Genomic DNA, 70,016 nt, shown 5'->3' with positions numbered 1-70,016 from the left:
TGTTGTTCATCGTTGTTTGTTTCAACTTTAGTTCTTCTAGGTCCTTGTTAAATATTTCTTGCATTTTGTCCATTCTATTTCTAAGATTTTGGATCATCTTTACTATCAATATTCTGAATTCTTTTTCAGGTAGACTGCCTATTTCCTCTTCATTTGTTAGGTCTGGTGCGTTTTTATCTTGCTCTTCATCTGCTGTGTGTTTTTCTGTCTTCTCATTTTGCTTATCTTACTGTGTTTGGGGTCTCCTTTTTGCAGGCTGCAGGTTCATAGTTCCCGTTGTTTTTGGTGTCTGTCCCCAGTGGCTAAGGTTGGTTCAGTGGGTTGTGTAGGCTTCCTGGTGGAGGGGACTAGTGCCTGTGTTCTGGTGGATGAGGCTGGCTCTTGTCTTTCTGGTGGGCAGGCCCACGTCTGGTGGTGTGTTTTGGGGTGTGTGGGGCTGTATTATGATTTTAGGCAGCCTCTCTGCTAATGGGTGGGGTTGTGTTCCTGTGTTGCTAGTTGTTTGGCATAGGATGTCCATCACTGTAGCTTGCTGGTTGTTGAGTGAAGCTGGGTGCTGGTGTTGAGATGGAGATCTCTGGGAGATTTTCGCCATTTGATATTATGTGGAGCTGGGAGGTCTCTTGTGGACCAGTGTCCTGAAGTTGGCTCTCCCACCTCAGAGTCACAGCACTGACTCCTGGCTGCAGCACCAAGAGCCTTTCATCCACACGGCTCAGAATAAAAGGGAGAAAAAGTAGAAAGAAAGAATTAGTAGAAAGAAAGAAAGAAAGAAAGAAAGGAAGGAAGGAAGGAAGGAAGGAGGGAAGGAGGGAAGGAAGGAAAAAAAGAAATAAGATAAAGTAAAATAAAGATAAAATATAATAAAGTTATTAAAATAAAAAAATAATTATTAAGAAAAAAATTTTTTTTAAAAAAGGACGTATAGAACCCTAGGACAAATGGTGGAAGCAAAGCTATACAGATAAAATCTCACACAGACACATACACTCACAAAAAGAGGAAAAGGGGAAAAAGTCATAAATCTTGCTCTCAAAGTCCACCTCCTCAATTTGGGATGATTCGTTGTCTATTCATGTATTCCACAGATGCAGGGTACATCAAGTTGATTGTGGAGATTTAATCCGCTGCTTCTGAGGCTGCTGGGAGAGATTTCCCTTTCTCTTCTTTGTTCGCACAGCTCCCGGGTCTCAGCTTTGGATTTGGGCCCGCCTCTGCGTGTAGGTCGCCGGAGGGCGTCTGTTCTTTGCTCAGACAGGACGGGGTTAAAGGAGCCGCTGATTCGGGGGCTCTGGCTCACTCAGGCCGGGGGGAGGGAGGGGCACGGAGTGCGGGGCGAGCCTGTGGCTGCAGAGGCCAGCATGATGTTGCACCAGCCTGAGGCGCGCTGTGTGTTCTCCCGGGGAATTTGTCCCTGGATCCCGGGACCCTGGCAATGGCGGGCTGCACAGGCTCCCCGGAAGCAGGGTGTGGATAGTGACCTGTGCTCGCACACAGGCTTCTTGGTGGTGGCAGCAGCAGCCTTAGTGTCTCATGCCCGTCTCTGGGGTCCGCGCTGTTAGCCGCAGTTCGCGCCCGTCTCTGGAGCTCCTTTAAGCAGGGCTCTTAATCCCCTCTCCTCGCGCACCAGGAAACAAAGAGGGAAGAAAAAGTCTCTTGCCTCTTCGGCAGGTCCAGACTTTTCCCCGGACTCCCTCCCGGCTAGCCGTGGCGCACTAACCCCCTGCAGACTGTGTTCACGTTGCCAACTCCAGTCCTCTCCCTGCACTCCGACCGAAGCCCGAGCCTCAGCTCCCAGCCCCGCCCGCCCCGGTGGGTGAGCAGACAAGCCTCTCGGGCTGGTGAGTGCCGGTCGGCCCTGATCCTCTGTGTGGGAATCTCCCCGCTTTGCCCTCCGCATCCCTGTTGCTGTGCTCTCTTCCGGAGTTTCCGCTCCGAAGCTTTCCCCCTCCGCCACCCGCAGTCTCCGCCCGCAAAGGGGCTTCCTAGTGTGTGGAAACCTTTCCTCCTTCACAGCTCCCTCCCACTGGTGCTGGTCCCGTCCCTATCCTTTTGTCTCTGTTTATTCTTGCCCTACCCAGGTACGTGGGGGGTTTCTTGCCTTTTGGGAGGTCTGAGGTCCTCTGCCAGCGTTCAGTAGGTGTTCTGTAGGAGTTGTTCCACGTGTAGATATATTTCTGGTGTATCTGTGGGGAGGAAGGTGATCTCCACGTCTTACTCTTCCGCCATCTTCCCGGAAGCTCCGAGCTGGGGCCACTCTTCATCGCAGTGCGCGGGCCTCTCACTGTCGCGGCCTCTCTTGTTGCGGAGCACAGGCTCCAGGTGCGCAGGCTCAGTAGTTGTGGCTCACGGGCCCAGTTGCTCTGCGGCATGTGGGATCCTCCCAGACCAGGACTCGAACCCGTGTGCCCTGCATTGGCAGGCAGATTCTCAACCACTGTGTCACCAGGGAAGCCCCAAAACCCATTCTTGAGTCCCCAGAGTTTCCCGCCTGGCTGCTGGCTGAGGGGAGCCCTTTGGCACCACCTGGTGGCCCGAGAGCATCACAACAGCAGACATGGAGAGCAGAAGCCTGTGGAAGCTTGACATTCTGGTCTCCCAAGCCCACCCTGAGAGATGCTATGCTCCCTACGAATATCAGACCTTGACCTAGACAACTGAAATCCTGGAACACCCCTAAAACCTACTCAGCACTAGGGTAGGCCTGGGCACGTCTTTTCTCTAGCTGCATCTTCTCTGCTGGCCCTGCATCAGCCTCAGGGCTGGGCTAGCCCTGACTAGGCTCACCACATGACCTCCTGGCCAGAGAGCACCAGAGCACAGACCCCTAAGGAGCTCCCAACCACGTCCAACTTGAAGCAGCTGGATGAGCCAGAGATGCTGTTCACAGGCAGCAAGACATGCTAAGATGAGACAAGCCCATCTCTGGAGAAGCTGGAAATGCGTTCTCTTTAACATGAAGGCACCCAGTCACGTCAAGCTAAGCAGGGCTTGGGAGAAGTCCTCTCCCAGATCCAACCTGCAGGTGGAGTGGTCCTGGTGACCAGGGCCTGACATTTTCGTCCCTGCTTAGATAGTTTCTATGCTCACTGTTTATCAGACCTATGAGTGACATGTGTCACCTGCTTGTCACAGTCAGCATCCCGTGACCACCTCTAATACACCCGACTATCTTAACTGCCTCAGGTGAGGCTTGGAGAGCATTTAATCAAGAACAAATTGCACGGAGTCAAGGAGATGGTTCTGCGTACATATTACGCTATGCTCACTATGTATGTTTATGTCTAAGTATGTTCCTAATAAGAGATCTTAAAATTCACTTTGTCGGGCTTCCCTGGTGGTGCAGTGGTTAAGAACCCGCCTGCCAATGCAGGGGACACGGGTTCGAGCCCTGGTCCGGGAAGATCCCACGTGCCGCGGAGCAACTAAGCCCATGCACCACAACTACTGAGCCTGCGCTCTAGAGCCCACGAGTCACAACTACTGAAGCCCCATGCCACAACTACTGAAGCCCGCACGCCTAGAGCCTGTGCTTCTCAACAAGAGAAGCCACTGCAATGAGAAGCCCGCTCGTCGCAACGAAGAATAGCCCCCGCTCGCAACTAGGGAAAGCCCACGTGCAGCAACGAAGACCCAATGCAGCCAAAAATAAACCAAATAAATAAATTTATTTTAAAAATTCACTTTGTCATGCAATAACCAGAGGGAATTAAGTAATTTATATAGTTCATTCCTTTCCTTAGCAGTAATGTGTGAAGAATAAAGGGTCAGAAATATGGGGGCAGAGCAGCATTTATACTTCCCATTCCAAGTCATGGACGAGGACAGTCTAGTTTGAAAGCCCATAACCCTGCCCAAGCTGGCAAAGCGGACAGGTATTTTCCAAGGATGGCGTCAGTGTACATTTTGAAACTACAATATACCCACAGTACAAGAACAGCAAAAGTGAATTGCCTAACGAGCCAGATAAGGTGGTGATTTTGTCAAATCCACTCACTGCCATCTGGCAGAAGTGATACATTTCAAAGTTTCACAGACAAAAACCATGATCCTTAATATAAAGCCCTTGTTATATACAGGTAAGTCAAAGGGCTTCATGTAAATGTTTACTCTTCAATCACAATTTACACTATTGGGGTCGCTCTCACCTTCTGAAATGGCCCACACTCTGTCTATGGAGTGTGTCTCTCTATATAAACATTTTCACTTAAAAAAACCAATTTACACTATTGGAAGCTCAGAAAGTCAGGCCACATATCACAGATGACCCTGAAGAACTTGGTTAACCTGCAGATTGCTTTATAGCCCTACCCACCTACACTTCCCCAAAGCTGCATCATGGCCCAGCCCCCAGCAGTGCCGGCACCTGACTACCAAATGGAGACCAGTAGGGGACACATGTGACAAGTTCTGGCCACTCTGACAGCCTCCTCCCCTCTGTGAGAGCAAGGGGCTCCATCCTCTCCTCAGTCTCTCGGCCAACAGCTCCCTCTGGCCAGAGCCCCTCAGCACAAGGACCGGCACCCCCTCCTCTGCAGGCCCACAGACTATGTTTCAGAAGCAGGAATTATTCTAGGAGAGTGAACTCAGACTCAACAGGGATGGTAACTCCTTGGAGATTCTCTGGGCTCTGAGGGGCACAAGCCCAGGGGTTATAAGGATGCCCCATGTTTAGTGCTGGGGTAGAGAGGGCAAGCCGTTGGGCAGTGCACATCCTCTCCATTCTGCACGGCCACTCGGGTGGGCACACTGGCCCCCATCAGGTGAACACACAGCTTGTACTTGAGGCTGACCTTCAAAGAAAGGGCTTGGGAATCCAACCTCTCTTTACCAGCAGGTGCCCCAGACAGTTGTACCAAGTTATCAAAAATGCCTCCATGGCCCCCACAGCCCTTTCTGGGTACTTCTCTGACCAGGAAAGACAGGTCCAGCCACAGAAGACCATCCAGGACCCCCAGACTCAGTCACTCCAGGGCAGGTAGGTGGTGGAAGGCAGGAGACCACACACCAGGATAGCTTCACAGCTACACCTCATCTATGTGCTCCACTTCATTGCATTTCCCTTTTTTGTTTTTAAACAAATTGCAGGTTTGTGGCAACCCTGCATCGAGCAAGTATCAGCACCATTTTTCCAAAAACATGTGTTCACTGCATGTCTGTCACAGTGTGATTCTCACAATATTTCGAACTTCATTATTGTATTTGGTACGGTGATCTCTGATCAGTGATCTTTGATGTTGTTATTATAATTGTTTGGGGACACCATGAACTGCACCCATATAACTGTGTTCTGACGGCTCTACCAACTGGCCACTCCACCGTATCTCCCCCTCTCCTTGTGCCTCTGAATTTCCTGAGATACAACAGCATTGAAATTAGGCCAATGAATGAACTCTTAGAGGCCATTGTAGGGTTAAATGAAAGGAAGAGTCGCATGTCTCACCTTAAATCAAAAGCTAGAATGATTAAGCTGAGTGAGGAAGGCATGTCAAAAGCTGAGAGAGGCCGAAAGCTACTAGGTCTCTCGTGCCAAACAGTTAGCCAAGTTGTGAATGCAACGGAAAAGTTTTTGAAGGAAACTGAAAGTGCTTCTCCAGTGAACGCGAACGCACAAAGAAAGTTCAACAGCCTTATTGCTGACATGGAGAAAGTTTTACTGCTCTGGATAGAAGAGCAAACCAGCCACAACATTCCTTTAAGCCAGGGCCTAATCCAGAGCAAGGCCCTAACTCTCTTCACTATGAAGTCAGGGAGGTGAGGAAGCTGCATAAGTTTGAACCAACAGGCAGAGGTTGGTTCAGGAGGTTTAAGGAAAGAAGCCATCTTCCCTAACTTAGAAGTGCAAGAGGAAGTAACAACTGATGATGGAGAAGCTGCAGCAAGTTATCCAAAAGATCTAGCTAAGATCACTAACGAAGGTGGCTACACTAAACAGATTTTTTCAATGCAGAAAACACAGCCTCATATTAGAGAATTGCATGGCTGAAGAGAAGTCAACGCCTGCCTTCAAAGCTTTAAGACAGGCTGACTCTTGTTCGGCACTCATGCAGCTGGGGAATAAGTTGAAGCCAATGTTCATTTATGATTTCAAAAATCCTAGGCCCCGGGGCTTCCCTGGTGGCGCAGTGGTTGAGAGTCTGCCTGCCAATGCAGGGGACACGGGTTCGTGCCCCGGTCCGGGAAGATCCCACATGCTGCGGAGCGGCTAGGCCCGTAAGCCATGGCCACTGAGCCTGCGTGTCTGGAGCCTGTGCTCCACAATGGGAGAGGCCACAACAGTGAGAGGCCCGTACCGCAAAAAAAAAAAAAAAATCCTAGGCCCTTAATTATGCTAAATGGACTCTGCCTGTGCTCTGTAAATGGCACAAAGCCTGAATGACAGCATATTTTGTTAACATGGTTTCCTGAATATTTTAACTGTTGATACGTACTGCTCAGAAAAAGATTCCTTTCAAAATATTATTGCCCATTGAAAATACACCTGGTCACCCAAGAGCTCTGATGGAGATGTAAGAGATTTATGTCGTTTTCATGCCTGCTAACAACATCCATTCTGCAGCCATGGATCAAGAAGTCATTTTGACTTTCAAGTCTCATTATTTTAAAAACATTTCATAAGGCTATAGCTGCCATGAGGAGTGATTCCTCTGAATCTGGGCAAAGTACATGAACTTTCTGGAAAGGATTCACCATTCTAGATGCCATGAAGAACATTTGTCATTCGTGGGAAGAGGTCAAATAAACATTCAAAGGAATTTGGAAGAAGTCGATTCCAACACTCATGGATGACTGAGGGGTTCAAGACTTCAGCAGAGGAAGTAACTATGGAGGTGATAGAACTAGCAGGAGAACTAGAGTGAGGTGGAGCCTGAAGATATGACCAAATTGCTGCGCTCTATAACACTTTAACGGATGAAGAGTTGCTTCTTAGAGAAGAGAAAGGATCTACCTGGTGAAGATGCCATGAAGACTATTGAAATGACAAACGACTTAGAATGTTACAGCAACTTAGTCAATGAAAGCAGCAGCAGCAGAGTTTCAGAGGATTGACTCAAGTTTTGAAAGTTCTATGGGTAAAAAGCCAAACAGCATTTCATGCTACAGAGAAATCATGAAAGAGAGTCAACATGGCAGGCTTCATTGTCGTCTTATTAAGATATCGCCACAGCTACCCCCCAACTTTCAGCAATCACCACCCTGATAAGTCAACAGCCATCAACATCAAGGTGAGACTCCCCACCAGCAATAAGGTTATTACTCACTGAAGGTTTAGGTGGTGGTTAGCAATTTTTAGCAATAAGTAATTTAATGTACATGCTATTGCACACTTAATAGACTACAGGGTAGTCTAAACAACTTTTATCCACATTGGGAAACCAAAAAACGTGTGACACTGATCTTCGCTTTTTTGTGGTGGTCTGGAACTGAACCTGCAGTATCTCCAGGTATGCCTATAATGCATAGAACTGGCCCCCTTCCAGGATCCCTGTAAGGATGTAAACTTTTAATGGCCAGTCAGTCCAAAGAACTTCTAAAAGCATGATAAAAACTCTCCAGTCTTGATTCTGAAAGATGGGATTAAAACTAATATTTCTATTTTTACTCATCACTAGATAGACCCTCTACCCCCAGGTATCGAGGACAAGGCCTGAAAAGATTCCCCCAAAATCAAAGGATAAGCATCATGGTGAACCACTCAAGGCTCAAGACTGGCTGCCTCAGGGAAGTCAGGCATGTTCCTAAGCGTTGCAGAGTACAGCAGGAAATCTCGTGAGGCAGAAACAAGATGCTACGGAAGAGCTGCAACGTGGTTTCTATTTTCTGCCATTGGATAAGGAGTCACTGGCTTCAAAATCTGAAACTACTTAACAGGGAAGATCTTCATATAAGAATTCATTGAGAAAAGGACTGAGCTTTCAGTTCTGTTGACTCTTAACAACAAATGATCCACAAGTGTCCTTGAAGAAAGAATCTTGACCCCCTGAATGGATGGCTGGGCTTCCTCTTCCAGAGGTTAATGTAGCAGATATGACCTTCCTAGATGTTCAGCTTCCAGTATGAAACTACAAGGAGTTGATTTTGTCACCTGTGGGGGGTCTTATTCCAAAAGGACCTTAGGACCTTATGTCTTCTACATAGAAGCGCCTCAAGAACCAGTTCATTGTTTGACAGTTCTTCAAAGTGCTAAGCACAGAATTACCATTTGACCTAGTCATTCCTGTTAAACACTCAAAAGAACTGAAAACATGGATTTCAGCAGTTACCTGTACACCAGTATTGACTGCAACATTCACAAGAGCCAAGATGTGGAAACCCCATTATCCATCAACAAGTGAAGAGAAATAAAACTTGGTATATCCAGGCAATGGATTGTTATTCAGACCCAGGGAAGGATTGGATTTCTGACACATTGCACAACGTGGATGAAATTTGAAGTTATTTAGAATAAATAAGTCAGACAAAAGGACAAATGCTTTGTGATCAAATGACATGAAATAGAGAATAAGCAAGTTAATTAATAGATTAGAGGTTGCCAAGGGCTGGAGACGGGGGGGGAATGTGAGTCATTGCTTAATAGTTGCAGAGTTTTTGTACAGTGCTGAACAAGTTTTCAAATTACCCTAACAATATTGTACAACCATCAGTAATGATTGCCACCGATTGCATACTGATTGTAATGCTTGTATACTGTATGCTTAAGATAGTTCAAGTGGCAAATTTTATGTTGTAGGTATTTTATCACAAAAGATGTTTTGGGGAAAAAAACAGCTCACCTACTTCAGGATGAGATAGCTAAAAGCTCAGCTGTTATAGACAATATTTCTATGCCCCCTAAAGTTCATATGTTGAACTCCTAACCCTCAGTGTGATGCCCCCCTAAAGTTCATATGTTGAACTCCTAACACTCAGTGTGATGGTATTTGGAGGTGTGGGGCTCTGAAAGTATTAGGCTTAGCTGGGGTCACAAAGGTAGAGCCCCATGATGGGGCCAGTGCCCTTTGACTGCTAGGAAGAGACCAGAGTGAAGAATCAAAGAATCAAAAGGAAACCCCAAGTGTCCTTAACAGATGAATAGAAACGAAGGATGATACATGTATGCCAGGTCTCTTTCAGACATTAGAAAGGAGTAACGTTGACGCATGTAACAAATGTGGATAAACCTCAAAGATTCTAAGTGAAGCAGACACAAGGACACGATGTGGCCTTATTCCACTTGTACCAGAGCGCCCTGAGGAGTTTCCCCAGCTGTGTGGCTCTTTCACGTGCCTTGAAGCCACACATCTCACCATGAGACATAAACCCAGGAGCCCATGAGGAGGCAGCCAGGACCCAGACACCTAGAAAGTGCCATCTGGTGACAATTCAGAAGGCATCTCCCTGTAAAACCAAGGGTAGCCATCAGCTAGAGCCATTAAACTGTAACTTGCTTCATCATCTGTAAGATGCCCTCACGGGTCAACTCGCTTTGTTTACCAAAACGTGCATATCCTCCCAGCATCACGTAGTCTAAAGTTAGAAGACCCTTTCACCACCCCTACAGATAGTATCTGACATAGGATTCAGGATGTTAGTGTACAAGTTGTTTTCCAAGAACTTGGAGTCAGCTGTTGTCTAGTTCCAGCCCCAGCAGTTCAGACTGGTTAAGAACATCGACCCTCCAAATGGGCATGTGCGAGTGTCTGAAGGATGGCCTTTTGACATCAAAGGGCCAAAAACTCCCTCAGATCCTACTGCCATTTTCCAAATATGCATCCCATGAAGAAGCCTGTAGCTTAGCTGCACCTGCGCAGGACAGTGACTACCTCACCTTTTCCTTATTTCCAGTCACCATTCCCCACGCTCCCCAGGCCACCCTGCTTCTTTGTCCCATAAATACCTTGAGCCCCTCCCCATTGGGGACGTGGATTAGAGATTCATCCTGTCTCCTTGCTTGGCTTCCTCAGGGACAAACCCTTCCTCTGCTATACGTCTCTGCATCTCAGCGTTTGGCTTGCGGGGCTTCGGGCTAAGGATCCCAGTTCGGTAACACCCGTGCATCAGGCCCGAGTCCACATTTGAAGACTCTTCCCCTTATTCTCAGTAACCCAGACATTCTTCCCTCCACCTCCACTTAAAGGGGCAACATTTGCCACAAAAAGCACCTGGACATGCGAAAGCTGAGGGAACGGGACCCTTGAGAAACATGCCCCTTACAGACAGGAGGCAGGCGTTTCTGGCACCCAGGGGTCACAAGACAGCCCCCGTGGGGCCAGTGAGTCCTGTCCAACCAGGGACTTAGTGAAACCACACCCCACCTCCTCATGCAGCAGCACGGGCTCAGTCCTGCCTCAACACCTCGGGTTAGGCTACACCAAACTTTTGGTGGGGAAGGAAGGAGCTAAGGAAAGCCTGCTTCCCTGTCCTTAGTGAGCTCACAAGAGAGACAGCAGATAAGGCCCAGTGTGATCCTGAAGCAACAGAACCTACGGAACAACTGAGCCGGATCACATAAGAGGCAACATCCAAGCACTCAACACCCCTGGGAGGCTCCAAGGAAACTTCATGCTGAGCACCAGAAACACCGCTGTTATCAGCACATCGTCCCTGCCTTCAGGGAGCTTGCAGTCTGGCAGAGACTATAGCTGAGAAGGTACAACTTTGACATCAGGTGACAGGTAGGACTTGCAGCAAGTCCTGCAAGTTCACCATCATGGCATCCGAGCACTGTGGGGCACCGACTCCAGGGAGGGAGGGTCCCACTTCCACTGGGACCCCTACAGAAGCACTCCCCTGGATCCTGGCTGCAGTCCACACTGTCTGCCAGCCTCTCTCCCCATCACGGCTCCAGGACACCACCCTCAGTGCTTCTCCAGATTTGCTTAGTACACAAACCTGGCAAAAGAAAGTAGAAATCATTCTGAAAGACTAAAACTAAGGTATATCATTAAGTACCATGCAAAGGGCAACTAAGAGGCAGAGGCATTCAGTGATGTTATCAGACTTCCAGATGATGGCCTTGACTCCTGTCACCAAGTTCCCTCTCCCAAGGCAGGCGTTCTCTGCCTCCTGGTGTTTGTAGCCTTTTACGGTGGGTAGGAAAAGCCAAAACTCCCGTACGCATCTGCCCCAGAAGCTCTCCCAGCACAGCGAAATGCTTCTCACACATCTCGCGGGAAGAGGCTGACCCATCCTGGACCACGAGGAATGTCCATTTTGAGGCCCCCAACATCTGCCCAGGGCAAAATTCCTAGGTTTAAAAAGAGATTCTTCAGTTTAGGAAGTCCTTTGTCTTGCTCTGACCTCAAGCTCCAAGGTGCCTCTCACTCGTAAAGACACGTGTGGGAAGAACTCCACGTCCACTGGAGCGACTGCCCCCCAAACCACCTGCCATAACCATCCCCAGCACCACCGCCCTAAGCAGATAGCCAAAGTCCCCCGTAAGTCTGGACTGCCATGCGCCAGGGCGTCAGACTTTACCAAAAACTCTTGAATTTCTTGTCCCCGATCTTTTTTTCTAGGTGGTCCAGGAAGCCCATTCGGACTGTAGCCTGTCCTGGGCCCCAGGGTGCAGCCATAAGAACTTTGCAGGCGGCAGGTGTGGCCACCCTGCTTGGCGAGTTCAGAGGCTGAGCTGTGTGCCATTGGGGGTGCTGAGGGCCCAGCAGAGGACACAGCTCGTCCTATTTCCAGGAGTCTGAACCTTGGACATTTTGTCCTGGGATAAGGTTCCCAAACGTAAGCACATGAGAAAATGAAGGGCTGGAGAGGCCATTCCTAGGTCTTCTCCCCCATTTCAGCCAGTTACCATGAAGTCAGCAGCATCCTACAATGTTCACCTACATCCCCTTCCTTCTGTTTAAGGGGAAACACGGCAATCCCATTACAGCCAAGGAAACTCAGTATCCGTTTATCGAATCTTCAACTACACCCACCCACCACGCAAACCCCAGCACGGGCTCACAGCTCCCTCCCTGTGGTGTCCTTTCCCAGCTGTTAGCACCACCTCCAGGGCCCCTGTGCCCACCTGCCTCAAAAGTCAGGACATTCTCTGCTTCTGCAAGGTGGTCAAGGTTTTAAAATCAGAGTTTGTTGCTTGGCAGTTCCAGACGTGTTTTCTGGGTGGGGCCTGTGAAGCCGTAGCTTGGTTTTAGCTCAGGGTTGTCATTCCCATAGGGAGGACGTGGCCCAGGGCCCACCTGGAGCCTGGAATCTCTGGTAATCTCTCGGGAGGGAGCCACTTGCAAAGGGATTTACTGGGAGGGGCAGCTGGCACCCTTCTGCCCATCTCAGCCAGTTGACCCAACTCTCCCAGGATTGGGTCTCTGATCCCCCCATCACACCACTGTCCACATTCAGGCACTGCCAGTGGGAGGGACTGGGGGGCCCACCTCATCTGGGGGAGGTCCCACGATGTGGGACCACAAGAGGTAAAGCCAACCTCTGCAGCTTTACCCTCACAACGGAGGAGTTTTAAAAGGAGGCGTTTGTTCTTATAGTTCTTTTGGATTTAACTTCATCTGAGCCCATCACAACCTGGTAGCATCCAGCTCCCCACAGCCAGCCTCATTTCTCACTATCTCACCTACCCGTAATTTATTGCGCATGCAATTCAGTAGCCAACACCAAGTCATATTTGGAAAGAGGACACGAACAGACCAGCTAACAAGACATCTCATGATTCAACAGGAAAGTTGGCCAGCCTTGTGTCTGTCTCTATAGCCCTCCCAGGCCATCTCCACCCAGAAGGGAGGTTTCTTCATCAGCAACACGAGAGCATTAGCATGACAGATGGCCAGCAGAGAACTGACCAAGGCACAGAAGAGCAACTTCAGCAAAGACCAGGGTGAGGCAGTCCCATCGAGGTGCTAGCAGCACGAGGTGCTGTCCCCACAAAAGTCAGATTCCTGGCCACGAAGACTTCAGAACAATTCACATAGGACCCACCTTTATTTTCTATCTTAAACTCAATGTCTTCAGTATAACCCACTGAAGAATAGATGCTGTGACCTGAACGTTAGGATTCGTGGCCCACCTAAATGGGCCATGCCTGGGGTTGTAGAGGATCAGCATTTCGGACCATTAAAATTTAATAGGATTTTCATCACTGTCTCGCAAAAAAATCTCCATGCCGAATCAGACCAACTTATCTACAGCAAACGAGAGCGAAACGTTAAACCCCAGTGAGGTTTGTGCAGCAGGATTCACACTAACTGAAAGGCTGACGGTACCTCCACGTGGATCCCCTTTGCCCTCCAGTGAGGCTTTGGACACACATGAAAGGAGAGGACTCATTATGTTCAGTGAGCGGATGAGGTTTTTCTCCAGTGTGAGCCAATTTTTCCCCAAAGGATGTAGCGAGATGGGAACCGACAGGATTATTCTCCAAGGTGGATAATCACATGTATCCTAAAGGATAAGCATCCAAGGTGCCCCCACATTTACTGCGTTTGGAGAGTCACTCCCATGGGACCACTAGCCCCACATTCCCTATAGTCCTGGTGTTTTCTCGGGTGTGTTTTGGGACGAGTGCTCACTTAAGGCTGTTCACATGGATGACTTTCAGGGAATTTCTCCAATGACAGTTACTCCATCTCCTATGGGATAAGGAACCACTGAATCCGAGTTACTGCATGAATTCGTAGGGTCTTCGTCCAAATAGGATTGAAACTGGAGCCGGAATCATATACCCAGACCAAGACTCCATCCCCCAGCTCAGGCATCTGTATGCTAACGAAAGATCCAGCAGGGCTCTGTTTTCTTTGAATTCCACAGCCAGGCCCCCATAGCCTATTGGTTCTTATCACCAAGCCTAGCAACCCCTGCATGACAGGCAGGGTCTGAAGAAGCTTAGCACATGTAGGGTATAAACATCTGCTACTCTGAGATTGATAGTTTGCTTCAATGGGGTCCTGAGACAACTGAATCAGCTCCCCAGCTACTCAGGACAGGGGACAGTCAAATCCTGGGCCGGGGAGGCCAAGACTTAAGGGTGGAGCCTCTATGCTCCTGATCTGCTCATCTGTTCTGGCTCGCAGAGAGCAGGCTCTGAAAGTCAGCCAGCGATGTATCCCTGAGCAGGTTTTTCTGGATGAATTCTAAGCTCAGGGGTCTATTTCACTAGGATCACCATCTGGAGGGCTCTGTAGAGCTCACTACGCCACACTCCTTCCATCCCACACCATCTTAATAAGTCTGAGTTTTCCTACTGAGCACGGTCCCAGCAAGAGGGGGCCAACCAAGGCATCACAGAGACTCATTCAGTACACGACAGCCAGCTGGGCTCCTTTCTGGGTCACAAGCTCTGGTGCTGTGTCCTCCTGTCACTACCTGCTTTCAAGCCTCTTTAGACCCCGACAAGGAAAATCTGCTCCAATCCTGAGCTCTGCTTAGACTGAGGTTGCAGACAAGTGTGCCTCAAGTGAGTCAGATTAAACTCCTTTTCTGTTTTAAACCCAGATGGAGCCTAGCACCTCAGGACACTAGTCAAGGCCACATTTGATACTCCAGCTGTTCTGAGTCCACACACCCATGCAGGTTAAAGCCAGTCATAGCCATAAGAGCTGCTAAACTTCAGCCAGCACGGACACAGAGCCGTACTCCGTCAGCCCCCGTCTACGCCAAGGAGCATCCAGAGCAGCGAACGCCAGCAGCCCCTCACAGCCACACCAGGAAGCGCGTTCTTTTTTTTTTTTTTTTTGCGGTACATGGGCCTCTCACTGTTGTGGCCTCTCTCGTTGGCGGAGCACAGGCTCCAGACGCGCAGGTTCAGCGGCCACGGCTCACGGGCCCAGCCGCTCCGCGGCAGGTGGGATCTTCCCAGACCGGGGCACGAACCCGTGTCCCCTGCATCGGCAGGCGGACCCCCAACCACTGCGCCACCAGGGAAGCCCCGGAAGCTCGTTCTTACAGGCTGGCCTCCAGCTTCACCTGGATCATGAAAACAAGGCCCCTGGTGAGAAGTTAATGCCATACCAGCCCAGAGTCTGAGACAAGTTCTCCCCACAGAGCTTCGCCATTACAAAAGGGGCTCATCTATGTGTCATTAGTTCCTGCAGGGCACTGCCTTCTAGAAACCTCAAGGGCAAGGAATTGAAGGTTGGATTTGGGCACCAAAGGTCCACCCCACATACAGGAGGCCTGGATTGGGTGAGTTTACAGGAGGAGAAGTATACTGCAGGACTCAGTGCAGTCACGGATCCAGCACCGAGAAAGCCAGAAGCCAGGGCCTGGAAGACCGTGACAGGCACTCAGGCAGGAGTCTGGTGAGGTTTCCCTGCCAAAAAGCCTCAAAAGGTTTGCCTCAATTTGCATACTGTAACCCCTAAAGTGATGCTGTGCTCCAAAGCCATTTCCCCTAAGAGATCCTCACAGGTCATAAGAGGTAGGGAGCTGCCCTGCTCATCTGAATTCAGACTCTTCCATTGGTTACAGACTACCTTCCTGTTATCTCCCCACGAGTAATCCAATCTCATTTGCAGGATAAAACCCTCGCCAGTGCAGTTTGTCTCTAACACCAGACCGACCTTAGCAGTCCTTACACAGCCTAGCAGAATCAGACATTTAGCTGATTTATCTGGGGCACACAGCACAGCGTCTGGAACATAGTAAAAACTTAATAGATGTGTAGTCAGTGTTGATTTTGCCAAACGCTCGGAGAGTAATTTTACAGTTTACAATGCACCGTTATCTACTATCTGCTCGAAGTCTCAAAATACTATTCTACCATTTATAGAAGTTGGATAGACAGTTGGCAAAGCAAGACAGGCAAGAAGCTAGAAATATCCTGTGTCACAGTACATCCGTGAGGCCGAGACTCGTTTGTACGTTCCATCCAATAAAGGATCATCTGAAACAGTCTAGATTCCTGTCCACAGGGCCAGATTCAAGCTTGGGTACCTTGATTCTTTTGAGCTAACCTGGAATTGAACATAAACAAAACCAAACCTACCTAAACTGAGTTGTGTGCACAGCTGCTGATGATCAAGAATTGCTGTTTCATTTAAATGTCTTACTTGTTGTCATGTTAGTGATCTAATTTGCCATGGGAATGAAAGTATTTTTATGGCCAAGATACCCACCCCCTTAGTCTGGAGCTCACTTATCGACACTGAAAGTCTTATGTGCTATCCCAGCACTATTTTTTTTTTTTTTTTGCAGTACACGGGCCTCTCACTGTTGTGGCCTCTCCCGTTGCGGAGCACAGGCTCCGGACGCGCAGGCCCAGTGGCCACGGCTCACGGGCCCAGCCGCTCCGCAGCATGTGGGATCTTCCCGGACCGGGGCACGAACCCGTGTCCCCTGCATCGGCAGGCGGACTCTCAACTACTGCGCCACCAGGGAAGCCCCCAGCACTATTAACTCAGCCAATTCCCTTTACACTGAGCATAACTTAGCTCATCATCATTAACGAGTCAGCCGTAGAAGGAACTGGTTGATTTGCCACCTAATCAGATGTAGCTTTATGGGAAATAATTTTGGGACTCTACATCCTCTAAAGTTAAAGACAGTTCTTTCTGTCCAGGTTGAGATGTTAGACAGCTGTGCCTTCTAAATTTAGATGTTTGTATCAAGTGGGGACAATGCAAGACAGAAGGTACTCAGTTTTTCTCAGGACCATGTCCCAGGGCCCACCTCAGGGCACTCAAGGAGAACTGGTTCTTCTAGCTGCCGGTAGTTATCATGACACAGCCAAAGACCACTGCCCAGCACAGTGCGCCCAACAATGCTCTTACCCTGAAAACTCTTCATCTATTAGTGTTAATGACCATGGACCCACATGTACATCTCCCCCACATCCATAGCTGGGACTCTCCATGGACCTGAGGAACTAAATCTTTCAACAGTCATGGGAGATTTAGCTGCATGATGTCATCTACTCCATGAAAATTATGGTCCAACCACAACTCTAAGAATGTCACTATATGTTTAACACGCAGTGTGTTTTAGAAGTTAGTTTTAAGCGCTACCAAAAGATACCAGGTTACCCGCAAGCTGTTCTACTCCTCACATGGCAGGGCCCCTGGAAGCCCAAGCTTACAACTGCAAAGCATGTTGTCAGATCATCTGCTTGGTGGCCTAGCTTTTAAGTGACTAGATCACCTACCACCCAATTGCCCAAGCCAGAAATCGGCCATCACTGGGCTCCTTTCCTCACCCTGAAATTCCATTGCCTACACGTCTTTATCTACTTCCTGTCCCCATCATACACCCCACACACTGTAAGTTTCAATTAAGGTCACTTCTCTCAGAAGATATTCCAACACCTTAGGAAAGTGAGGAACCTCATGCCCCATGTCTCTGTAGCACCTCCAGCTACAGAGATGACACCCAAGATGCTATTCTTCCAAGTTATATACTTCCAACAACTGTATCTGAGCAAGGTTATGCTTCTTCCCCATGAGGAGCTCAAGTTTTACAAAGGGATAGAAAGTATTCCAGGGCCTAGTGCACACTAGGTTTTCTATTTGTGTCTAACTTTTCAACGCCCATGATTAATGCAATGGATATTTCAACTAACAAACATGAGCCCATGAGTTGACACAGGCCAAAATTTTTTTGGAAACATCCTTTAAGTATGTTTTCTTAATTCCACCCACGATCAAGGGTGATACTCAATATTTTGACACTAGATAGTGGAGTGGTTGGAGGGTGGGGAACCCAAGGGAGGGTTGAAATAAACTTCCTCTGAACCAATCCTGAACTATCATGACAAAGTAAACGGACATCCATTCAATGGCTGACTCCACACTTACTCTGCCTGGGATTAAGCACTTACAATTTCCAAGTTTTAGACGTTCACAGTGGTGTTCCTGGGAACATTTCTCTTGATTCTACCACTCCTGGAATTAAACGACCTCTTCCCGTTGGTTTCTAGTGGTGCAGTAACTGAGAATCACTTCAACACCCATAGCACACCAGGCAGACACCGGGTGCATGGCTGACTTGCAGAAGTCATGCTGCCTGACCTACATAGCCTCGATCCTGCAGGAGCAAGCCTCCCAAGGACCCACAGTCATCCTCCCCAGCATGTCTAAAGCCTCCAACTGTGGCCAACACCATAGCATCCTCCAGTCTTGGGAAGTTCAAGGGGACACAGATGCGCCAACCTCCTGAGAAACGACAACTACAGCCCAAAGGTTCATAGGGTTTAAATGGTATGGACATGCCAGAGGAGACTGCAAGCCTCTTGAAATTAAAACCAGATGCCAACCACTCCCAGACATACACTAGTGGTGCTGCCTAATGCACTAACTTTGGAGATAAATAAGCTGAGGCTCTGACACCAGCGTCACCCTCTGCAATCTCCCTTTGGAACTACCAACTTAAACTTCAAAGTTCACGTTGTCTGCATACAGAGGCCCTTACTATCCAGTCCCAACAATGCCATCAGTAGAGACTGGAGCCCACACAACCAGGGACAAGGAACGTGGGCCTTCTCCAAGCCCAGACTCAAGCTGGGGGCATCGAGGCAGAGCTGTCTTGGGCTGCAGACACCACCCTCCCTCTGCCCTTGGAAGCGGAAGTACTTCATGGCCACGCCAGCCAGGCTGAGGAGTTCGGCCTCCTCACATCTTAGAGGCAGACTAGAGAAACAACCAATATATGTGAAGCAGGTTTGGAGATGGCCAGCAGTGATGCCCCAAGGAGTCAGAGGCACTGGCCTAGAGTAGGTGTTGGCAGAAACCAGGATGAATTTCTAGAATGTTTGGGCAGTCCGAGATCCTCAGTTATCTGGGGCAGGGGTTGGAGCCACTTCTGCAGAATTGAGACTTGAAGACACCCTGCACTCAGTTATGGAGACTCAGTATTTTTCCACGCCTGCAGTGGCCAGGGAGAATGACCCAAGTGCTGACCAGACTAGAATGCAAGGACACACCTGGGAAGCCTTCTGCAGAAAGCGAAGCCCCCTTGACCCAAGGCTCCATGTCATCACCAAGGGCACCAGCATGACTCTCAGACCAGACACTCCACAGTAACACAGGATGCCAAGAGATCCTGCAGCCAAGTGCCTGCTTCCTGGGTGCCACCCGGACAGAACAGTGCCCAGAGCCCAGCATCACAACCGACCACACATCCAGCCAGAGACTGTTGGGTCATCTGGCATCAGGATTGAGAGGCAGAAGCACTTTGATTCTGAATATTTGCCCAAAAAGGGCAAACCTTTTCAAATGAAGTATAATTGACGTCATCCTTGAACTTGCCTGAAAGAGCTACTGGTTTCTACCATTTCCTGGAACACGATCGGGTAAGTTGCCTATTCAAGAACACAACTAAGGCTGACAAGTGTTGGTCTGTCCAGTTTAGCCCTTTCTCATGTGCTTAGAACAGCTTGGGCTCTGGAGAAGGCAGACCCAAGTTTGAATCCTGGTTGTGACCCTTGCTTTTGAACTTGGGCCAAGTCATGACCCTACCCAAGAGCATGCAAAAAAACCAGTACCTGACTCACAGAAAGTGAGTGCAGGGGCAGAAGTCTGTTGTTCCAGAAAGGGAACCAGGGAGGCTGGGGTGAGGACAGGACTCTGTCACCTGTCCTCAGGGCACTTCAGCCACCATGCTGAGTCTCAGGCAGCAGCGGAAAGGCAAGTGGGGCTGTGTTAGTTGTATGACTCATGGGAGTTCTTTGTGCAAAAAGCAAAGGGAAGCAGGGGAATGGAGTGACTGCTGCCCTGCGGGGAGGAGTGAGTGAAGTACTTAGGCCCAAGTCTCTGAAACCAGGTGTGCGGGGCTCCTCTCCTGGATCTTAGAAGGATCAGATAATGGAGGTTGTTGTCTATGCGGTGATGGCTTAAAGAAATGAGGATAGGCCAGTAACTTGAGTAAGGAGGATATATCCCCTGAGCTATGTTTATTAAATCTAGGCCGAAGTTATGCAGTGCTACTAAGTTCTCAGAAGTACATCCACTGGACATAACCTCAAAGGGGAAAGTTTTGTATGCAAGGTTTCATAGCTTGCAAGGAATTGCAAACTCTTACAGAACTAGTTAGAGGTGTTAGACACTCACCTGTTTGCAAAGCCCAGAGCCCTGCCAGCCTGTGAAATACTGTTTCTTGTCGTCAATTGAGCAGCCCAGGGAGGGACCCAGTAACAAGCTCACACACAGGGTTGGAGGTAAGAATTCACTTCTTACTCTTGCCTTGGAAGAACTTACAGAGGTTAACACTCATAGGTTTATATAGGCGGGTCAGGGTTTTATCCTGACAAAGGTGTGGAGGACATTATTTATCCTCTGACAAAGGTGTGGAGGACAAAAGCAGAGCTTTTGCTGTCATGGCCCTCAATAGTTCTCCCTTCTAGGAGGGCAGCCCCATGCCCCACCCCAGGTTTCCAGGACACAAGGTGGGTACCATGTAGCTAAGTTTGCCCCATGCGCCTTCACCACCCCAGTTCATAGCTAATTGGACTATGGTTGTGAAACTGAGGACTAGATCCATTAAACTGTACTGTAACTTGCTTGAATAAGTTGTAACTTGCCTTTACTCATCAAGCTTGCTGTAATTGTTCTTGCAAATTACATCCCCTCCAAGTTTCACGGAGCCTAGACTTATCAAGAGATGCCTTTAACTGCCCCATATAGATAACAGCTGACACATGGGTCGTAATAGTGAAGAGTTGCCTAAGTGTTTTTCAGGAACTTGGAGCTAGTTCTGGCCCAGCTCAAACCAGTCGAGACCACTGACCATTCAACTGGGCCTGCGCGAGTGTCTGATGGATGACCTTTTGCCGTCACAGGGCCAAAAACACCCTCAGATCATGTTAATGTTGCCATTTTCTGAACACGAGTCCCGTGAACCATGCAACTCAGATACACGTGCAGAGCAGCGATTACCTCTTTTCCTGCCTCCAATCACCTTCCCCTGCATATCCAACCACCCTATACTCTTCACCCATAAGTATGCCAAGCCCCTCACCTTCAGGGAGCCAGATTTGAGGTTCGTTCTCCAGTCTTCTGTCACTTGGGGGCCTCCTGAATAAGTCATTTCTCAGCTACAAACCTCAGCGTCTCAGCATTTGGCTTGCTGTACTCATCAGGTGAATGAAACTGGTTCAGCAACAGAGGGACCCTTGATCCAACCTGGGCTCAATTATCGGGGAATCTGGAAGTGAGGGTCTGCAGATTGAAGGTGATGGCAGTAAGACTGGCTTAAGGTAGGAGAGACAGAGGTGATCGCTTCCAGGGACACTTTATAGAGATGCTTCCTGAGTGTGGCTTACCTGAGCTTGTTTACATGTTACAGAGAAGGACCCAGGAAAAAGTAAGATTCCTAGAGGAGCAGGGCTAGTAATAGGGAGGTTACCCTAGTGCACAGCACATCCCGACATCCCCTTCCAAGAGGTGGGCCAGTCCAACCCTGAGCTCCTGGAGGGAGCAGTGCCCACCCTGCTCCCTGTTCCTCATTGCAGCACTTGCCATGGAGCCCTTTTGCAGGGGCCCAGCACACTCGAACAGGAAGGAGATCCCTTTCCTCAGAGCCTGACGTGAGAACACGAGTGTTGAAAGTGAGCAAGCAGAAGTTCAGAACACCTGTCCAGCTGCTCCTTTGTTTCTCCCCAAAGCTCTGTATAGACTCCCTGTATAGACTCCCAATTTATGGAGGAGGCAACACGGGCTGAGGCAGATTCCCGTAGGGCCGCACATCCTGAGCCCTCGTTTTCACTACAAAGCAGTTGGCAGAACCAAAGGGGGCAAAGGTAAAGCCTCTTCATACACACATCTAGAGCCAGACTAAGGGTTTCCTCCGAGTTACCCAATTCAGGTAACTGCAACCAGTTTCCCCAAAGGCAGCCTAGGAGTTTTCCTGGAGAAAGACTTAAGGAGTTGCCCCAAAGTGCATGTTTTTAAGAGACACTATTTTACGTGCTTTGGAATTCAGTGCAAAGTCATGTGATGCTCTTGGGGCTCATTCTCTCCAGGATGAGAATCAGCAGCTTCTTTTAGCTTGTCTGGTTGGCCCTTCACTAAGTATTGGAAAAACATGGTCCCCGTTCTCATGATGTTTACAGCGGGGGCAGGGGTAAGCAAGCTGGATTAATCCAGCAGGCACAGCAACAAATGTTAAATGCTGCTTACATACAGTTTAAGAATTCAGTTGAATGGACTCTGGGGTGTCCATTAAACTGGGGTGTCAGGGAAGGCCCGGAAACAGGTGCAGTAGCCCCAAGGCAGGCGCTGTGCCAGTGGCAGAGCTGAAAGACTCGGTGAAAGAGCAGCTTGAGAGCCAGGCTAGATCAGATTTGGTGAAGGAGTGAACGTGCGGGTGAGAATGGGTGGATAAGGTTTCTGACCAGTGCAGCTAGAGAGATGGGGTCACTGGTCACTGCAGGAAGGGACCCCCCCCAAATGAGTCCGGTCTCATTCGCTTTGGTTTGGTCCTAGGCGGCTTCTCTGGGACATTCCCGACGTGCCAGAAGGCAGTTTCAGAAGTGAGGGTCTCAAAAGTGGCTGGACTGACACAGCAGTGAGTCACCAGAGTACAGTCGTTTCAGGGTCCCCACTGGAGGCCAAGGTCACATTGTTAGGTGGTTGTATTAAAGGCGTGGGTGAGTAGGAGAAACCGAGGAGAGCTGGAAACACAGCTAGCCACAGCTCAAGTATCAGAGCCCTTACAGCTGAAACAACCAGACCAGGATCACCCCAGAGAAGAGCACCCTGCATCCCTCTTCCTTCCAGCTGCCGCAACTCCCTGCCAAGTCACAAGTCACACTGTCTGCGACTTATGTTTTATAAAGGCCAGCATCCCCACCGCACCCAAACTTTTCTCAAGCCCCCAGACCAACCTAATTTACTTGTAAGCTAAAAGAGCCATAGAGCCTAGTATCCTGCCAGGGGTTTGGAACTTAATTCTAAGTAAGTTTGCTTTATAGTCTCATTTTCACCAAGTCCAATGAGGCTTTACCTACATGCATAAGGGCTTGAGGCTGAGGCCTGAGTTTTACTTTCAAGTCAGTCCTTGCATTACATAGATGCCCTAGGAATGAACTTAAGTTATCACACCTGCTCTTAACCCAGTCCCAATAAGGGTAATAATTAAATCCTGGTTTCTCAGAATAATTAATTACAGCTCCCACCTGGAGAACACTTGTTTTTCATTTCTGCTTTAGAAATCTCACCCTTATGTACAAAGACACAACATTTCTAGGCTCCTTCAATTCACAAAACTACCTTCCCATCTACCCTGTGCTAGGGACACACTCCCGACAAGAATAGGGAACAGAGAATCAGGAATGCACTTGCAAGGGCTGGAAGGTTGCAGTTCAAAATAAGGTGGTCAGGGTAGGGGACTTTCACTGAAAAAAATGATGCGAGCAGAGCATTTAAGTACTTTTCAGAGTAATTCCAGGTAGCGAACAGAGGTGGGGGGGACCCCGCGGGTGCAAGAGCAAGCCTGGGGCATTCCTGGGGTACCAAGGAAGCTGGGGTGCTGCAGAAAGCAAGAAAGGGGGAGCAGAGCTGAAGGCAAAGGAGAGTACGATGGAGTCTCATGGAACGCATCACACAGGGCCCAGCAGGCCATGTTAATCCCTTAGGCTTGAATTTTGAGATTCCAAGCACCTACAAGTTTTAAGCTGAGGAACAGATTTCATCCTCAATTTTGAAACCAACAGGTTGCAGTCGGGAGAGCGGACTAAGGTGAAGGTCGGGGAGCAAAAGCCAAGAGACCAGATAGGAAATACCTGAGTTAACCCAAGTAAGACTTCAGGGCTCTGCAGGCCTATTAAGTGCAGGACGCAAAAAATGAACCTGGATGCAGTTTGAAAATAGAGCGAACAGGATTTCCCAGTGGATTAGATAAAGTCAAGGATCACCCCGAGGTTTTCTAGTTTGGGCTTCAGGCCCTTTAGCATATTCTCACATTTACCCTCCTCCCCCCAATTCCGATGGAAAGACAGCCCCCAGCCCCTGCTGAAAGGTGAGGTTCAAAGTATTAATAACACCTCAGAACCCTTGCTTCTCCCCTCGCAACGAGCCGCTGCCTCGATCTTACAAGTGGAAGCTCCCTTTCCCTTCTGCTTTCTTCATTAGAAAATGAGCTCTAGTTTTTTCTTCGAACGTACATTCCCTTTGCTCTATGGCTTCCTAGCTTTCTAAAAGGAAGTATTGAGAGAGCCCGGCCCTGCAAGGTACATCCCTAAAGTTCCTCCTGCCGGCTGCTTTTTTCGAGGAAGGGCGACTCCCAGTTAGTCTCGCTTTAAAAAGAAAGCAAGAAAAAGCACTCTCCTATGTTTACAAATCCCAAGCTGGCGCCTCACAGCTTCGGCAAACAGCAGGCGCCCACCCGGCCGGAAGGCTGGCGGCTCGGGAACGCCCGCTACGCAAACACAGGCAGGAAAAACGCTTCCCCGGAGCGCTCCGCTGCTCTCAGCACCCGCAAAACTTCAGCAAGAAGCAACCTCGAGTACCCCAACCTTCCGCCCACCCTTCCCCAGTGACCCCCACCCTCACAAACCTCGCCCACCAGTTCCCAAGAGCATTCTGACGCCCAGCGCGGCTGGCCCCGCCCTTTCACAGGGCCTCGAGTGACGTCACTTCCGGGGGCGGGGTGCCTGGGCGGGGCCCGCGCGTGGGGAGGGGCGCGGCCAGGTCCGCGCAGGCTCGCCGGGGCCGCAGCCTCCGAGCTGAGCGCTTGACTATATATGGTCAAAGCTGGGGGCGAGCCGCGCGCGGGGCCGCGCTTCCGGGTTCGGCGCGTCCTCAGCGGCAGCGCGCAGGGCAGGGCGCGAGCCGGCCTCGGAGACCCGGCCTCGGACCGCCCCCTCCGCGCACCGCACGCCCGGCGCCGCCTTTCGGCCCCTGTCCCCGGCTCGGCCTCGGCCCCGTCTGATTCTCGGCGCGCGCGGCCCCGGAGGCTCTCGGCGAGCGCTGCGCGGTAACAAGTGGGCAAGGATGCCGTACGAGATCAGTAAGTGCCGCGGCCCGGTGCCCCCGGGATGGGCTCCGGCCCTGCCTGGACCCCTCGGCCATCGGCGGGGCGCGAGGAGCGGGCGGCCTGGAGGGGTCCCCGGGGCGCGGGGGAGGGGTGCGGGCGCAAGCCGGTGAGCGACCCGCCGCCCTCAGGGGCACCGCGCGGCGATCCCCGGCCAGGGGGACGCCCCAAAGTTGGCGATGCGGTCGGAGCCCCGTGGAGCCCCCGCATCCCTGAAGGGCCTGGTAGAGAGCGCGGACCAGGAAGTCGCGCCGTCCCCTGCGCTCCTTCAAAGTGGCGACCGCCCCTCCGGGTAGAGGCAACAGGTGACCGGCTGAGACCGGCCCAGGGCCCCTCTCCTTTTCCCCCTCCCCTTCCCTCCCCTGCTGTCTGTCCTCAGCCCGGCGGGGGGCCGAGGCAGGGGCTGCCCCTCATGTGCCCTGCTGCGTTTGTGTCTCTGCAGAGAAGGTGTTCGCCAGCCTCCCCCAGGTGGAGAGGGGTGTCTCCAAAATCATCGGCGGCGACCCCAGGGGCAACAATTTTCTTTACACCAATGGAAAGTGCGTCATCCTAAGGAACATCGACGTGAGTACCTATCCGCTTCCCCCACCAAGCGCTAGTTCCTTCCCTGAGCGCAGCTCCTGGGTGAATTCTTCCCCTTCCACCACCTCACCGGCTGCTCAGCGGCCTGGGGAGAGGACGCCACGCCCCCTCAGCCTTGGGAAGACACCTAGGAAGCCCAGGAAGACACCTTCGAATTTATACAGGCCCAATTCTCTTTCTTCGTGGGGAAGCTGAGGCTCAGATTAGTTCAGTTCAAGAGAAGAAGGGCTCTGGGTTCGAGGGGTGGGACCTTGACCTTGGGGTGATTGGTGACTTGGCCTCGCTGAGTCCCAGTTTTCTCATCTGTAAAATGGAGGTGACGAGATGAGGCTCCCCTCCACTTCCCCCGTCTGCCTGGGCCCCCTGAGTGAGATGCTACATCCCTCCAGCCCAGCATGCCTGGCAGACACCCAGCACTGGTTAAATGACACTCGTGTGTAATCATTTCACATCCAGGGTCCCCCCAGTGTGGCAGAGCCCGGACTCACAGCCAGGCCTCTGCATTTCAGCCTGATCTTCCACCTACGAATCTGAGCCCCAGTGCAAAATCAGGAACCAGTGTTTTCCCATGAATCATCTGCATGGGCATCCTGTACCCAGGCTGAGAATTTTTCTAGAGCCCACTCCTTGGGAAATCCTGGAAATTTTCTATTACTGCTCTGTAATCATTGAAATGACCCAGTCTGCTGGTCAGTCTCCCGGCTGCTAGGACGGCACGCAGAAATCTTTCTTCTGCCTGCTTCAGCTGAGTGGTGGGGTGGGGTATGGAAGCCAGAGGTACCAACATGACCATTTGGGGGTGTATGGGGGGTTTCTCTTGAGCTTGGGGTGGGGCCTTGTGCACAGTTTGTACGTGGGTGATTTTGATTGGCGATGCCCCCAAGGGGTGTCAACTTAAATTCGCATGTGTTGTGCATGATTACCCTTGGGGGGTTGGAACTGTCGCTTTTGAGATGCCCGTGTTCTCAGGAACCTCAGGGCTGGCTGAGGGAATGAAGGGGCTCTGTGGGCCTTGGTTTCCTTGTCTGTGAGAGGAGAGGCCCCTGTGTGGAATGAGGTACTTCTGGCTCTGCCCCCATCTCTCTGGTCAAGCCAAGCAGTCTGCTGGGAGACAGAGCTCCATTTGGCAGTTCTCCCTTGCCCAGGATGGCTGAGCACCTCGCAGAAGAGGGGTGGGTGGGTGTGAATGTGCCTTGAAGGTGCTAACAGCTCCTCTTCTAGATACGGATTCCTAGAAAGTGTATCCCGCCTTGCTCAGAACTGGGGGAAACATCACCAAGGACTTAGATCATAAAGATCTGGAGGTCTCCAGAGAGGTCCTGAGATATTGAGAAAATAAAAGTTGAGATGGCCCTTAGTAGATAGATACTCACTTGTAGTTTGTCAAATAAAATGGGCGAAAGCATTCTCAGGGATACAGTGCAGTGGAATGAATGCTTGGGTTTGTCCCTAACAAGTCACACACACATCGTGGCAGGCTCCACTCACTTCCAGATGGGAGACCTCACATGAAGACCTACTGTGTGTCTGGTACCATGAAAGGTTCTTAACCTTCAGCATCTCCTTTATACCCTGCCCTGCCTGCAGTAGACCCATTGCTCAGAACTGGGGTCAGGCTCCGCGAGGTGAAGGTAGCCAGTAACGGGAGCTGCTTCCAGCGGAGAAGCTGTTTACAGCCACAGACAAGCACCCTCTTTGCAGGAGGCATTCCCTGACTTGTGGAACCCATTCTGCTTGTTCTTCTGAGCTTTCTATTCTTACCAGTACTCCAGAGTTTACCATTCTCTTTTGAGGGCGCATCTGCTTTCCTTTCCCATCTATTTGTAAGTTTCTACAGGGCCACCACTGGGATGCCGATGTGTTCCTTCCTCTCTGTTCTGGACATACATCAGGCATTTAGGCTTTTGTTCAATGGGGGTGGGCCACTGGTACTTGAGTAAAGGTGGGTACATTTTTAATTAGGGCAGAGTACCCCTGGGAAAAAGACATGAATCTAATGAACATTCCGGAAATAGGAAGGAAGGTGATCTGGTTGGAATACAGGCTCACAGTAGAGAAGAGACATGAAAGGGAGGAGGGGACCAGATCGTGGAATGTCCAGCAGATGTCTGATTGGCAGCTCATACTTAATGTGCCCAAACCATATTTGGGTTTCCCATGTGTCTGTCCCCAGAACAGCGATGCCACTCCCCAGCTGGTCAGGCCCCAACCTTGGACTTCTCTTTAGTTCCCCCTTCAATGCCGTATTTAGTTCTTCAGTGAATCCTATTGACTCTACATTCAAAGACTTAAGAATCTGACAGAACTACTCATCCAAGCTACCATGCTCTCTCGCCTGGATTGCAAAAACAAAAGGCCAAACTGGTCTTCCACCCTGGCCCTCCTCTAGTCTGCTCTCAGCACCACGGCTGGGCCAGTTGTATTAAAATATGAGCTCAAGTTGCTCCTTTGCTCTCCCCGACCCACCGAGGCTGATAGGGCCTTGCTGTCCAGCCTTGCACCTTTGATCTCACCTCACTGCTCACCTTCTCCCGCGGGCTCCAGGCACCCCGGCTTCTGTGCTCTCCGTGGAGCACGCTCCAGATGGGTCTCAGGACACGGGCATTGCTGTGCCCTTTGTCTGGATGTTCTTTCTTCAAATAGCTGCATGGCTCGCTCCCTGTCTTGCTTTATGTTTCTGTTTAGATGTTGCCATGTGGCAGGGGCCCCTCCTAAATAGCGCTCCCATCCTGGCCTTCTCTGCCCTTTGGTGCTAATGGTGCATTGGGAGCCAGCCAGCGAGCAGCCACCCTAACCTGCTATGTCCTGGCCTAGCACAGTACCTGGCATGTAGTGGGTGCTCAGTAAGTCATTTATTGATTGAAAGGCCTTGAAAGCCAGGCTGTGTCGTGGAGATAATAGGCAGCCACTATAGGTTTTACTGCATGGAAGTAAGAAAGGCTTAGCCTGGTTCAGGCTGCTGGACCTAAATTGTGTGGCATCTACGTTTATTAACACCAAGCAGGTATCAGACCCTTGCTGACCTTCCACTTGGAGCCACGGCTGTCATTCACTTTATTTCCTTAAAAGTTGTTTTGTGAACCCAGCATAATGGCACTTAAGCTGGTAGAAAAGAGTGTTTCTTATCTATTTTCTTTCAACACATCCGATTGCCACACCTTGGAGAGGAAATTCTCCACAGTTAAAAGCATGCACTGATGTGGCCGTTCAGAAGGGTATTCCAGAAGGAGGGAACCTGATACATTCTTAACTCTAGGCCTGCATCACCTAGATGTAGTCTGGGAAGGTTCCTCCCAGTGGCTATGAAGGAGCCTGTTCATATTCTGAACCGCCCAGGATCACTTCCCTGTAAAACAGCTTTGGCAAGTGAGCCTCCCGGCAGAGGCCCCTCCACTGCCAGAAGCAGCCAGCAGATTTGCTACAAGGGCAAGTTTGGGGCTTGCTTTTTAAAATACCCAGTCCCTAAGTTCCAGAACTAATATATATATTTTATATACACACACACACACATGTGTGTGTGTGTGTATATATATATTTGGAAAAAATGATTTATATAAAGTTAAACTCCAGGGAGCGCAGTGTTTGTAGCAGTTTGACGTTGCTCTGCTTCCACTCACAGGATCAGTGGACTCATCTCCTTGAACAGAGTATAGACCAGGTTGGGAGGTGTTGAACTTGAGTGCTGAGTTTCACGCAGAATGATCTGCTGCCAGTCATGTGCAGAAGGGCCCCTTGTGCGTCCCCTTCAGGTGGGGGAGAAGGACTGACCTCGTCCCTTCTGTCCCATTGCACGTGCCTCCGAGTCCCTGCCGCGTGCCCGGGATGGCCGCCGCCCGGCGGGGAGCGCAGACACAGAAGACCCGCCTGCGCGGAGCTCGCTGCCTCGGGTGGGAGTGAAACGGGCCCCCGGGTGACAGGAGGAAGTGGCGTGTTTGATTACCGCCTGTACAGAAAGCCAGCAGCAGGCAGCACACGTGTGGATCCAGGACAGGGAGAGCACTGAGGAAACGGGCTCCGAGAAGGCCCCGGAGCCGAGTGGAGCCCGAGTGGTGGGGACGTGCCTCACTGGCTCCCAGGCCAGTGGCCCTCAGGTGCTTTGGATGTGACATCAGTGTCACCCCCTCCCCCGCCCATTGCCAGTCGTGGTGCGGCCCCCCACGTGTCAGCTGGCTCCGGGTGGGCACTTCCATTTCTCTCTCCTCCACCCTTCCCCCTCCACCTCCTTTACTTGAGCCCGAGTTAATCCTGTTACAAGTATTTATAAGCACCTGCTTTGTAGTGAAGCCCATGCCTAGTTCTGGAGACACCCCAGCAAAAGCCTGTCCTCACGGAGCTTGCAGTCTCCCAGGGAAACCGACACTCAGTCGGGACTGATGCTGAGAGGAGGAGACGTGCCGTGAGGACTTCTGAGCAGCTGGGGGCCCAGGAAGGGACCAGTCAGTGGAGAAGGGGTGGCGAGAGGGCCCCACACAGGTTGTGGAGTTTTGTGGTTGGAGTACTGGGGTTGGGGGGAGCGACAGGCAGGCAGGAGAGGGTGCGGGGCTCTGGTGCTGTGGGCCGGGCGGCTCTGAGACAGCCCGGCCCTGACCAGAGGCCACCAGAACCTTGAAAAGTTTCAGCAGATAAGCAGTGCGGTAGAGAACTGGTTCTGTATCTAAGGGAGGCGGAAGGGAGACCGGTTAGGAAGCTGCTCTAAGATTAAGGCATCATCAGCTGGTTCATCCGATCCTCAGTCTTGGTGTTGCCCACACACATTCCATCTTGCCGAGCCCTGCCCGCAGCCACAGTGCCCAAGATTAAGTCAGTGGTTCTCAGTGAAGCGGTTTCGCCCCCGCTTCCACCCTGCTAAGGGATGCTTGGCAATGTCTGAAGACATTTTTGTGCTACTGGTATCTAGTGGGTAGAGGCCAGGGTGTTGCCAAACATCCCACAATGCACAGGGCTGTCCTACAGCCCAAAGTGTCAGCAGAGGTGATTGAAGAACCCCAGTAGGTAACATTCTAACACATCAGGTTAGCGCTTTAAAAGAAGTGTGTCCTGAGTGCTTTGGGAACAAGAGGGAAGGACCAGCTGTGCCACAGAGCCGCAGGGAAGGCTTCTGGAGAAAGGGCACTTTTGAGTTGGGTTTTGGAGGGTGAGTAAGAGTTCTCCAGGAAGGGCATTGAGACAGCAGAGATGGGGGGAGTCTAGACAGGGAGTACAAGTGCATGGAGGTTGGAAGAAGTGGTGAATCAGACCTGGGCCCTGCCCTCTGTGGGAAGCTTTGTGGATATAAGAATGACATGTAGTCCAAGGAAGAAAGTACTAAGGGCAGTGGGGAGGGAGGTTAGGGAAGGTAGTGTGAGCTTTCTGGGCTGGGAGAGATATTTCCAGCTTGGAGCATCAGAGAAGGCTTCTTGGAGGAGGTAACCTTTGCTTGAGGTTAAAAGATAATTAGGAGAAGGTTATCTGGGACCGGGAAGTAGGGAAGATATTCCAGACTGAGGCAGATAAAGGGAAGAGTCACAGCTAGCGATCTGATAGAGGAGGGACGAGGGCGGAATGGGAAACGGACTTTGGACCGTAGGTCCAGACATATGGCTGCGTTCCTCTGGGTGAGAGGGAGCCTTGAAGGTTGAGCAGGGCAGGCTGATCGCACTGTGTATGAAGTCACTGGTTCACTGCTGGACCCTGGGCCAGCCCAGAGGAGGTGCAGGTGCGGGGAGTTCTTTGGAGGAGTGAATGTACAATGCTTGGTGTGTTCTCACCACCCTCTGAGGCACTGTGATCAGGCTGAGCCTCTGGATTCGGACCTGCAGGTCGGGAAGCGCAGAGGTTTGTGGAGCTGCCTGGCAGCCGGGTCGCTCTGTAGTCATTCGAGTTGAGCCCTCGTCGCCAGTGAGCAGAGGGCCCTGCAAGTTGTGTTTGCTGCACAGGTCCCACCACCAGCGCCTGCTTTTAGGAACTGCCTGTGTTTAGAAAGCCAGTGCTCTGGAAACTTAATCCTCCTGAAGGTCGTGCTCACTTTGCCTGGTTTGGAGGAGGCCCAGGTCCTTCTCTGGAGGCCTCCGCAGTGCCGTGTCCCCAGCTTCAGTGGTTGGGCGGCCTTCCCGATCCGTGATATGTCCATTGGGTTCACAGGGGGCCAGGTGTGCCGTGGCAAGCTGCCATGCGCTGTGGCCGGAGCCACCCCTTAACCTTACCTGTAAAGTGCTGTGGTGACCTCTGACCTCAGCACCTGAGCCTCAGGACAAAGGAACGTGAGAGAGCCTTGAGGGGCTCTTTTACTGACTTCCCCCCTGTGTTGTGGAAAGGTGTGGGGGGAGATTGCTTAGCTTGCTGCTGGGCGGGGGCTCCGCGCACAGGTGGGAGGTGGGCGTGGCCTCCTCCTCCAAGGCACCTGCACTGCTGGGCCCTGAACCAGCCCTCTGCAATGATGCGATCAGAGTTGGGACTTAGAGCCTGGCGGATCAATGGAAGGCAGAGGGGTCAGTTCGAACGACATTGTCAGGATATTGTCCCGGTCCCAGGAGGGGCAGGAAGAACTGGATGGAGTCTGGCTGGGGCAGAAAGACAAGGTGGGGTTGAGAGCTGTTGCAGAAGATGGGACAGGGCTGGGGCAGGCCTGCGGGGTTGGGGGGTCACAGGTGGGGGGCAGAGCAGGGACAGTCCCAGGGTAGAGGGTGAGGGGCAAGGCTGAGGTGAGCCTGGGGTCTCGGTGAGATGACAGGAGGTTTTCACGGGCTCTGCCTGCCTCTGCCCATATCTGCTAGGGACCCACGGGCCTCAAATGCCAGGGCTTCCTCCTGGTTTCTGCCTGAGGTCCCTTGTCCCCTGATGGGGGCAGGGCAGGAAGGAAGTCCCAGGGGAGGGGCACGCCAGCCTCGCACCCTCTGGCAGGGCAGAAAACCCAGCCCTGCTCTGAAGGTCTCCCCGCGGCTCCTGGAGTTGGCTTCCTTCCCTTCCTGTCTCATTCCCCGTTCCCAAGTGCTATCCCAGATAAACTGCACACCCCAAATCCTGTTCTGCCTGGAGACCGTGGAGGGGGGAGGGGAAGAACTGCTGCCCACCCTGAGTGTCTGAGTCCTGACCCTGCTGGTCTGTGATGAGCCTGGCCTGCAGTGGACACGTTGGGCACAGGGAGGCATCATCTTTGGCTCAAGCAGCTGGCCTCCCTGTGTGCGGAGCAGCAGGGAGGGGTTGCTGCTGGTTGGATGTATTATGTTCTTTATGTTCAGCCTGGAGAACTTGCCCCCAGTTGTATTGGGAATACGGACGAGGTGCTGTCTCATCCAGCCCAGAGCCTGCTAGAAGGCCGAGCCTGCTGGGGTTTCACTCATCCTGACCTTTTAGAGGCAGAACTTCCTCCCAGAGCAGCTGCTTACTCATCTTCCACCAGCCACCCACTCACCCTCTAAGGGCAATGCCAGGCTGTACATCCAGCATGGGCATTGCCCTCGGGGGGATGGCTTTCCCATCCGTAGTGCCCACATGTGGGTGTGAGAGTCCTCGGTCAGCCTCGAAATGGACAACTGAACAAGAGCCCTTGTGGTGGCCTGGCCACAGACCACTTTTGCCAGCTTCTCTGTGAGGGAAGTTGTCTCCGTTAGAATGTTCGGGTACAAAGGACTAACCTGGGCAGGGACAGGTTGGGTTAGACGGACGTTTAATGGATCCTGGGGGTCATCATTTTATTGAGGCGTAATTTAGGTACAATAAAATCCATCCGTTTTAAGTGCACAACTTGAGTTTTGACAAACTGATACTGTCCCATCACCACCGCCATGATCATGGTACAGAACGTTCCAGTTACTCCCAAAAGCGCCCTCTTGCCCCTTGCACTCTGTCGGCCTCTCCACCCTCCCCCCAGACCCTGGCAGCCCCGACCTGCTTTCTGTCACTGTGGGCTTACCTTTCCTAGACTTTGATCAGAAAGGAACCACGCAGTGTGTTCTCTTTTGCGTCCGGCTTTGTCACTTAGCGGAGGCTCCTTCCTGTGGTTGAGGGTGTTTAGCAGTTTGTTGCTCTCTGTTGGCCGAGTCGTGTTCCGCTGGATGAACATTGCGGTTTGCTTCTCCAGGCACCTGTGGGTGGATGTTTGGGTTGTTTCCACTTGGGGGCTGTCACGAACCTTCAACCACGTGTGTCTTCTTGTGGACATGCGCTTTTCTCTTGGACAAATACCTAGGAGTGCGGTCGCTGTGTTTTTGTATAAGTGAATCTTCATAGATAACACGCTGGACTATTTTCTGGCTGTATCATTTTGCATTCCCACCAGCAATATATAAGCATTCCAGTCTGTACCCCACCCATCCTTGCCAGTGTTGGTGACATCAGTCTTAATTTATTGACTCTAGTGAGTATGTCATGGTTTCTCATTGTAGTTCTGATTTGCATTTCCCAGAAGGCTAACGACATTGAGTGCTTTTTCATGTGCCTGTTTGCCATTAAGAATATCTTTGGATGCCTGATATATTTCTAATTTCATTAAACAAATGTTTATTCTGCAATGGATTAATTTATGAACCACGTACATACTGTATCATATGATGCTGAGTGTTAAGTCCTAGGGGGAAAAGGACTATGTAAACTTTTTTCCCCAAAAAAAACACTTATTGAGCATCTGTTATTTGCCAACTGCTGTGATGGCTAAAGAGATAAATGCACATGAAGCAGGTCAAAGAAAAGTTGGAGGAGAGGGGCAAGAAGGCCAGGGACTGGTATGTCATAACTGCCTTAGGGACGTGTGAACTGCTTTGCAAGCACAGGAGAGAGAAGCACAGGAGGCTTCGCGCAGATTTCCCCTCAGTTAGGCCTGATAAGTGGGTGTTAGCAGTCAGGGAGAGGCGTTGCTGGCGAGGGCACTGCATTTACGGAGACAGGGGGCTTACAGGAAAGGCAGGAGTGTGGTTGCCGGGGCTAGATCTTAGGGGGCGCTTCTCCGGGCTTACTCTGGTGGGATGGGGGGCGGGATCCAGTGGCCGGGAGGCTGAGTAGAGTCCAGGCCTCTGACCTTGCCGAGGGGCATAAGGAGGGGGTGAGGGGGGAGACAACGGGGTGGTCGTAGAGGTGGGGTCAGTTGGGGGTCAGGTTAGGTGTGCCTGCAGCAGCCTCCCTGGGACCCGATGTGTCCACAGCCTGTGGGAAGCTGCCTCTTTTCCACGGGCACTTGGCTCGCGGAAAGCTGTCAATGGGTATCAGGGATTAGATGGCTCGGTCTTTCTTCCCTCCTGGGAGAAGGCTCGGCTGTGGAGACAGGTGGAGAGCATCTCACAGCACATGCTCCAGGTTTGCTGAGAACCGTTGGTTGTGTGTGCAGGGGTGGAGGGAGTGCCGTGATCTACTTAGAGAAAATTCTACGTTGAAACCTTACTGCTGAGTAGCAGAGATGCTCCTGGTCCCAGATGCTGGCCCTGTTCTTGCTGCAGAGTCCAGCCAGCCTTGGATTTGTGCCACAAAAGGCAGTTTCCCAAACAAGGGATTTGGACGAGGAGAGGCTCCTGGCTGCCTGCCCCCCTCTGTTGCCGCATCTCCAGGCCAGAGGCTCTGGTTCGGGTCAGACACTGCCTGGCAGCCTGTGATAGAGTTGGTTCTGAACAGGGGAGACCTGCTTTGGGGGAACTGGACTCAGAGAAGGCAGCAGCAGCCGGCAGCTCCCCAAAGTGGGAGAAAATGAGAGTCATAGGTTTTTTTCTAATTTTTTCTAAGTTTCTAATGAAACTTGTATTTCCTGTATATATTTCACAAGTACATATTTGCTTGTGCTCTGGCAAGGAAGGAAAAGCAGACAAAGGCAAGAAAATCACCTCGAATTTTATAAAAGAGTTAAAAACTACCTAGAATTCTATCACCCAGGCAGGTAAGTATACTTCTGGGATTTTTTTATGGAGGTTTTGACTTCAGTATTTGTGTGTGTGTGTGTGTGTGTGTGTGTGTGTTATTTTCCCGCCCAAATCCATTAATCCAGAGAGCGGAAAGCAGTTTGCCTGCTTCTTGGTTCCCTGTGTTCATTCTGGTCTCCTCCCTGCAGAACCCGGCCATTGCTGACATCTACACGGAGCACGCCCACCAGGTGGTGGTGGCCAAGTACGCGCCCAGCGGATTCTACATCGCCTCTGGAGGTACCTGTCTGTCCTCGCGCATGGCTCCTTGGTCCATGTGGTGTGCCGCCCCCCTCCCCCCAGTCCTGGGGCCAAGCTGGGTGCCTGGCTTGGGAGGGTGGGGGGGTGGAGGAGGCAGGGAGGAAGAGGGAAGACACTCCAGGATGGGGATGGCAGGTGGGGCGAATGTGATGAGTTTCAGTTGGGGCTGACAAGGAAAGGGTAAGCCAGCAAAAAGCCCCTTTCCAGAACTCTAGCTGGCCGTGTTCCAGCTGGTTCCAACTCGGAAGTCAGTGGAGATGCTCACGTGAGGTTGGCTGGAGGCCTCTGCGGGCAGCTGTACCGTGATGTATCGGAGCCCATTTTGTGTGTGTGTGTGTGTGTGTGTGTGTGTGTGTTTCTGACTTGTAGCTTTGTCTCATGTCACCTTTTGCTGTTCCGTTCCCTGTACCGAGCACACCGCCAGCCTCAGGCAAGCACTTGTTCCATTGGTGGTCAGGGCCTTGGCTCCATCCAGCCGGGCTGGGCAAGAGGAGGGACATGAGCTCATCACATTGTAGGATGCTCTATTCACCCGATTCCTCGAGGCTGGTCTTTTACTATTTACAGATGAGAAAGGGAGGCACACAAGTTAGCGTGGCTTACCACGAGTCTCCCATTCGTTCATTCGTTCATTCATACACTCAGCAGATGTTGGCTGTCTTGCCTGTGTCCAGCCTGGTCTCAGGCCCCATGAAGAGCCAGGTGGATGAGCTGATGTGGGCCTCATCAGCCTCCCTGGAGAGTGACAGAAATGAGCAAATTGCTGAAAGAACTAACGGCCGGTGGGGGAGGGCCGGGATCATACACCCCGCTGGCCTGTTGTCTACAGTGCCCTCACTCCCTGCATGGCAGGCAATGCAGACCTGTCCCGGAAGGGGCCGCCCCTTCCTAGCTGTGCAGCCTTCCTTAAATAACTTACCTTCGTGGGCCTTAATTTTCTCTTCTGTAAACTGGGACTGTTAGTTCCTACCAGATCGGTTTGGGGAGGACCCGGTACAGCAATGCATGTACAATGCCTGGGGCAGACCTGGCACTGGTGGGCACCACAGGGGACCGTGGTGTCTGTCACTGAATGCCCGGACGCACCAGGGTGACAGGCGTGCTGGCTGACGGCTAATGCTGGCCGCCCGGGGTTGTGTGTGAAGGGTTCGGCCAGGAGCTGGCACAAAGTGGTCACTTAATGATTTTTATGTTTAGACCTACTCTGACTCCATCTGTAAAACTTGCTCTAATTTATATCCTACGATTTACTCTAGCCCTGTGATTTCCCCGCCCCCCACCCCTGCCTGCGAGCAGAACTCCCCTTCGTTTAAAGCGCCGTGATTTGGGCCTCGTGCCTTCTAAAACCGTGTCTTCTCAGGAGAGAAGTGTGCTTGGCACAGCTTCCCTGGCTGCTCTCTGAGCTGTGGCCCGGCTGCTGAGTCACTCACGAGCCCAGGCCTGCCCTCCGGTTCCCAGGCAGGTAGTTTAATCAGACAGGAATCACGCTCTTCAAATGCTGGTGCACAGACCATTGCAAAGGACAGTCCACAGAAGTAAAGGCTCCATCTGACGTTTTCCTCTCCTACAAGCGCCCTGACTTGGTGGGGGAAGTGAGGGAGGTTGGGCTGCAGGCAGGCGTGGGCGGTGTATTTTATGTTTCTAGCGAGCTGGCCCTTTGAATGGAACAAAGACTACAAAACATTTACTGCAGAGATTAGGGCTCTGGGCTAAACATAAAAATAGTGTGGTGTGTAGGGTTTGGAGATGAGGTGCTGTGCCCTCTGGCTAAGTGGGTTGCCCGGCACCCGGTGTGCCTGGGGTGGGGCTGGGGTCCCTGAGGGCAGGGGTCCCCATACCTCGGGAACCCTGCAGTCACTCCCAGACCTGTTTCCAACCTCAGATCTGCGAGTCTTTAGATCCCTGTAAGTCTGGCTGGTCCACGTTCTGCAAAATGATCGAACCTTCTGGAAGGCCCGTGGGAGGAGCCCATGCCAGGGGCTGGACCCCCAGCTCTGAATGAGACGGCAGTCTGTGCCCTGGGGAACCCTGGGTCCTGTGTGATGTTCTCAGGGCGGAGCCATTCCGGGGCCCGATTTCCCTTTCTAGGGGATCTTCCCAGGCTGCGGGGTAGAGGCTCTCGTGGATAGGGTTCTCCGTGCCCTGAGAAGGATGTGAGGGTTGCTCAGGTGAGGCACGTGGGAGTAGAGACCAGGCTGCAGAGCCAGAGCAGGTGTGAGCAGAGTACGCCCCCGCCGCTGCTGCCCCAGCAATGCTGGTGTGTGTTCCACACCAAGGCGGGGTGGGGGGCAGACTCACCACGAACGGCCATTACCGGATGCAGCTTATTGTCCGGGAGGAGACCTGTTCCCAGTGGTGCAAGGAGGCCTTGCTGGAGGGAAGGAGCCCCTTCCCCGCTGTCACCTTGCACTGCGGTGCTTTTCTCCGTAGTCCTGTAAGTGCGTGGACGTGTGTGTGTGTGTGTGTGTGTGTGTGTGTGTGTGTGTGTGTGTGTGTGTGTGTGTGTGTGTGTGTGTGTGTGTGCGCGCGCGCGCGCGCGCCAGCAGATGCCTGGTCTGTGCTGCGCCCCCAGCACCTGGCACAGGGCCTGGTACCCAGGTGCACCTTGTCAGGGCCGCCCTCATCGGATGGGGCCTGAGTGCCTGGTCTCCAAGCCCCACTGTCTGTTTCCAGCCCCAGCTGCTTCTGAAAAGAATCAAATGCATGAGTTGGGCCCATCAGAAGAGGCTGATGGTCCGGGCAGGGAGACAGTGGGAGAATGACTAGGATGCCTGGCCTGGAGGCGGGCTGAGCTGAGGGAGGTACAAGCGGGTTGCCCGTTGAGTTCAAGGGGTGGAGAGCGGCTTCCTGCTGTCTAGGGGTGGGGAGGGGAACGGGCTCGGCCTTGTGCCTGCAGACACTGTGTTCTCCATGACTCCATGTAGCACCCTGGGCTGACCTGAGCACGGGGACCACACAGCCCGGCGTGTGCATGAATGTGAGCACACGCGTGAGTGTGTGTTTCCTTCCTGCACGCACAGTGCTCCTTTTCTGGCTCCGGCCTCTGCCCCTTCCTTTTCTTTCCCCGTTGGCCCATTTGTTTAGCCAAGGGACTTAACTGGCTCGGGTCAGCCTTGGAGCTCGCCTCGGGCCGCGTGCCAGGCAGTCTGGCTGGACCTCATCCAGAGGCCAGGGCCCCCGGGACCCCCTCATGAGTGCTGTTCACAGGGAGGCTAGCGTCTCATCTGTGCCACGGCGGACGTGAGCCCCGCGTGTTTGCCCACGGGGAGGGGTCTCCAGTGGCTTCTGCAGAGCCTTAGTTAATTCACTGACAGTTAGAACTAACTGTAACTCGTTACAAGTGTCTGCGGTGTCCTGGGGGCTAGTCTAAGGCTTTATACGTGTTGACTCATTTTATCGTCACAGCAGCCCTCTGGTGGCATGTTATCCCCCCTCTTGTGGATGCAGTTGTAGGTGGTGTTTTAGGCCTACAGAGCCGTGTGGGGCAAGGGCCATGTCTGCAGCCGACGCCCACCCTCGACTGGACCCGAACAGAAGTTGAAAGCTGTTCCCACTGGAACAGTCTGTAGACCTTGCGTTCAGTGCTAAAGTGGCCAGGGGTCCTGGATACAACTCGAGCTTACATGCTGGGGGGAATTGGCCCAGACCTACGCGGGGCTGAGATCTTAGCCTTGAGTTAATTTAAAATGCTCCAGTTTTCCTCCTTATTTGGGAAGTCAGTGCTCAGTTGGGAAGGGGATGTGTCGGGGTTGGTGCTGGGAACTTGGTGATGGGATGGTGATGGGGAGAGAAGGGGGTGTTACTTTATCACCGATCTGCTGCAAATGCTGCAGTGAGAACAGGCCTGGCGTCAAGTTCTGCCTGTAGCGAGACTCCTTCCAGCAGCCACCTGCGTGTCTCACAAGAGGGTCTCACTATGGCTCAGCCATGAGTGTTGGGATGGTGCCTTGCTCTACCGAGTAGGGGCTGCCGATTGCCCAAGTCGGGGAAGGAGCTGGGAGGGGAATGGGGCCTGCAGACCCAGGTGGGGCCCCCGAGCGGGACCCAGCATGCCCCAGCTGCCCAGCTGTACACACAGCAATGCCCTCGTTTGTACTGGTGACTGCAGCCCCTGCACGGGAGATGCAGTGTCACTAGTACTGTCATGTTTTACAAATGAAGATCTTTAGTTCCTGAGTGTCCCGGGACCCGTATGCCAGTTAGGGAACCCTCCAAGGAAAGGAATACAGTCATATCCCAAGCTGCTTCCTGGGCGGTGGGGAGGAGTGGGGGGTTGCCACCGTGCGTCCCTGGGCTTCCTGACACCCATGCAAGGCTTGAGATCCCTGTGATGCCTGGAGAAATGCAGAGACCCCCTGTTGGTCCTCATGGAGGCAGCAGGCTCTGATTGACGGTGGCTGGGTGTTGTTTATCTGATGAACACACACGCCTTCTCCCAGCTACGCCCGGCCAGCTCCAAAACCCTGGGTGGTGCTGGGTGGCCATGCCTTGTGCCCACGTGGCCCCGGCACAGTGGTGAACGTGGCTCTCGCCGCCCTGTTGTGTCCGCAGATGTATCTGGGAAGCTGAGGGTCTGGGATACCACGCAGAAGGAGCACCTCTTGAAGTATGAGTATCAGCCTTTCGCTGGGAAGATCAAGGACATTGCTTGGACGGAAGACAGTAAGAGGATCGCAGTGGTCGGGGAAGGAAGGGAGAAGTGAGTCTGGCCTCGACCCCTCCTGCCTGTGTCCCTTGCTTTGCTTTCTTTCCCGCACGCCCCCGGTGGGAGGGGTGCGTTGACGTCGGTGCAGCTTGGACTGGTGTGTGCTGAGTCCTGTGGGTGCTGGGCTTCCTTCAGGGTGGACTTCGGCAACACACAAGGGAAAACCACACGTAACCACGGGAACCCCCAGGGTTTGTCTCCGGGCCCAGGCACCTTCTCTGATCTGATGTCCTTGGCCCTTCACCTCCCAGAACCCCAGCTGTCCTGCCCACGATCCAGGCAGCAGGAAGCAGGAAAGGGAGCAGGTGAAAGCAATGCAGCTCCTAAGAGTGTTATCGGGTCCCTCCCAGCAGCAACGCCACGACCACACCTGCCGAGAGTGAGGCCGGATGTGTTCCCTAGTTGGGCACAGCCCATGGCCACCTTACTGAGGAGGGAGAAGGGGCGACAGGACGCTGGGTGGGCGGCCCCGGGGGGCTGCTGCACTCACGGAGCCAGTGACCAGCAGGGTCAGTACCACAACCCAGGTGTCTTATTCCGAGTGCAGTCAGGGTTCCCTCCCCGGCACCTCTGCCGCCCTCAATCACTTGTACTTGTCAGACACATATCTTTGTTTCCCTTTCCTAGAGGCTCCTCGTAATGTGTGTTCTGATAGGTGTTCATTCTTCCATAGCTTTTCTTCAGGTCATTCCTGTTGGTCACAAATGGTAACCCAAACAATACATTTTCGTTGACTGTAGACTGCTGGCTGACAGCAAGGCAGCATCTCCGTTCTAGCAGGGGATGGTAACCAATGTGTTTCCTGGTCCCCAGCCCAACCCCAACCCGCCCCATCCACTCCCCTGCCCCCCACCCCTTATTAAAACTGCTGTGAAACTGATGAAGCCTCGAGCTGTTCCCTGGCAGGTGCTTTTAAGGCACCTTCATGTGGGAGGCTCCTTGGGTCTGGGCCATAAGACACAGACGTGCAGTCCCTTCCCAGAGGCACTTGGGACTGCTTCTGCTTGTTCTCCTATCCTTCAGACAAATCCTGGGTGCCGTCAGTGTTGGCTCTTTTGGGGAGCGTGTATGAAGCACAGTCGTGAGCAGGGCTGCCCTGCCAGCACCACTGCCCTCTGACTGCTGGGGACACAACTGCCCGTGGTGACCTTCCCAGGACTGACTGTTCTCTCCTGTGACTCCCCTCCTGGGTAAAGGTTCGGAGCCGTCTTCCTGTGGGACAGCGGCTCTTCTGTGGGCGAGATCACGGGACACAACAAAGTCATCAACAGCGTGGACATCAAGCAGAGCCGGCCATACCGCCTGGTGACCGGCAGCGACGACAACTGCGCTGCATTCTTTGAGGGGCCACCATTCAAGTTCAAGTTCACAATTGGCGTGAGTGGGCTTCTCCGGAGGGTGGTTTTCCGGTGAACTTTATGGTTTGTATGTGAAGCCAGTGGAGTCTAGACCTGTTAGAAGCTGATGGCAGAAGGTCACGGGCGCCCAGCATTAATGCCAGGATGGGGCGGGGGTCGCCCTGGGATGATGGGTGTATTTCTGGGTGGGGGTAAGCACAACTCTGATGCTGTGAGACCAGGCGAGCATCCTGGCCTGGAGGTGCCTTGTTAGAAAGGGGAGCCCAGGCCCAGCGGCAGCCTGCCCTCTAGTTGCACCAGCTTGAGATCCACTGAGCCACCAGAGTGGCAGAGGAGGTGGGCTTCCAGGGATGTCTGGTTTTGTTCCCTCCTGCACCTCCCCGGGAGAGATGATATGGGCAGGGTCACACCTGTAAAGTGACACAGGGTGAGCAGAGTTAGGTGCTTTGCCTGTGGGTATGTGCTCTAAACGCCCCAGTGGAGTGACACAGGTTTTGGGTATAAATGGCTCGGGGCCTCAGTCCCAGCTCTGTACGTGCTCCCTGACTGAGGCAAGTGCCTGAACCCTCGAAGCCTCACCGTTCCCATCTGCAAGATGGGTGTGGAGACATGGACATGAGAGCATCTTAAGCATGGATTTGATCTGTGCATAGGGCCCGCAGGCCCAGAGCGGCCCACGATGCTTGTTTCCTGACCTGGGGTCTGAGGCTGGAGCACAGAGGAAGGGCGCCTGGCAGGGGATGGCCCTCAGGTCAGTGTCATGGCAGCCATGGTTCTGAACCTGCCCTCCTAGTTTGTCTTGTGAAAACACTTGAAAGGCAGCCAGCACCAGGGGTGGAGGTGGAAGTGACCGTGCTGAGCCGCAGCGCGGAGGATGCGCGGTGCTTTACGGCCAGCTCTTTCCTCTGGAGGCGGCTGGGCTGGGGTTGGCTGAGGTCTGGGGGCGTGTCTCGAATGTTACTGGCTGGCTGAGGAGTCTTGTTAACTTTGATGACAATGCAGTGAAGCCCAAAGAGCAGGCAAGGCGTGGCCGGGAAGGCGGTGATGGTCCTCGGTGGGTCCCCAGGGGTGGGCCGTGGGCAGCATGTCCAGACACAGGTAGGTCTCGGCTCAGTTGCAGAGGGGCTCTCCAGGTTACCTGTTTGTAGTAAAATGGGGTTGGATTCATCCCGGGGCCACCGAGTGGGGCCTGGCTGGCTTCTGCGCCCTGCAGGGCGGGCAGCCTGGAGTCCCTCCCGACACCCCGCATCTCCCAGAGGCTGACTCCGGGGCTGCTGCTCATGGGGAGGTGGTGGCACTATGTTGGAGGCCATGGTTCAAGGTCGATGTGTTTTTAGTGGGATAAAGTACCCTGGGACACCGGTGAGTCAGGCTGAGTCAAGTACTTGGGCTTCCTGCTCGGCGCCCAGGGGAGGAGGGAGGGGAGGTTTCCTTGGCAGCGAGAGGCCATCCCAGCTCGTACCCGTGAAGTAGCCCTGCTCCCCACGCCCGCCACACGTGTTCTGTTTGGCTTCACATGGCCATAATCTGGGCTGTGGTTGGGCAGGGCTCCTTTCCCTGTCCCCACCACCCCCCAGAAGGATTCATTTCTTCCTTGCAGATGTGGGTTAAACCCTGCATGGAGCGGTTCGGTGGCGGGTGACTGGAGCCAGGATTCGAGTCCAGAGTTGTCCCGAATCTGTGCCCCTCACCACCCTGCCAGGCTTTCCCGTGTGCTCACTTGGGGACTTGTCCAAAGGTTCTTCCTCTTTCCGTTTTCCTTTCTTTCATATATATTTTTTTTTTTTTTTTTTTTGCGGTACGCGGACCTCTCACTGTTGTGGCCTCTCCCGTTGCGGAGCACAGGCTCCGGACGCGCAGGCTTAGCGGCCATGGCTCACGGGCCCAGCCGCTCTGAGGCATGTGGGATCTTCCCGGACCGGGGCACGAACCCACGTCCCCTGCATCGGCAGGCGGACTCTCAACCACTGTGCCACTGGGGAAGCCCTTCCTTTCTAACTTGAGAGCGCTGCCCTCACCCTGTGGCCCTGGCAGGCACCTGTCTCCAGGGTGGGCACACAGCTTGTCCCCAGGTCTTCCTGCGTAAGGACCTAGTGAGAGATCAGAAGGGGCTGTGGACCAAGAATGGGGGACATGGGGTGGCAGCCCAGTGCTGCAGGTGGTGGCTCTGCGGCCCTCCAGCTGGCCGTGCCTCTGGGCCCCCGGGAAACGGGGTGAAGATGACCCTCCTCCAGTGGCCCCGCAGAGCTGTGGGGACGACAGGAGAGATGCTGGTGGACGTCTCAGTGTCCGTCAGGAATTGTTGGGTTTCTTTCTGCTGGAAAGGACTAACAGGCTCATTTGGCCTCAAGCAGGAAGGACAGGAGGACACTCGGGTCCCCACACCCACCTGAAAAGCCTTGTAAGACGCTGACAACTTGAGATCAGCCTGTGACTTTTCCGTGTAACCGCCCTGGGCCCTCGCGGCCGCAGAGTAAAGCTGTAGCATGCAGGGCTGCCCTTCGTCCCGTTCCAGCTCCTGCCACCTTCCTCTTGACCTTGTTCAGGACCGTGGGGTAAGGCGTGATTATGTTAGGAGCACAGAGGGGTCGAGTTCAAATTGCTGCCTCAAAAAGGAATAAGGGGTGTTCCGAATTTCAGTACAGGCCAGAACAACTCCAAGGAGGCTCAGCCCCGCGTGGAAGGAAAGCAGTGGGGCGGCCGTGTGGAGCAAGTCAGGCCACCCGTCCTCCCTGCTGGCCTGAGTGCGGGGGTCCAGTTGCTTTTCCTTCTTGTTCATGAGTTCGTTAGCTTAAACCAGCTTCTCATGGCGGCAGAGTGAGAGTGAAGACGAGGCTGATTCATGGCCCAACTTTAGCCGGACTGCCCTGGTTCCCGCCTGGTCCTCTGTCCTTGTTTACCTGAACCTGAAACGGGCTGAGAGGCTGTAGGAACACCAGGTGGAAGACGCTTTCCCCTGGAATTAGCCCCAGTCCACCTGGGGCAGTGACTCCAGGGTCACAGGGGACCGGCTGTGGGACAGAGGCCATGGACAGCACGGTGTCCACCTCTGGTGTCCTGTGCGCAGGGGTTGAGGTTCCCCTTTGAGGCCCTAAGGGTGGCCTGAAAAGAAGTGGGCAGGTGGACCTTGCCTCTCCCGTGGAGCCTTCTTCCTGCTGAGTGCATTCCTGTGATAGACACGTCTGGATGTGTAGTAACAGGCCCCACTAAGCGTCTCTAGCTCACCCGTGTGTCTGTGCACCTGGCCCGCTGTGGCCTTGGGTGAGTTTCTATGCCTCTCCAGCGTCTGCGTCTTCCTCTGTCAGGTGAGCAGGTTGGCTGCCCAGGTGACCGCAGACACTCCTAGAGGGGGCGCCTCTGAGGGCTGTGTCCACAGTATGTGGGATAGCGTGTGTCTGATGAAATGATTGCTCAGAGCAACAAGTGTCAGGACTCTTATTTGCCCTGGGCCTGCTTGTCAGTCTGTGACCGTGTGATCTGGACTGGAAACTACCTGCCGCATCTGCCCAAGCCTCTGAGAACAGGTCACCCAACCGCACCTGGCGGCGAAGGGGACGCCTGGCCTTCCCTCCTCCGCGCGGGTGGGCTGCACAACCTGTCACCTGTGTGTCTCACACGTTACCTGACGGGGAGTTACACTTCCTTCTAGGAATCTCTGTCTCTGCTGTTATTACAAGTATCACCTTCCTAGACAAGTAAAATTTGAGCTCTAAAATGCAAGGTTTTCTGGTTGTTTTTTTCCTGTTCCCTGTGTCCTTACAACAGGGCAGAAAATGGAAGTTTGAGTTGAAGTGTGTATCAGGTGCCCGCCTTGCACTGGCCCCAACGCGCGCGCGCACGCACGCACACACACACACACACACACACGACCCCTGCGCCGGCTTTTCAAAAAGCTGTGTGTGCGTCTGTGGTTGTTGTGCCGGGAGGTCAGCAGGGTCAGTCTCCTTCCCGGTGAACTCCTGAGCCAATGGCAGGGAGTGACCCGGCAAAGCTCCGTGGGTGGTCAGTGGCCCAAAGAGGATTAGAAGGAGCCTTTCATCCCTTCATCAGGTCCTCTTTCTCCAGGGGAAAGTGGTAACTGGGCAGGCAGATCTGTGCTGGGTGACGGGAAAGGCAGGGCGAGGGATGCGGTGCTGCCCTTCTAGGCACTTTAAGGGAGGACCTCGCAGAGAGAACAGGGAGCCCGGTTTAGGAGGGTGCGGTGGCCTGAAGGAGGGCGAGGCAGCGTTCCAGGTCGGGGTGGACGCCCACTTTTGGAGTGCGGACCGTGGAGGCACATGATGCTCTCGGTAAGGCAGCGGGGTGCTGGGCACGGGCGTCTGAACTGCTTGTCCCTCCACAAGCCTGTGACGAGGGAGCGCGGCAGGTGGGCACAGGGCATTTCAGCGTGAGGGTAGGAGTCCTGCTGCAGGGCACAGCTGAGGCTGGTGGAGCCGGGAGGGCTCCCAGGGACACCTGAGCTGACGGGCTGGTCACGCCGTGGCGCCCGGTGGTGCTGCGTCCCTGTCAGTGACGTGGACTTGGGTGCATTACCTAATGATTGCTAATTGCTCCCATCTCGGGTTTCTCAGTGCTGAGGGGGAGGGGTAATGACAGGGTGAGGGAGGTAATGATGGGGGAACAGGTGATAACAGGGTTGGGGGGTGATTACGGTGGGGAGGTTCCAGCCAGAGCTCCGCTTGGTTGTGACTGAGGCCGGGCGGGACAGCCCCAACCCCGGAGGTGGCCGCCTGGAGTGGTGCTGCCCCTCCAGGACAGTTAGCAGGGACGGGGGGCCAGGAGCCCAGCCCACTCGTCTGAACCGCCCCCCCCATGATATTTCCCCAAGCCCGTTCCTTCCTGGTCCTCCGGCCTCCCCTCCCTGTGGACCGGGCTATTTTTAGCCCTCATTTTTTTGGTTAATGGGCTGTTCACTGTTCCTCCCTTTAAATGGGCTATTTCAGGAGCAGACATCAGTCTCCTGCTCATTTGGCCTCTTGGCTCAAGTTGCAAGAAAACCTGACAGAACTTTCTAAAGCCACAGCGCCTGGTCCCTAGGGTGGGCGTCTTCCCTGTCCAGTCTGAACCCCGGGAGCCCATGTTGTTCTGGGCCTGGGGAAGGGCACCCTGCCCCTGGCGGGGAGACAGACGACAGACACGTCCACATGCGTGACGTCCCCTGTAGCACCAGGGGCGCAGAGGGGGGCAGGTGGTCAGGGGAGCGGGGGCAGTGGCGTAAGCAGGGTGGCTCTGGCCTGGTGTCTATGCTGGCCCCGCTGTGGCACCCTGACCCCTGAGCTGGGTGGGTGGGGGGGCCGGTCCTGTTCTCTCAGGGAACCACTGTGTCTGGAGTTTGACGAGTTGGAACTGCAGTGTAGCCGAGGGTCCCTCTGGTTCACGGCGTGTTCCTCACGCCGCCCACCGCAGCCCCCCTTCAGCCCCGTGGTCTGCTCCACCCAGGGGAGCTCTCGGCACCCCGGTCCTCGGGGGGTCTGGCCGGGGCTCCGTCCGTCCCAGGGAGCCGGCCCCAGCCTCCTCCCCCAGAGCAGCAGGGCCAGGTCAGCCAGTAGAGGTCAGGACAAGAGGACCAGACGTTTGGGCAGTTGTGTGGGAGGTTTTGTCACTTAAGAGCTTTGCCTTTGACCTACTCCAGGAGGAGCTGTGTCTGCCTGTCCATCCTCCCCTTCCCACAGAGTGTTCCTGGGGGGATTGGGAGAGGCCTGGGGGCTTTGTCTCAGCAGCCCTCCCACCACGGGCTCTGAACCACCCGAGGGACAGAGGGCCCCGGGCCCTGGCTGTGCAGCTGGCTCCCCGCCCGGCTTGCCTGCCTCCTGGCCAGGGCCCGGGGCCAGCTTGCTCGCGTAGAGAGCTCTGGACGAGAAACCGTAGACTGGGCTCTCAGAACCCAGCCTCTCCAGGCTCCTGTCTCCTGTAGAAGGAAGAGTGCCCGAGGCTCCCCAGGGCCCCCCGAGGCTCCCCGGGGCTCCTCGAGGTGGTAGGATGATGGGTGAGTGACAGTCATGGGGGAAGAACAGTCAGAGGGCCTGAGAGATCCCAGTTTGGAAAGATCATTGCTTTTGTTGCGTTGTGCGCCTCCTGGGAAATGGCCGTCCTCCAGCTCAGAACACAAACCCTAGAGCAGGAAAGCTCGGCCGTGGAAGCAGGATAGATGTACCCGAGAGACCAAGAAGGCGAAACAGGCCAGGCTCTGCCTCCATCTTCACGTGGTCTCCCTGTGCCTGCACCGAGTCCGAATCTCCCTCTTCCCATAGGGACACCAGTGGTGTTGGATCAGGGCTCACGCTAAGGCCCTCATCTCACCTTGAGTACACCTATAAAGACCCTGTTTCCAATAAGGTCACATTGACGGGTACTGGGATGTCAACCTACCTTTTCAGGACACAAGTCAACCCATAACGTTACACAGTCAAACACGTGCAGTTCCTACCACCCCGGCAGCTCCTGTTTTAAAATTGCTGGTGGTTTACCTTGATGGGTGCAGGTGATGCACTTTGAGGTGAATTGCTTTTCCTGCAGGTTGGGCGTCCATGGCTGCAGGGGCAGTTCACCCCACGTACCTTCAGGAGAGTTGATAGCTAACGCTTCCTGCGTGCTTGCAGGTGCGGTGGGAGAGCAGCCAGGCTTTGCATGGGAGGCTGGTGGGGTTTTCAGAGGATCATTCTCTGATGCAGACCCTTCTTGACTGAGGAAAGAATGAGCTCATTTACTTATTCAGGTAACAGAATCGCCCCTGGAGATCACATCTCCTCAGTCACTCAGACTCTTGTTCCCACAAAGGTCATCACCACTGTTTAATTTCTTGAAAACCTCAATTTGTTCAGCAAATGCCCGCTGAGCACCTGCCGTGTGCCGGGCCTGGGCCAGGCCCTGGGGACTCGGGGATGAGGCCTCACGGTCCCGGCCTCATAAGCCTAAGGGTTCCGGCCTTGAGCCCCCTTCCGGGGCTGGAGGGCGGGTGGGGGGCGTTACTGTCTACGGAGCTCAGGGAGCACGTCACAGCGGAGGGAGGCCTTCCAGGCAGAGATGCACCCGGCCACGGCGGGCGGGCTGGGACTCACGCTGAGCTCTAAAATCTTCCGTGGACTGGCATCCACACGCGTGGTGGTTGTGGACCGCGTGGTGCATAGAGAGCTTTCCTGAACTGCCTGTCACCGGATAACTGTCCCACTTCCTGCAGGACCACAGCCGCTTCGTCAACTGTGTGCGGTTCTCTCCTGATGGGAACAGATTTGCCACAGCCGGGGCCGACGGTCAGGTAAGGGCTGTGGGTCCTGGAGGGAGGGGTTCATCTCTTGGTCCTCTGCGATGGTTCAGAACAGGCAGACTTAGTAAAGCTGGTGTCGATGTACAGTTCCCTCCTTCCCCCTCCTGGGATGCAGCTCAGTTAAGGGGCTCTGTCCTCAAAGCATGGTAGACCCGTCTCTCCATCTCTCTCCTTTTAAAGGAGCTCGAAACTCATCTGTCTTTAGATTCTTTGTTGTTAAAGCCACAGTCTTGATGCCTCCCTCTTGATGGTGGAGCAGGAATGAGGAGCTCATTTAGCGTGCCAGCATGCTGGGCCTCCACACACGCACGCCTGATCTGCATCTGTTTGTGTTTCCTGAAAGATCTACATCTATGACGGGAAGACGGGGGAGAAATTGTGTGCCGTGGGAGGAAGCAAGGCTCACGACGGCGGCATTTATGCTGTAAGTATGGGTCCGTGTTCACAACGTGGTCTGTGGTCGTGGTCGGGCCATGTCTGCGTTTATTGTCATCTGTACACACGTGTTAAAGTTGGAAGCTTGAGATGGGGGGTTAGAAGTAGGGGCAGTGGCAGAGACCTTCAGGGTCACGTGGGACACGGTGGCGTGGCCTGGAGAGGCCCGTGGCCAGGATGCTCATCCTGTCCTTGCCCTGGTGTGTCCCACCGCCTTCTGGGCCATCCTCCCTGCTCAGAAATGGGGGCTGTGGACAAGCTGCTGTCTGAGTCTCTTCCGCCTCTGGAATGCTTGACCCATGACCACGTTTGTTTGAGTAGGTCAGCTGGAGTCCCGATAGCACCCACTTGCTTTCTGCTTCCGGAGACAAAACGTCTAAGATTTGGGACGTCAATGTGAACTCTGTTGTCAACACGTTTACCATGGGCTCCAACGTTCTGGACCAGCAGCTGGGCTGCTTGTGGCAGAAGGACCACCTCCTCAGCATCTCCCTGTCCGGCTACATCAATTACCTGGACAAAAACAACCCCAGCAAACCTCTGCGGGTCATCAAGGTATGGCCGGGCTGTGGAGCTGCTGTGTGTGCAGGGGCTGGCTGGAGGGGAGGTGGGCGCCCGGCCAGACGTAGGGCAACTGCGGTGAGGTGAGGCCCAGTGGAATGGCAGGATGCTGGTTGCTTTGGGGATGTGAGTTTAGCAGAGGTGGGAGGCCAGATGCCACGTTCCCCTTTGAGCTACCGTGAAGCTGGATGCTCGGGGCCTGGGGTTCAGGGCAGCAGCCCGTGCCCCTGCTGTCAGGGGGGATCAGCCTCCCCCAGTTAGGAGGCCACTGGCTGTGTCCGCTCGTGAGGCAGGACCAGGAAGATGCTGAAGCCCAAGACAGGGCACGTCATGGGGCATCACCGCAGACGTGGGTGGCCAACAGGCCTTGGAGCTGGGCCTTGACAGTGTGCGGGGTTTGCACGTGGGAACGGGTGTGGGCAGGCACTTGTCCTCTGTGGTTAGAGCAGGGCAGGCATGAGGGGGTGTTGGGGAGTGGGAGGAAATGGACAAGTCGGAGCCCAAGGTGCCGAGGCGTGAGGTTTGGGCAGCAGGGAGTGATTGGAGGGCCTGCCTCCCGTCCTCGTCTCCCAGAACGGCTCACTCAAGGTTGGCTGATCACCAGGGTCTGCCCTGAGTGTCCCCTCCAGTGGGGACTGTTCCTTGCCGCTCCGTCAGCCCTGGAATTTTTGGCCTCTCGGGAAATCGCAGCCAGACTAGAAGCTCCTGTGTCCTGGGGCCCTGCTTGGGCACTGCCCTTTGCAGACCTGCTTATGCTGGAGGGTGGGCTGCGGTGGGAACTCGGGGTCGGCCTCGCCTGCTCTGTCACCCTGGACGAGCTGTGCCCTCAAGGGAGGGGTTTCCATAGCCCAGCTCCACGCTGCACCCCGTCCTGGCAGCTGAAGCTCCTGGGGCCAAGCCCCAGTGCTTCCTCACAGCCTGCTCGCTCAGCTGCCTCAGGGCTCTGCAGACAGGCTCTGGGAGACGGCTGGGCCCTGCGGGCTTGGGGTTGGCCAGCCTGGGACTGTTCCCCTCAGGTCCAGTGAGGGCCAGCTGCCCGGCCCTGCAGCGCTTTGTACATCCCATCCCACAGTCTCTGAGGTCGCGGCCCTTGTGGACTCGGTGTGCAGATGACCTTGCCCAAAGGAAGGGGCCAAGCCTGGCTGTCTGCCCACTTAACCCTGTGTGACGAGCTCGTGAGACCCAGGTGGGCTCGGTGCCTGCTGCATCCCATTCAAGTGGGGCGTTGCTGACGGGAAGGGCTGATCCAGAGCGACAGCTGCTTCGGCCCTCAGTGCTGGCCCTGCACCCTCTGCTTCCACAAAGGTTTATCTGACTTGGCCCTGAGGATGGGGCCATTGGGGCCACTTGCTCCACAGGCTTCCAGCCCAGTGTGATGAGTGTAAAGTGAAGGTGTATACATCCTAGCACAGAGCCCAGGGGAGCTGGGAGGGGTCCCCGGCGCAGTCACTTCTCTGGGCCTCCATGCGATGGGGAGAAATTGCTGGAGAGAGTCAGGCGTTACTGTCCACCTGCTTCCTCTGCCCAGAAGAGCAGCTCCCCATGAGCCGCCCTGATGCTGGGCTCGGGTGGCTGTCCCAGGCATCGTCCCATGTCTGCTGGCGCCCTGGGAGTGATGGAGGCCTGGGCCTGACTGCTCCCGCTGATGTCACTGTCGCCGACAGCATAGGCGCTACTAGCCAGGCTCCTGTCCCCCACCCCCAGGTCAGCTCAGGAACCTCATGGGCGTTTACAGTTGTCAGAGAAAACATCCCAGCCCTCCTGCCGCACATGTGTGAGTCCCGAGCAGTGTTTGGTGCTAACGTCGGGCTGTGAGTGAGCCCAGGAACAAGCTGGAGCTAGAAGAACATAGTTAGAATAGCGGTTCTCAGCCCCGGCGCACGTTGAGATCACCTGGGAGCTTCCACAAAGGGCTTGATGCCTCTGTACGGGCCCAGTGGGATGCGGTCAGAGGCCAAGACCGTAGGGATGGCTCTTAGGTGCCGGTACTTTTAAGATGCACCCAGGTGACCCTGCGGCTCAAGCTTGAAGGGGCATCAATCACCTGAGCCAGGCTGCTTGTTAGAACACGGTAGGTGGGTGACACCCCAGCGCTCAGAGGGTTCATCTGTGGGACACGGGAGAGCTCCATTCCTCACAAGTTCCCGGCGAGGCTGCTGCCCTAGGCGGGGGGCGTGCACAAGTCGCCAGGCATCTTGTCGAGGGCAGGTTCTCAGTCTCCAGGCTGCATGGGGCGACACTCCCGGTGAGGCCAGCACTGGTCTGAGGACCACGCTTTTAAGTAGCAGGGCCAGTGGGTTGCTGCCCTGTGGAAAGGACTCGGGGTCTGTTCACTGGTTCTCCCGTCTCTGAGAACGGTGTGTACCTTTCTCTGAAGATACACACCACACTGTGGCAACAGTCAGCAAAGCTCAGAGGGACCCGCCTGCCTCTGGTGAGGGGAAAGAACTATGATTAGACCAACCTCCGGGTTGTTTCCATCCAAGGAGCAGTTACGCGGGAGGTTAAGTGCCTTTCTTGAAGCAGACAACTGGTTCTAAATGAGTGATCTGGGCCCACCATGTTGCCGGTCGGGGAAATTGTGGGGCCCCAGCCCTGGGACAGCCTCTGGGGGAAGGGGAGAGCTGGGAAAGAAGAAACCTCACGAGCCAGGGGCTGGAGCCGGAGCCGCGAGCTGTGCTCCTGGGTAGAGGAAGAACCGTTAGCAGCACCCGGGACCTCCTGGGCCTCCGAGTGGCCTGGGGGTCCCCCTGCTTGCTTCTGCAAGGGTTGGTCCCTCCCAAGACTACTCCCCACTAATGCTGCTTCCCCTCGGGTAGGGGCTCACCCTCTGTGGCCATTTCCTCCTTGTGTGGGGAGGGAGGGTAGCTGGGTCCATCTGCACAGACTGGGTGCGCTGTTGGGACTTCCACTAGACCCCCATCCTCCACCCAGGTCGGGTTGAGTGCCTCGGTGGGGAGGCCCGAATGTCGAGGGTTTGAAGGGTTTGTCAGGTGGTCACTCAGCTTGGGGCTGTTTCGGGCCCACCGGGGCTGTGGCGTTGAGGGCTCTGCCTCCCCTCCCAGGGGCTTAGCTGGTGGAGAGCATTTGACAAGCACAGGCAGGATGGCATGTCCTGAGTCACCCCCCCGCCTGTCTCCTCCGCAGGGCCACAGCAAATCCATCCAGTGCCTGACGGTGCATAAAAACGGCGGCAAGTCTTACATCTACTCTGGGAGCCACGACGGACACATTAATATCCTTTGACTCACAGCGCTGGCTCTGGGGCCCCTGGCAGGAGAGTCGGGAGTTTCCTGTTCCCACGGTGCCGGAGGCGAGGCCAGCCGGCTGGCAGCCACAGGGCTCCTCTGACCGGTCTTGGCTGCCGGGAGGTGCCGTGTCCGTACTCGGGGCCTCCAGCTCCAGGCCGCGGCCTTGACCTGGTGGGTCACGTAGTGCGGCCTTGAATGGTTGCTGGACCTCCCTGAACTTGAGCTGCTTCTCCCCGTCTGTGACCTGGTGTCGGCCTCTTCCCTCTCACGAGCAGCAGCAGAATCGACGTGTGTTAGAATCCCAAAGGACTTAGAGCCTTTTGGGAGAGTCCCCTTATTTTAAAAATGGGGAAAGTGTAGCTCAGATGCCTCAAGTGCCTTCCCCAACGTTGCACCGCTTGGCGACGGCTGAGCTGGGCGGGAACCAAACCCCCGCTCCCCGCTGAGGGGCTTTGCAGTCCCTCTGAGATGTTCCCGGCAGCCCTTCCAACCTCCTCCTCCCAGGATGGCAAGCGTGGGAGGGGTCGTCTGAGGGGCCCGCCTCAGTGCGTGTGTCATGGCTGCGAGAGAGGCCTGCCTTCGTGCAGCCTGGCTCCTGGTCCGCGGCTGCCCTGCCTCCTGGAGGGGCTGTTCCAGACCCCCTGCTTCTCCCACCTCCGCAGACCCACCTGGTCTGTAGGGTTTCCTCCCTGGGAAGGTCTCCCTCAGCCCCGAGGGAGGAGGGCTGAGAAGTCACCCTCCACCCCATCATACGTAAGGAGATGGTACAGCGGAGGGTCTTGCCCAGCGTCCCCCCTCCTGGAGCCGCACCTTCCTCCCCACTCATACGTTAACCTCCTGCGGTATCGATGGCTGGCGGTCCCTTCACAAGACCATGTCAGGAGTGGAATATACATGTAGCTTCCTAAGGGAACAGTCTTCGGTGCAAATGACACTCTCATTTGTTGATGTAAAAAGAGAACCTTGTAACTTAAAACACCTCACACCTGAGCCCCTCGAGCTGAGAGTCCACACGCTGGCCCTGCCCAGGTGGGTCGGCCCCAGGCCCATTTACCCAGTGGCACCTAGGTGGCCATCGGCTGAGCCACGGGGCGCAGCCAGCCTCCTGCTGAGGACCGTGGGCTGGACAGCAGGCTAGAAAGAGCCGGGGGAGGGGGGCTGTGTTTTGGCCCAGTTACGCAGGGTCCCAGGGAAAGGTATCTTCCTTCTGAGCCCGCTCTCAGAGGGAGGCGCTGTGCTGTTGCATTGTTACGGGGCAGCGCAGTCCCGTGAACTGCCCGGTTCCTGTTCTGAAGACGGGCGGACTGTGTCTAACTGGGTGTGTGGGGTTGTAAATGGCCTACTGGCCCTCTCCCCAGAACGTCTGCTGCCTGAAATTCGGAGTTGGACATGCACAAGGAGTCCCCCAGGCCCGGGACAAGGGCCTGGCTGCAGCCTCCCTGGGGGGCTCGCGCCGCGCCCTGGACGTCAGGCTCTTCCTTAACCTCTGCTCCACATTACTGGGATTCAGAGACGGGGGAGAACGACTCCTTCGCCGGGAAGGGCCACACGAACCAGGTGTCCAGGATGACCGTGGACGAGTGCGGGCAGCTGGTGAGCTGCAGCATGGACGACACGGTGCGGTACACCAACCTCACGCTGCGGGACTACAGGTGAGAGCTGCCTGGGGCCAGTCCATGCCCCTCCCTGAGCACGTCCCTGGTGAAGCCCTCTGAGGGGCCGGGCCGCTGCCCTGAGCCTCGGCTCATGAGAGGACCCAGGGCAGAGCCACGGCCTGGTCACCCGGTCGCAGGGGCCCATTCACTGAGCCTTGGGGACGCCACACTTGCCAGTTACGTGGAATTTTTCTCCATTTACCATTTTCAAGAAGTTCTTTGCGTGTGCAACTTTTTCTAGTTTGTGTTTTCGTAGTTTTAACCAAAAGTATAGGTAACACAATTTTTACCAATTAGAAGTAACAGGGTTTTTTTATTTTAATTGCCCTGCAGAGGAGACTGGTTATGACTGCGGGCGGGTGGGGTCAGAGCTCAGTTTTGTCTGTACCCGGGGAGTTCCGGGGTCTCTAACTGGTGGACGTGGGCAGAAGCCAGGACAGGGCAGCTGTGGGGGCGGCACTTGGCACAGATGCGTAGGAACAGGGAGTGATCCCTTCACTTCCTCTCGCCACCCCCTTCCTCTCGTCCCAGCCCCCATCATGACTCCGCATCTCTCTCCCAGAGGCTGAGTCTTCCCTTACCCCCTCCTGTGTTTTAGCAAAGGCTCATGCAGTAGAGATCAAGGTGGAATTTCCTTGAGTCACCCGAGTGCTGTGGTCCTGCAGTGAGTGTGTATTTACACCCACCCTGTGCCCCTGGAGACTGAAATAACGACTTCCTCCTCTCCACAGCGGACAGGGAGTCGTGAAACTGGACATCCAGCCGAAGTGCGTGGCTGTCGGCCCCGGGGGCTACACTGTGGTCGTGTGCATCGGTCAGGTATGGCTCCCACCCGGGTTCAGTTCAGGCTGACACTGCGCAGTGTCTGGTCCCCGCGTCCCCTCTCAGGCGCATTCAACCCCGTTTCTACTGAGCCCCGTTTGCGTGTGCTGAGGGCTTCCCACGTGTTCACTGAATCCTCTGGAGTCCTATCAGTCAGGCATGGCGTCATCCCCACCTTACAGGTGAGGAAACCAAGGCACAGAGAGTAAGTTGCCCAAAGTCTGCGTCTAGCAAAGGGCCGAGCTGGGATTTGAACCCGGGCAGCCTGGTGAGAGCCTGCACTCAAGGGTCACGCACCCTGCACATCCCTCGCCCATGAGGCCCACGAGAGGCACGGCCCAGGCAGCTGTGTCCATTCACATTCGAATCCCAGCCCTGTAGCATTGGGGTGGTGTGGCTTCGGGCATTTTCCTCACCCTCTCTGAGCTTTAGTTTTCTCATCCCTCGCAGCTCACGGGGAGGATTATGAGGAAGTGTGTGTCGGGCTCCTTGTACCATCTCCATGAGCGAGGAGGCTGATAGTGACCGTGACTCCCTGAGGCCACGTGATGGGCGGGTGGCGTAGAGGGCCGCTCCTCAGCACAGTGGGATCTGGCGTTCAGCCCCGCAGCCTGGGTTCTCATTCAGGGCGGTAAGGTCTCTACATGCCGTCTCCTGGAATTTCTGGAACGAAGCACCCTTGACTGAGACCCAAGCCTGACCCACTTTATCCAGGATCCTGCTCTGCAGCAGACGCCATCTGTCAGCGGGCTGGGCATCCCAGCGTGCAGATCAGAGGAGGCAGGTGTGACGGAGCCCCCGCCCACTGGCACAAGTGACAGACCCACCGCCGAAAGCTGTCATTCAGATCCGCCACCCCTCCTCCATTCTGGGAGCTTCAGTGCTTTGGGGAGAGTGGATTCCTGTGTGTCCTAGATAACACGAACCTCCTGTCAAGCAGTTATTGTAGACAGCCTGGGCAGTCAGCAGGGGCGCAAGAGGAATCAAGGGCCGTGAGCGCCTTAGCAAGTGGGGGAAAGACTGGACGAGGACCTTCTAGAAGGACGGGCGGGAAGGCTGCCGCTCCATGGAGGGGGCTCCCCCAGCCTCGTGTCTGAGCACCTGGCCTGTAGGTGAGAGGTGAGACCTTGGGCTCTGCGGCCTTGCTCGGCCTCCCGCACTGGCCTCAGATTCCTGTCTGGAGCTGCGGTCGGGACAGGCTGTGGCCTCTGAGGCTCACGCTGGGCTCACGTGGGGAAGTTCAGGGAAGAGCCGCCTGGGGCTCTGCTCGGGAGGGGCTGGCGAGAGCAGGGTCCAACCCCCCAGGTTCCGAGGAGTCCAGGGCCCACGGGATCAGGTGTGACCATTGTCCTGTGATGTACTGTCTCTGCCCTGGTTCTCTAGGGCGTCCTGACCCGAACTCCCCATGGCTGGTCACAGGGTCCGCACAATGTCCTGGAGGGGCCCGCGATTTTAGGTCAGGGGACAGCCTCGTTCAAGTGTTGCCTCTGAGGCAGATTTGGGCCAGTGCCCTCAGGCTTCCCCTGTCAGGTGTAGGTGGGTAAGTGCGCTTCCGGAGTCGGGCAGGTGATGCAGGTGAATGTTTCTCAAGGTGCGTTTTCTGTAGCAAATTTTAGGGAGGGTGCTGCCGCCCATCCGCCTGGTGCTTCTTTGCCTCCCCTACCTGACAGCACAGCCCGCAACGCACCCCGAGGGCGGGGAGGGGCCTGCTTGCCCTTGGGACAGCTGGTGGTTTGAGCAGGGATGTGATGGGGTGAAGCCAGAGCTGTCACAGAGAGAGGCTACCCTGTTGGGACGGTCCAGTGAATTAGAACCAGGAGGGTGTAGCGAGGGGCGAGAGGGGGTGAGGACAGTGGAAGGTCACCGTGCCAGGCGGCCTTGGGCTGTGCGCCAGAGGGCAAAGGCACACTGTGGCTGCCAGGGCGGGGCTTTGGTACCCCATGGCCCTGAGAGCTGCGGGGCTTGCATCTCATTTGCTCCTATACACTGGGAGGTGACCCTGCCATGCCAGGGACAGACACACCGCGCTTGGTTAGGCACGTGGCTCCCACACGGTGGGCTGTAGCTGCTGTTTTTGTTTGCCTTTGCTAGGCCCTGTGTTTATTCTGAGCCCTGCATTCCGTCTCCATGACGTCTAGGCACTGCTGGGTTCTTACCCCTAGGAGGCCAAGGCTCAGTTCAGTTCATGAACCGGTGTGTGTGACCCATCCCATCCCCTCCACCCCGCCAACCCCCAGCAGCAGGGGGCTGAGCCGGGCCATCAGGGCGCCTCAGTGGGGCCTGCACACCCGGGCGCTCAGCCCCGTCCGTGGACCGTGTGCTGCCCTGTCAAGTAGGAGGGAGCCAAGGCAGGTGCTCTCTGGGACGGGGCAAGGGGGTGGTGCACTGGGTGCCTCCAGGCCACTTCACCGTGAGCCGTCTGTCCTGTCCTCCCTTCCCTTCCGGGGCTGAGGGCTAGCGGAGAGCCTCGCGGCGCTGTTGCCTACCTGCTGTAGTCAGCACCTGGGTTCCCTCCCAGCAGGTGGGGTGCCAGCCCTGTGTCCCTGGGCTGTGGGGACTCACGCACGGACATCATCAGTTTTTTCACACACCACGGGTCAAGGTCGCAAAGGGTGTTTTTTGGACCCGAGAAGCCAGAACTTGGAAGTCTAGCCTGTCCTGTTCATTTCCCATGTCAGCTTATAGCTTCACCACTTCCGAGGGCTGCGTCCTCTTGAACCCGTGAGAACTCGGCTCTGCAAAGATCATTTATTACGTTCGACGCAGAGTTGGAGGAACCAAAGTTCAGGCGTCAGATGGCTTTTGACGAAGCCCGTGCGGGTGGCGATAACAGCACCATTCATACTGACAGATGAGGGAGAAACACCACAGGGCCGGGGCCAGTCCCACTTAGTGTGGCTGGAGCCCCAGCCTGGCCCCCAAAAGGTTGAAGATGGAGCCCAGCCCGGGCCTGGGCCGTCGGTCCTGGGGCCTCTCTCTAACGGCTGCCTGTGTGTTTCCCAGATCGTCCTGCTGAAGGATCAGAGGAAGTGCTTCAGCATCGACAGCCCCGGCTATGAGCCCGAGGTGGTGGCTGTGCACCCGGGTGGCGAGACGGTGGCCATCGGGGGTGCGGTAAGGCCCTGTCCCCACACCCTCCGCCCTGGGGTATGTGGCCGGGCTGGGGGCGCTGTGAGCTGTGTGAGTGCCGGGCTGCCTCAGGGCAGGAGGGATGGCGGCGGGAACCAGCTGGGGTGCCTCCTGCCGCCCAAGTGAGAGCCTCCCTGGGCTGCCCTGCGAGGCCACCCTCCCCCCAGGCTGCCAGCTCCAGGTGACACGGCAGCCTCCCGGGAGACCAAGGGTCCCGGGCAGTGAGGCGGGCTCTGCTGGGGTGCGGGTACAGGGCAGGGATGCCTTGGCCTGGGGAGCTCGTGGATGGAGCACGTGTAAAAGGAGTTGCGTCCCGAGCCGGGCTCGCTGGGCTCAGGGAGGCGACAGGAGATTCTTCACACCCGTGAAGTGGAGTGCCAGCCTGAGGGTTTCAGTTCCCCTTGAGTCTGACTTCCTGTTGCCCGCATCCTGGCCGCTCCTCTGTCCCCTGCTCTTTCCCCTCATTTCCTGGCCCCTGAGGAGAGGTGCCTGGACCCTACGAGGATGGGGCGTTTGCTAGGAGCCGGGCTCGACAGAGCAGGGAGAGGAGCCTGGTGCCTGAGGGCACCTGCCGGGTGTGGGGTACAGGGCACGGGCAGATGGCTCCGGCCGAGGACAGTCAGGGCAGATGAGGGGCCCTTGTTGGAGAGGTAACTCGTGTACAGGTGCTTCTCAGAGCTTGGCCTGTGGACGCCTGCGCTGGAACTTACTGGAGTTTTTGTGGAAAAAGCAGACTCGTGAGCCCCCAAACACGCAGAATCACAATTGGGGGGTTCTGCGTTTTAATGTAATTTTAATGTAATAATTAAACTTATCTTAATGTAACTCTGCCCACTGTGCCTGTGCAACCACAAGAGCTGCCGCAGGGCTGTAGGAGTTGCCCTCTGGTGCCAGGGGGACAAAGGAGCAGCTCTCCTGGCACAGGAGCCAGCACGTGGGCAGGTGGCCGAGCCAGGGCAGTGGTTAGGAAGAAAGGCGCTGCTTCTTATTGATACCCTGGTGCCTCCCTCCAAAAAGAAGGACGTCGGGGGAGCGTGTGTTTGTGTGTGTGTGTGTGTGTGCGCGCGCACATGCGTGCGTGTGTGCACGCACTCACGTGTCAGGAGTGACCCACTGCCCCTCTGTCCTCCCACAGGATGGGAACGTCCGCCTATACTCCATCCTGGGCAGCACGCTGAAGGAGGAGGGCAAGCTCCTGGAGGCCAAGGGCCCTGTGACGGACCTGGCGTATTCCCATGACGGCGCCTTCCTCGCCGTGTGCGACGCCAGCAAAGTGGTCACAGTCTTCAGCACTGCTGACGGCTACTCGGTGAGTGGGCAGGCCCCCTCCCTGTCTCCACACTGGGCAGCGCAGACGTCTGGAGGGGGCCCTGGCATCTCTCCCCTGTCGTCACCGACCGGGCGGGTGCCCAGGACACGCAGCTTCGTTGCTCCTAGAGCGTGAATGACGTGGGAAAAGGAGACTTACCCTGCAGTCCAGCAGTTTGTGGGCCCGGGACAGAACAGCTGTCAAAAGGTTAGGGGCCTGGGCGGCAGCAAGGCTGCTGTGGAATCGGGCTGGTTGGCTCACCTGGCGGCCTGGTTCAGTGACTTCTGGAGCCTTATTTTTCTCTTCTGTCAAAAGGCTTAGGCTAGATTTTTTTTTTTTTCCCTTGAATCTCACTGCTGCTTCAAGTCCTATAAAGTGTGAGCGCTGGTCGTCCGGACGTGGCCTTGCACTCGGGGGCGGGTGGGTTCCCTAGCGGTGGATGGGTGAGAGAGAGGACCCGGTTGCCAAGGCCCTGGAAGCTCATCCCGCTCTGAGCAGGACAGCCAAGGACACTGTCGTGTGAGGTGTGAGAGTGCCCATGTGTCACCAGCCAACCCTGTTGGGCAGTGTTAGTCGCATTTCACAAACAAGACTGCACTCTGGAGGGATTCGGTCACCCGCTGGGTGTGACTGGACCACAGGGCGTGGGGCAGATGGAGCGTCCTCCAGTCCTTCCCATGGAGTCAGCCTGGCCCCCTCCCCCCAACCTCCAACACTTAGGACAGTTTTGAAATCTACAGCGGAGTCAAAAGAATTTACCACCTAGATTCTACCATTACCATTTTACTATGTCACATTATCCACCTAGTAATCTAATATTTTAGTGCATTTAAAGTAAATTACAGGCATCTGTATAATATATCAGCCTACATATTATTAACTAGAGTTTAGTAGTTTTATCTTTGGCTGTAAAATTTACATATAATGAAGGATGAGTGGGAACATAAGTATACACCAGCGCTGTGCATATGCCTGCACCTGCACGTACGCCCACACCTCCATTAACATAAAGAACATGTCACGTCCCAGGAGGTTCCTTCCACCTCAGTGTCACATTTATCAGATTCTGCGTTTATCACACTTTAAGCAATTTCATTTGCATATAGCAAGCCTTGTTTACAGCGTGCTAAGTAATCTGCAGAGTAGAATCAACAAAAGATGGAAGAGGCAACCTTGAAGAAGAAGATCATGGTTAACATAGGGAGTAAGAACAAGATGGACTGCTCTGAAGTAAAAGCGTTCCTAAAGCTTTAGCAGAAAGCGTTATTTTTGGTCATGGGTAAGGCAGTGGCTCGAGGCTGACACATCCTCCTGTAGACACATCTGCTTGCCTGCAGGCCACACCCACCCCACCCAGGCTCCAGGGTGAGGGCGCGTGTCTGGGCAGCCCCCTCCTCCATCCGCATATGCACAGAGCTCCGTCCACGCCAGGCGAGACCTTCTCGCGCCTCCCATTTTTGCACTTCTGTCTGTCCCCTTCCTAGGCCGAGAGCTCTGTGCAGGCGAATGGGCACATCTGGCCCATGTGATAGATGCTACAAGGGCAGCCCTGGAGTCCCGGGTCCTGGGGGGCACAGTAGCTACTGTTTGATCTTGGGCTGCCCCTTTCTGTGCCTTCAAGCAGTGGGCACCCCGGGGTTGTTACAAGGAGTCAGTGAGTTGGTGAGAGTTTCAGAAGCCAGGCACAGAGAAAGCGTTTCATGAGCACTGGCCCTCGTGAAGGTTAGGTGACGTGCTGCCCACTCACTCTGGCCTGAACCCTGACCCGCCACCTGTTTTTAATCTGCACCCAGGAGAACAACGTTTTCTATGGACACCACGCGAAGATTGTCTGCCTGGCCTGGTCTCCAGACAACGAGCACTTCGCCTCGGGCGGCATGGACATGATGGTGTACGTGTGGACCCTGAGTGACCCCGAGACCAGGGTCAAGATCCAAGGTGATTCACGCGCCCTCCTCAGCTCCCCAGGCAGCTCCGGAGAGGTGTCCCCAGGGCTCGAGGGTCCCTTCTGTGCTTCAGGGAGGTGGCCTCACGGAAGCCTGGCGCTCCAGCAAACATCAGCTCTGCTGGTCTGGGCAGAGGACGCCCGTGTGCCCAGCGTGAAAGCAGGTGGTCTCGGTTTCTGGGACACACACTGAGTAAAAGGGTTTTCCTGGCATCTCCTTTGTCTTAGTCTGTTCGGGCCTCCGTCACAAAATACCCCAGACTAGGCAGCCCCTAAAGCACAGAAGTCTACTGCTCACGGTTGCGGAGGCTGAAGTCGAGGATTGGGTGTCAGCTTGGCCGGGAAAGGGTCCTCTTCCAGGTCACAGACTTCTCGTCAAGTGTCCTCACGTGGTGGAAGGGGCCTCTTGTATAAGAGCGCTCATCCCACTTGTGACCTAGGTAGGCTCCCAAAGGCCCCACCTCCTACACCGTCACCTTGGACATTAGATTTCTAATTTAGGAATTCTGGGGGGACACAAACATTCAGACTGTAATACCTGCTTTCTCCCACCCCCCCACCCCCCTTCAATATAAACTCATAACTGGGTTCTCACTCTAGGACAGTAGTGTCCAATAGAAGCATAACAAGAACCACACGTGGACTTGACATCTTCCCAGCAGCCACATTTAAAACAGAAACAGGTGAAATTATTAATAGTAAGTTTTATTTAACCCAACATATTTCCACATGTGGCAGTAGCTCACTTCAGGGGCACTGTAGTCACATCTGGCTCATGGCCCTGGTGGGGACCCTACCCACCCAGGGTGGATCTCAGATCTCCTGTTCCCGTGTCACCATCTCACATGGGCTCTGGTCCCTTTCCATCCATTCTTTACCTGGCAGGCAGCCTTTTGTCTTGAACGTAAGTGGGATCCTTTCCTATTCAAAAATTGTTCTGTTTCAACCCCACAGAGCTTTTTACCATGCCCAGCAGGGGGAGGGAGGGGACCAGCAAGCTGACCCCAAGTGGGTGGGAAGGCGGTTGGTCCAGGATGGAGGAGGGGACAGAGCAGACTCAGATGGGCCATCCTGGTCTCCACAGAAAGCAGCAGTTTTGTAGTAAGACTCAGACTCGAGCAAGTTCAAGAGGCAGCAAGAGCTCACAGGGTAGAGGGTGGAAAGTCCGGTCCTTGTCTGGGCCGTGGGGTCACAGGTCACTGGACGTGCATTGGCCTGAGGTCGGGCTGTTGTGTGCACAGGTACCCCAGCCTTGTGTTTCTCAACGTTTTATTCCTCATCTCCCCATTTTAACACCACAGATATACTGTGCACTGTTTGTGTATTGTCTGTACATTGTTGCTTTATACATAGAAAGACTTGTTCACCCCCTGTGGGGAGGGGCAGTTTTGCCTCCAAGGGGCGTTTGTGGTTGTCAGGACTGTGCTGGCGCTGGGAGCTGCAGCCAGGATCGCTGCTGGTCGGGGAGCGTCAGTGGCGGGGGGCTGAGAACACCTGCTTCCCCTCCCATTACCCAGACGCTCCCCACTGAGAAGAGGAAAGGGGTCTGGTTGACCAGGATCCTGCTGGGTTTCTCGGTGGCCCTGTGGGTGATCTCGGCCCGGGTTTCCCATCTTCTGGTCTGAGGTACCTGTGGGAGCAGAGCTCCTGGGTTTGGCTCAGAACGCATGTTCTTTCTCCCCAGATGCACACCGGCTCCACCACGTGAGCAGCCTGGCCTGGCTGGATGAGCACACGCTGGTCACGACCTCCCACGACGCCTCTGTCAAAGAGTGGACAATCGCCTACTGAGGAGCCCTCCTCGGGACCAACGGAATCAGGGACTTGGGTTGAACGCAGCTCCACAGTCACTTCTGTGTCCCGCCCTTGCCCCGCCCCCACCCTGCCCCTGGGGGAGGGGCCTCACCTCGTGCCCGCCCTCGGCCCCGCCCCCTGGGAGGACCCTGCCTCCTCCCCGCCTGCCCGCCTGCCCCGCTCGCAGGGTGATGCTGTCTGTACAAGTCCTTCTGAAAGCTTTAGACGGTGACAGTTTGCACATGGAAAATAAAGTGAGCACTTCAACCACGTGTGGCGCGTGACTCAAACCCACCGCCTGCCCGCGCAGAACATTCCAGAGGCAGAACCTCCAAAGCACACAGACCCGCCTGTGGCTCCGGGGGGGTTGCGTCCCCTCCCACTCCCCACCTGCGGGTCCTTCCTGGCCGGCAGGGCGGATGCTGTAGAGCAAGTGGTGCTCGTTCAGGGCCAATGGGCGCACATGGAACCCGTGTTTCACTGTCAGTTTCTGTGCTTGATTTTGAGAATGGAATCGTGGGGATTTTTTTTTTTAATGTATCTTAACTGATGTCTCTCAGTGTTTATGGCGCTGCCTCTAGGCTTTTAGATCCCTAGTTAGCAGGACGGGGAGGCATCCTGGTCACCGGTTCACTCTCGTGCTTTGATGTTTTCCTGTCTTTCTATCCCCCTCTGTTCCCAAGAGCAAAGATTAATTTAAAGGCAAAGATGGAGTCACTGTAAACTAACCTGTCCTCATTTACACCGTCCTTTTCTTTTCCAGTGCAGAAATTAAAATAAGTATAAAGCACGGTGATTTGGAGTTTCTTTGCGAATGTCGGAATCACTGGTAAAATGCTGGCACTTGTGAAAACATTTTGAGCGCTTTAAGAGTTTAGATGGAGAAATAATTAAATACCTTTTCTCTTCATTGTGGGTCGCTGACTTTGTGTGACAGGGACACGTGGGGGCGGGGGACTGGGAAGCTGCTTGGAACCCCATGGCTTTGGTATCTCACCAGCCTGCAGCCTCAGGGGATGGTTTGGGAAGGCATGGGACCTAGGGATCGCCTCCCATCCTGACTCCCCAATCACTGTGTGACCTGGGCCATCACACTTCTCTGCGCCTAGATTTGTGAACTGAAAGCACTGGACCAGGTGAGATTGATCCATCCTGCCTGATTCTCAAGTCCTGTGGCAGTTAGGGACTTTTCTGGTACTGCCTTCGAAAATAAGGAATAGTATGCATTCCGATGTTGAAAAAAACTAAATTCCCAAGCATTCAAATTAATAGCGGTAAGACTGGGCTTCCCTGGTGGCGCAGTGGTTGAGAGTCCGCCTGCCGATGCAGGGAAAACGGGTTCATGCCCCAGTCCGGGAAGATCCCACATGCCACGGAGCGGCTGGGCCCATGAGCCATTGCCGCTGAGCCTGTGTGTCCGGAGCCTGTGCTCCGTAACGGGAGAGGCCACAACAGTGAGAGGCCCGCATACCGCCAAAAAAAAAAAAAAAGTAAGACTATCTTATTCTTGGCTAGAAAGATAACATCATAAAGACGTCTATAAATTTGCAGTCCCGATAAAAATTTTCCCCATTCTGTTCTCTTATTGCCTCTACAGTTCATATATAAAAAGAAGCTAAAAATGGAAAAGAAGTTGGGGCCACCACAGGACACAAAGTACAGGACTGTGCTTTGCGTCCTGTGTGTGTTTGGACTGGGGCCAGGTACCTTTCACATCAGTGGGGAAATAGCTATTCAGTAAACTGTGGAGAAAACTGGTTAACAATCTGAAAAAGTAGGATCACTTGTTTTGTCCTTACACCAGATGCAAGATCTAAAAGTAGATCCAAGTTTTGAAATTTAAATCATGGAGTTTAAGAGTGCTGGAAGAAAACATGCAACCTTGTGTAGTCACACAAACCTGAGTGTTTCTAAAAATGACAAAAACGGTCAAGGAGAAAATATTGGTACATTTGACTTTTTTTTTTTTTTTTTTTTTGGCTGCATTGGGTCTTCATTGCTGCGTGCAGGCTTTCTCTAGTTGCAGGAAGCGGGGCTACTCTTCATTGCTGTACACAGGCTTCTCATTGCAGTGGCTTCTCTTGTTGCGGAGCACGGGCTCTAGAGCGCAGGCTCAGTAGTTGTGGCGCATGGGCTTAGTTGCTCCGCGGCGTGTGGGATCTTCCCGGACAAGGGATCGAACCCGTGTCCCCTGCGTTGGCAGGTGGATTCTTAACCACCGCACCACCAGGGAAGTCCCTGACTTTAAATCTACATTGAAGGAGGAAAAAAAAAAAAAAACACCATAAGATGTTAAAATATGGCAAATGACACCCAATACCTTCAACACGTGCCAGACAAGAAGATACGTAAGTATGTTTGATGCTTGGTGTAATTTTTTAAATGGGAATTATATGTTTACCATGGGAAAATTTTCCAAATATATGACCAGAAACTCAGGATAATGCATATAGACTGACCACAGTTATGAAAAAGACACTAGGATCAGAATTTAAAAGTGTTGGGGGCTTCCCTGGTGGCACAGTGGTTGCGAGTCCGCCTGCCGATGCAGGGCACACGGGTTCGTTCCCCGGTCCAGGAAGATCCCACGTGCCGCGGAGCGGCTGGGCCCGTGAGCCATGGCCGCTGAGCCTGCGCATCTGGAGCCTGTGCTCCGCACCGGAGAGGCCACAGCAGTGAGAGGCCCGCATACTGCAAAAAACAAACAAACAAACAAAAACAGTGTTGGGTGTGAAAGGCCCATGGGAGGGGTGAGGAGGGTGCTCACCAGCCAGCCCTAGGGCTGCCTCCCTCCCTCAGTCCCTTCACTCATAGACTAGAGTTTTTTACAGAAGAGCTTGAGTACACCCAACACGCCATTCATTTCAAGGAGGGAGGCATTTATACTCAAAAACCTTAGCAAGAAAACAATGTGGAAACAAAGAAGCCACTTCTCTCTATCTTTGGAGAGAGAACGTAGCCTTTGTGAGCTAACAGTTTGCCGGTGATCTGTGCTCACAGCCCAAGCCCCAGCTCACATTCCTTGTTTGGGGAGTGGGGAGCAGGAAAGCTGCACCCACAGGGGTGACCCAGCCGGGACCTGCCCTCCACACAAGGCAGGGGTGATAGCTTTGTGCACCAGTGTCATTTCCTCACTGGTGCAGGCCAGCTCTGGTAGTCTGGGAGAGTTACGAGGATCCTAGGACCTTGCCAGGCTGCCTGGAACCGTGCTTGATCTGAAATCGATCAGCAATGCCTGGCAAGGACCCACACCTGGAGGGGGCGGCACACATCCATCCTGCTCAGTTTGCCAGCTCAGGGCTGAGCACAGACTTGTACTTGCCCTAGAGAGGCAATGTGGGGAGAAAGCTGAACTAAGTCAGCGATCTAGGATTCTGTCCCAGCTCTGCCACTTTATGGTGTGACCTCGGGGCAAGTCACCATCCTCTCCAAGCCTTCCTCTTTGTTGGTGAGATGAAGTTCAACTAGAAGAATGTTGACTCCTATGGGCCTCTTTGGGAGCACTGCCTTTCTTAAACAACCATGTAGATAACATGCATCTGAACAGTTTGGTCAATTTTTGAACAGTGCGTCTGTGTGCATCCCTGTGCTGAAGATGAGGATGTGCTAGAATGGAGTTCCCTGCTACCAAAGATTGTTTCCATGTTTACTGCTGGCCACTGGTCACTGCATTAACGTCGTTGTATTGATCACCAAACCAACCAACAGTTGGGTATGAAAATACTTCTCCAAGTGATTCCTGTACTGGAAAAAGCATGTCTTGAGTCCTGCTGTATATGATTGTGCCCAGTGTGTGTGTGAGACCCTAAGCCTGTTACAGCTTCACGTCACCTACCTGGACCTGTGAGGCCTGGGTACCCCCCCTTGTGATATAAACCAGTGCAGTGACCTATGGTCTCTTGACAGTCTTGAAAATTATTAGAGACACCAAAGAGCTTTTGATTAAGTGGGTTATATGTCTCGATATATACTGGACTAGAAATTGAACACCAAGGAAAAAAAATAGTTATGAATGTATGTATCTAAAATTAACAATTATAAACCCATTCCATGTTAGCACACCTTTAAGAAAAATAATTATATTTTCCAAAACCTAAAGATAAAAATAGTAGAAGAATGACATTGTTTTTTATTTTGGAAAATGTCTTTAAGGTCTGGCTTCTCCAATCTACAAAATATGTCTTTTAGTTGAAGTCTATGAAGAAAACGTGACCTTGCACTGATACACAGTTGGAAAAGGGACAAGTATTTGAAGAGTGTTTTCAGAAAATCGCAGATATTCCTCTTTGACACCATACCAAAACTCGGCAAGTGGAAATTTCTTAAAGGTTATCTTCAGGGTGGAATCTGAAACCATTGTCAATGAACTTTTTGTACTATGTTATGTTAACATCCACTCTGAATACATCTTTGATTCATGCATAATTTTGTAACATTCTTTAACTATTTGAAAAATACTGGTCCATGACTTATGCAGAGCTTTCCAATGTTAACACATTTTGTACAATATCAAAAAATCACATTTGTTCAGATCATCACCAGCCTCATCAGAAACATCATTAACTATTGGGAAGGAAGCTGTCCGGCTCACGGAACTTAAGAATTCCAAATGAATAACCTAGGTCCTTGGGTATGTCTGTTCCCTGGGGTCCTCCCATAATCTCCTGTCTTGTCTTGGTTGAGGTCGAGTGGCTTCTGCGTTTTGGTCTCACCTTCCAATAGGAAGAGGCACACAGGTGGTCTTTAGGGCCTGCACACCCATAATTTCTACTCCCATTTTAGGGGGACACAGTCATCTGACTACACCTACCTGCAGGGACCGGGATGGCTGGAGTAGGGGGTAGGGGCTGGGAAATGTAGCACCCCGTGCCCAGCCACTGAGTGCCATCCCTGGATCTCCTCCCTGCTGGGCAGTTTCCTTCACTGTGTCCCACTACGTGATTTGGAGGAAGGAATGCTGGACCAGAAGTAAGGATGCCCAAATTCCACGCCTTTCTCTCACGTATCAGCTGGGCAACTTTCACCTCAAACAAATCACCTCCCTGGCTCTCAGTTTCTCCATTTGCTCATTCATTTCTTTATTCAAATAAAGTTGATGTTTTTTGAGCATTGTGTCTGGTACTGTGTTAGGGACTGGGGGAAGAAAAGGATTAAGAAGAAGAATATCAACTATTACTATTTATTGGGGATCATGAAAAGGGCAGGCAATGTGCTATTCACCAGATAAAATACAGAAGACCCAGTTACAACTGAGTCTCAGATAAGCAACAAATCATTTTTTAATACAAGTATATCCCAAGTATTGTGTGGACATACTTACACTAAAAAAGTATTCATTGTCGATCTGAAATTTAAATGTAACTAGACATCCTGTACTTTTTTGCTACGTATGTTGTTATTTTGCTTAATTCTCACAATAGACCTATGTGGTGTGTGGGTGTTATCCCCACATAACAGATGCTGCAACTGAGAATTATCAGCTGGGTAATTTGGGGCAAATGATTGAACTCCTGCAGAGAGGAGAATACAGACTTGAAATTGGATCTGCCTGGAAGTTCTTTAATATGTGAGAGTGCAGAGTCAAGACCAAAGAGTAGAAGACACAGGGAGACTAACTGCAGGTCTACAGTGGGATGGGCTGCCTTCGAAGCAGTGAGCTGCCTGTTCCTGTTTGTGTGCTGGAAATGGACGGCAGCTCAAAGGGTTAATTGAAGATACTTGAATGAAGGGCTATTTGGAGAGGTGTGAGTGGGGTTAAGGAGATCGTGAAGGGGTGGTGAAGCACCCAGGAACTCACTCAGCAGGACGCTGGGCCTGAGGGCACATGGGGAGGCACTAGTACCAGTTCACAAAGAGAGCGGCAGTCAAGAATGGGAGTGGGGTGCTCTTGGTGCCTCCCATTGGCTAAACCCAGCAGGAGCCAGAGGGCCTGGTTCCTCCCCTCCCCGGCTCTGTGACTGTCCCCCTTAGCAGCAGCTTTCAGATGCTTAGATAGGACAGAGCAATCAGGGAGTAACAGGGGGCAGTCCTGTGTATGCCTCCAGGAAACCATCACTGTCCCAGCTCCCACCCATTGGCTCTGCCATCTTTCAATTGTGTCTTTCATTCTCATGCTGTTGCCTCATATCCTTTTAGGCAGCTCTCCCTCCAATGTCATATCTGCATTCCAGGAAGGATGCTAA

At 53.9% G+C, this 70,016-nt stretch overlaps 1 protein-coding gene across 2 annotated transcripts; it reads left to right on the top strand.

The window, feature by feature from the left end:
* The first annotated feature begins 24,702 nt into the window (after window positions 1-24,702).
* On the top strand, window positions 24,703-64,744 carry WDR1 (WD repeat domain 1). Of its 2 annotated transcripts, none has more exons than XM_067735516.1 (15): window positions 24,703-24,879; window positions 25,346-25,467; window positions 35,495-35,585; window positions 40,158-40,305; window positions 41,508-41,688; window positions 48,847-48,924; window positions 49,277-49,357; window positions 49,690-49,923; window positions 53,077-53,166; window positions 54,678-54,832; window positions 55,567-55,654; window positions 58,661-58,771; window positions 59,922-60,095; window positions 61,889-62,033; window positions 63,725-64,744. In XM_067735516.1, the coding sequence occupies exons 1-15, from the start codon at window positions 24,864-24,866 to the stop codon at window positions 63,829-63,831; spliced, it is 1,821 nt and encodes a 606-aa protein (XP_067591617.1). In that variant the 5' UTR covers window positions 24,703-24,863; the 3' UTR covers window positions 63,832-64,744. The 2 variants fall into 2 exon arrangements, with proteins under 2 accessions (XP_067591617.1, XP_067591616.1); XM_067735515.1 differs by having other exon boundaries at window positions 24,720-24,879; window positions 53,077-53,169; window positions 54,681-54,832.
* Window positions 64,745-70,016: the final 5,272 nt, after the last annotated feature.

The sequence above is a fragment of the Pseudorca crassidens genome, chromosome 4 (assembly GCF_039906515.1).
Source record: "Pseudorca crassidens isolate mPseCra1 chromosome 4, mPseCra1.hap1, whole genome shotgun sequence".
NCBI classification, from domain to species: Eukaryota; Metazoa; Chordata; class Mammalia; order Artiodactyla; family Delphinidae; genus Pseudorca; species Pseudorca crassidens.
The sequence above is the reverse complement of the archived record's forward strand: the minus strand, read 5'-3'. Positions and strand labels throughout refer to the sequence as shown.

Bases quoted from the DNA above. Each gene is read 5' to 3' on its own strand.
- WDR1 (XM_067735516.1), top strand. The intron at 53,167-54,677 runs ATCCTTTGACTC...TCTGCTCCACAT, and splicing joins GCCACGACGGACACATTAAT to TACTGGGATTCAGAGACGGG. The intron at 55,655-58,660 runs GTATGGCTCCCA...TGTGTTTCCCAG, and splicing joins TGGTCGTGTGCATCGGTCAG to ATCGTCCTGCTGAAGGATCA.